Genomic DNA, 72089 nt, shown 5'->3' on the forward strand with positions numbered 1-72089 from the left:
ATCAGGTAAGGAGAGAGCACTACCTGGGACCCACACACTCACATCCAACACACACCACTCCTGAGGGAAGGGCGAGATTGCTCCTGAGGGAGAGCACAGTCCCTGTCCCTGTCAGGAGGGTGGAAAGAAGTGGAGGAGGTGGGTGGAGGAAGAAGTTCAGTGGAGCATAGAGGGTAGGAGTATAAGAAAAAGGGGAACCTTTTAGGAGGGGTTCAGAGGTTCTGAAGTTGAGAGGAGAGGCAGTTGGGAGCTCAGAAGGAGCTCGGCTCAGGAGAGCAAAGGAGTGGGGCCTAGTGAGAGAGGCCCAGGAGGAGGAAAGTGAGGAAAGAAGAGAGGAGCAGTGAGGAGGGCTCCAAAGAGACAGAAGGGACCCAGGGGCACAGCGAGTGCAGGAGGCCACCCGTGCGCCCGAATTCACGCTGACGTGGAGGGATCAGGCCACAGTAGGGGACCGGCCCCAGCCTAGTAGAGTACTTTAGGTCTTAGCTAGCAAACTGGAGGTTGCAGCATTTCAGGTGCTATAGCCACACTCCACAATTACATAGCCGAAAAGGTGGCCACATAGGGTCCAGGGGACTGAGAGTAAGTCGCCCGACAAGGCCCGAGGCCACTGGCTTGGGACACTGATTGTGAGGCGCAGGGCAGGAGGGCGAGAGCCTGCTCAGAGAAGACGACCTGGAGAGGTACAAAGAAAGGGGTCCCGTTTAAGTGCTTTCAAGGTACCTGAGAGTTGGCTGGATCGCTTCCCCGGAGGACACAGGACAACGTGGGTGGTTATAACCTAGCCATTGTAACTTGGAGCAGCTTAACAACTGTAAGTAAAGCCTGAAGACTGCACCCCACTGTGTCCTTGACTAATTACTGCATCAACAGCCCTGCATTACACCGCACCAACAACATCTACCTCGACAATTCATCATATACTGCCCTGTAGCTTAGCTCTGCCTGTGGAGAGCTGAACCAACTCTGCTGCGTCACCATCAGCTCCAGTGGATCTGCACCGCAGCGGCGGCCCCATATAGCCGCATACCACCGGTGGCGTCACGAACATTATCCCCATATCTTTATTGCCCCAATTGACTCTTCACTTTATTTTATTGACGGCCCGGGGCCACGGATCGGGTCACTGCCACCGTGACATCCCCAGCACCGACCGCCCCCAGGGGGCGCGTCACATATATTACAGCAAACCATGGACAGAGAATCATCTCAATTAGTGATGGGAGAGCACTAAAATGCTCGGGTGCTCGATGCTCGGGTCGAGCACATTGGAATGCTCGGGTGCTCGACCCGAGCAACGAGCCCAATGTAAGTCTATGGAAAACTCATTTTTCCAGCGGCTCACCCCGGCGGTCTGCAGAGGGCCTAAAAATTGCCCAAATCGTTGGGAACAGTGCTCAATTAGCATAGGAACAGCATGGGGAAGACCCCTGGAAGCATTTCTGACTCCCAGGTCACTGCTGTCAACAATGTTGTCAGAGGTATTACGCCACTTTTACTCACAGTAAAACATACAAAAACGAAACCAAAATGGATTTTCCTGGGAAATTTGTTAAGGAACATCCTTTCCAGGGTAATGACTTGAATATAAGGCACAATAAATAACCAAAAGCAAAAATACTCCGCCACACCATAGGCTATGTTCACACGTAGCGTTTTTGATGCATTTTTGCACTTTTGTATTGCTTTCAACCGTGACAAATGCATTCACTGGGAAATGTCATTTTAACAATTTACAACCTTACCTGGCCATGTGGTGTGTGAGACATGATCAGACACATCCTGTTTCATTTTTGAAGGAGGGACTCTGAAAGTCACAAAGCCTATTTTTATAGGGCCATCAGGCGGCCTTTACTATTCTTAAAGGGCTAGCCTTCGGCCTTCACTATTCTTAGAGAGCCATCAGACGGCTATGCTTTGTTGTTCCCATTACTAAAGAGTGGGTCTCCTATATTGTTATTGCGTATGCAGTGAGTGGCGGGGCTGCCCAAAATTTGGACGCACCCCAATATCCCTTTGAAAAATTGGACGCACCCCAAAATCCCTTTGAAATAAAATGTTCCCATTATTAGGAAGTGGGTCTCCCATTGTGTTTGCCTATGCAGGGAATGCAAGTATTGCCAAAAATTTGGAGGCACTTCAATGCCCCTTGGAAGAGATGTGGAGGTCGGAGGGCCTCCTGAAAACAATGTTCCCATTATTAGGAAGTGGGTCTTCCATTGTGTTTGCCTATGCAGTGAATGCAAGGGTTGGCAAAAATTTGGAGGCACTTCAATGCCCCTTGGAAGAGACGTGGAGGTCAGAGGGCCTCCTGAAAACAATGTTCCCATTATTAGGAAGTGGGTCTTCCATTGTGTTTGCCTATGCAGTGAATGCAAGGGTTGCCAAAAATTTGGAGGCACTCTAATGCCCCTTGGAAGAGACGTGGAGGTCAAAGGGCCTCCTGAAAATAATGTTCCCATTATTAGGAAGTGGGTCTCCCATTGTGTTTGCCTATGCAGTGGATGCAAGGGTTGCCAAAAATTGGGAGTCACTCCAATGCCCCTTGGAAGAGACGTAGAGGGCGTCATGAAAAAATGTTCTCATTATTAGGAAGTGGGTCTCCCACAGTGTTGGCCTATGCAGTGAATGCAAGGGTTGCCAAATATTGGGAGGCACTCCAATGCCCCTTGGAAGAGATGCAGAGGGCCTCCTGAAAAAATGTTCCCATTATTAGGAAGTGGGTCTCCCATTGTGTTTGCCTATGCAGTGAATGCAACGGTTGCCAAAAATTGGGAGGCACTCCAATGCCCCTTGAAAGAGATGCAGAGGGCCTCCTGAAAAAATGTTCCCATTATTAGAAAGTGGGTCTCCCATTGTGTTTGCCTATGCAGTGAATGCAACGGATGCCAAAAATTGGGAGGCACTCCAATGCACCCTTGGAAGAGACGTAGAGGGCCTCATGAAAATTTTTTCCCATTATTAGGAAGTGGGTCTCCCATAGTGTTGGCTTATGCAATGAATGCAAGGGCTGCCAAAATTGGGAGGCACTCCAATGCCCCTTGGAAGAGATGTGGAGGAGGGCCTCATAAAAAAAATTTTCTCATTAGAACGGAGTGTATCTCCTATACTTGTAATGCCCGTGCAATAAATATATGGGCTGACAAACATTTACCCCTGGGGGGTATACATGAACATACTGTATAAAAATTTTTTTTTACGGGCATCATAAACAACCTTTAAAAGAATTATGTGGGTGTTGCATCACGGACCACGGTCACCCTGGTGATATGGTGTTGGAGGATGAGGATGAGGAGAAGGAGGAGGACAAGAGCAACTAGACAAAATCAGGAAGCGTATACCCATGTGTGGGTGTGAAAAAGTACATGGGAATATACCTCCCAAAGGAACATGGGAATACACGCTGCTATCTTTCGGTGGTATTGAGAAGTCTGGCCCAGTCCAGCCCTTGTTCATTTTTATAAGAGTCAGTCTGTCAGCATTTTCAGTTGACAGGCGGATGCGCTTATCAGTTATAATTTCACCAGCGGCACTAAAAACCCGCTCTGATAAAATGCTAGCGGCAGGGCAGGCCAGGACCTTCAAGGCGTAGAGAGCCAGTTCATTCCACGTATCCAACTTGGATATCCAATAATTATAAGGCACAGAGGAATCACAGAAGACATTGGTACGGTCAGCAAGGTACTCCCTCAGCATCTTCCCAAACTTTGCACTCCTTGTGAGAGTACCCCGCGCCTCAGGGCCTGTGCGATGGGAGGGGCTGAGAAAACTCTCCCAGAACTTTGACAGTGTTCCCCTGCCTCTGCTGGATTGGAGTTGTGTCTCTCTCCTGTACTCCTTGGTTGTCCAACGAACTATGACCTCTGCCGCCAGCGTTTTCAGATGAGAATTTTTTTTAATAGTTCCGCAACAAGGGCCTTCTGGTACTGCCCCATTTTTGTAGACCTGTCCGCCTCAGGAATAAGAGATATAAAGTTCCCCTTGTTGGGTGGGTCTAGAAGTGTTACCAACCAGTAATGACTGTCACCCAAAATTTTGAGAACGCGAAGGTCATGGGAAAGGCAGCGTAACATAAACTCAGCCATGCGTACCAGACTGCTAACAGGCAAGACTTCCGTGTCCTCACCAAGAGGATGACTGACCATGCTCTCCTCCTCCTCCTCCCTGTCCTCAGGCCATCCACGCTGAACAGACGGTATGACAGTTGTACAGGTAGTACCGTCTATAGCACAGGAAACTAGCTCCTGTTCTTCCTCTTCCTCCTCTTCCTCATTGTCACCCAATCCACGTTGTGATGAGATGAGGCTGGGCAGTGTGTAATCACCCTGTATGGTTCCTTGCTCCATCTCATCGTGCTCCGACTGCAATGCATCCTCTTTGATTGTGAGCAGAGAGCGTTTCAGAAGACAGAGAAGCGGGACGGTGACTCTAATTATGGCGTCCAACGTGTGGGGACATTACACACCAGTCTGTGAGCCGGAAGCTGCACATGCTGCTGAAACACGGCAAGGGCGGCGGAAGCTGTAGCTGACTTTCTAAAATGGGCACACAGGCAGCGTACTTTAACAAGCATATCCGGCAGCTCCGGGTAGGATTTGAGAAATCGCTGAGCCACGAGGTTAAGCGCATGGGCCAGGCATGGTACGTGTGTGAGCTCGCCTCGCCTCAGAGCCGCCGCCATGTTGCAGCCATTGTCACACATGACCATGCCTGGCTGTAGGTTCAGCGGTGTGAGCCACAGATCTGCCTGTTCTTTCAGAGCTGTCCACAACTCTTCAGCATTGTACGGTTTGTCACCTAAGCATATTAGCTTCAACATAGCCTGTTGCCGCTTGGCCAAGGCAGTGTTTCAGTGCTTCCAGCTAGTGACTGATGTGGTCATTTCGGAGATGGAGGCTGAAGAGGAGGAGGAGGCTGAGGAGGATGAGGTGCAGGAGCTGTAGACTGTGGGGGCAACCCTGATTGACCTGTGGCCCGCAATCCTTGGCATTGGGAGGATGTCTTCTGTCCCAAGGTCTGACTGGGTCCCGGCTTCCACTATGTTAACCCAGTGTGCCGTCAGTGAGATGTACCGTCCCTGCCCACAAGCACTTGTCCACGTGTCCGTGGTTAGGTTGACTTTCCCGGTAACTGAGTTGTTGAGGGCACTGCTAATGTTTTGGGACACGTGCTTGTGTAATGCAGGAGTCGCACACCGGGAGAAATAGTGGTGGCTGGGGACCGAGTACCAAGGGACGGCCGCCGCCATCTGGTTGCGGAATGCTTCCATCTCCACGAGCCTAAAAGGCAACATTTCAAGCTCAAGCAGTCGTGAAATGTGGGAATTTAGAAGTGTGCCCTGTGGGGCGTTGGCTGCATATTTGCGCTTGTGTTACAAGGACTGGGGTATGGACAACTGAACGCTGCGCTGGGACAAAGACGTGGACGTGCTTCCTGATGCTGCTACTTGAGAGTGTGCAACGACAGGTGCAGGGCAGGAGGCATCTTCACATGCACCATGCACAGGGGATTGGCTTGCATGCACAACAGCGGAAGAAGCAGTGGTGCCACCCGCAGACATTGTTCCTGGACCCTGGGGTTCGCCCCACAAAGTCGGGTGCTTTGCTGCCATGTGCCTGATCATGCTGGTGGTGGTCAGGTTGGTAGTTTTGCCACCCCTGCAGATGCTGGCCTGGCAGGTGGTGCAAATGGCCTTTTTGGGGTTATCGGCAGAGTCTTTAAAAAACAACCAGACTCGGGAAAACCTAACAGTTGTACTGGCAACTTCCTTCGTGTTGGTGCTATGGGAAATGGTAGCCTGCCTTCTGCCACCATACTGCTTCTTCCTGCCTGTTGGGGTGCTCTGCCTCGCTTCCCTCCCCTTGTGTGCTGCTGTCCTCGCTCTGCATGTCCTCCTGCCAGGTTGGGTCAGTTACTATATCATCCACCACCTCGTCTTCCACTTCCGCACCCTGGTCCTCCTCCTGACTTTCTGGCAATTGTGTCTCATCATTGTCCACCTCTTGTGACACTTTCCCACCGTTGCCTTCGTGTGACCTTGGCTGCTCAAAAATTTGGGCATCGCTACATGCGATCTCCTCTTGACCCGATTCAAGTGGACCGGGCGAGAGTCCTGAATCTATAAATGGAAAAGTGAACAGCTCTTTGGAGTGTCCAAGTGTGGGATCAGTTGTCTCTGGGCACTCGGCATGATGAGAGGAAGGAGGATCAGGGTGAGAAATATGCAGTCCAGACTCACGGCTACTAAGACTTGACTGTGTGGAAGACAGGGTGATGGTGGTGGTGGCAAAGTGACTGGAAGCATTGTCCAACCAACAACCTTTTGACACTGCTCTGGGTTCAATAGTGGTGTGCTGTGGTCCCCTAGGAATTGGGACAGGAAGGTCGGGCGAGAAGATGTGGGTGTTTGTTGTGGCACAATTTCAGCTTGCCCACGGCCTTTTTTTTAGCATTTTTAGCACTGTAATATGGAAAGGACCTGGCTGGATTCTGCACTGCCAACAACAAATGGCACAGAAAAACGGTGTTCTCTGGATTTCTTTTTAAGCAAATAATGAGGATTAAGATCCAAAAAAAAATTATTCCTGGCCCCTGAGACCTGGGCCTTTGTCTAGAAATGTCCAACAGCAGCAGACAGAACTGGAATGGAGCCTTTTGTGCTATATGCACTGCGCCTGCTATATACACTGCCTGCCTATATACCCTGCCTGCCTAATATCTCTGCAAATGGATTAGTCCGCAGAAGGACTGTTTGTTGAGATGTTTGTTGAGATGGATATGTGTAATATACTTCTGTTCTACCTACACTACCTAATAAACAAGCAAATCTCTCCCTAGCTCAGCAGCACCTCTCCCTACACTGCCTGATTGCGGAGTAGACTGACGAGCACAGCGGCGCCAGGTCTGATATAGACCTCATGACGCTGTGCAGCCAGCCAATCACTGTAATGCCACAACCATTATGGCTGCGGCATTACAATGAGTGGCAGGCAATCCCTGCATGTTCATTGGCTCTGTAATGAGCGCCAAACATGCAGGGAGGGGACCCTAGCATCCGCCCGAGCATCTCGCAAGTACTCGGCGAGCTCCGAGCATCTCGAGAGTACCGAGTACTTGCGAGTATGCTCGCTCATCACTAATCTCAATATCTGGTATTTATAATGCAACATCCAGGCCAGTGCCTGTTTTCTCTGTTTCCACTTTGGTCAGTGGTGGCCTTTGTTGCCTATCCTGTTTAATTCCTGGGTCTTTTGGTGCTGCTCAGTCATGGAGCTAGTGAATTAATTCCTGGCTCCTATCTGTGAGCCCTAACACAGAGTTGTCGCTACTTAAACCCCTGACTTTCACTGCCAGTTAAAGTTATTCTGTGGTTCTGTCTTGTGTTATCTGCTTCTGCTTCGTCTATTTGAATTCCTTTTGTCTGACCTCAGCTTGCTTCCTGATTATTCTTTGTCTTCTGATTTTGTGCCTTGACTGCCATCCTGGTTCTGACCGTTATACCTTGACTTCTGTTGCCTCTGGTTCGCTCCTCCAGCCAGAATCCCTCCCATTGAAGCAATCCAGTAGACTCCATTGTAGGACCAGATTCCTGAACAGCGGTTAAAGTGCAAAGGCCGTGGTTCTATTGGCATGTGCCAGAGGGAATGTCTAGCCCCATGCCTGTATAAGGTAGACTTTTTGAACCTAGGGCCTCTGACAAACGTTACAATACTATATTATCCCTGCAGCAACTGCTGATGAGACAACTCCTATAATATGAGGGCTTTTACATCCAAATTGGATGACCATAATAAATGTATAAAGTAACGTAATCAAAAATACCCAGTTATAAATCTTAGTCTGGTAAACTATAAATTAGACTCCAAATTAGGTTTTTCTTCCGTTTAGCAGGCAGATGCCACTAGAGGGCGCTTAGGAGCTTATTGCATACTGCAAATTATCTGTCCTAGGCTCCCTCTAGTGGTGGCATCTTGGAGCCAGTATATTATTTTTTCATTCTATTTCACTACAGGGGATTTGGACCTTTGTATCTGAAAAATGAGCTCTAGTTGCTATAAAGACACACTTAAACAAAGGCCCACATTTTTTAACTTTTAAAACTAAAATATGAAGGTGGAGATTCAGTTTGAAGCAAAAGTGGACCATCAGCTACTATTAGGTAGGCAACAAAGAATACTTGCAATATACATATCTTCCATGGCTATCTAGTAGAAAAAAACATGTCATGTATTTCTGTTTTACAGATAGCAGAGGAAAAAGATATTGGACAAAAGTGCTGGTATTTTCTCCAAATAAAGAAATATATAAGAAGGGAGGGAAACAGATTCATCATTTCAACTCTTATTTTTCAGAACACAGAAACCAAGTATGAAGGAAAGGTGATCCATAGTGCAAACAGTCAGAATTTATTACAATTTGTGAAAACAGCCAGTTTTCTGAGAATATGGAACTGGTACAATAGAAATCTGAGACATTATTTATAGGATGTGACATTTCTTACCACCAGTCATAAGAGAAGTCTTGTTTTCATTGGGTAAGGATCAGCAGGTCTTGGAATTACATGGGTTATGCTTTGCTCTTCACGTAGGAGATAATAACATATCTGGCCTAGAAAAATGAGAATGGATTTTTGCTATTATTTATCCACATTTTTGATGTGTGTCAGAAATACCATTCTCTCTTATTAACATTTCATACTTTCCACATGTTTTAACAAAAACTGATAAACATAATAACAGAAATCCTATTGTGTGTCTGTATTGATACACCCCATGTTATTTATATTAAAAGCAAAGGAAACAATGTACAATTCTTTCCCGCTGATCGTTTTCCTTGTGTTCTGAGTTCTCCATCCTCACTTATGGGTTGGAGCCTCCATTACACTCTAGTCTTTACACATTTGTCAGGAAAAATAGCATTGCATTGTTGTAAGCAATGGGTCTGATGGCCAACAAGCAATGACCATCATACTTCACATCCTGCATTGTAGTCAGTCTGCTGAGCTCCTGAGGATATTGTGTATGTTACATGTATATTCAATGTAGCCACTGAAGGAGGTCATATACAGCTGTGTAGATGGATGCTATGACACACACTGGACATACTCCACAATAAATAGGGAAGATGCAGTAAAAATAACCTGGTAGCGTGATTTTTTTTACCTCGTTCACACGTTCAGTATTTGGTCAGTATTTTACATCAGTATTTGTAAGCCAAAACCAGGAGTGGTTGATGAATAAAGAAGTGGTGGTGACGTGTTTCTATTATACTTTTCCTTTTCCACTCCTGGTTTTGGCTTACAAATACTGATGTAAAATACTGAACAAATATTGAACCTGTGAACATGGCCTTTATGTCAGTATTATTATGGTGATATCAAACTTGTATAGTGTTTTTTTTTAAATATTTTATAAAGTAAAAAAAAATCAGACTTTCATGGATTAGGCAATATCAAATATGTTTTGTTATTATTATTATTGAACTTAGAAAATGGAGAGTGATTTAAAGCTTTATATTTTTTTACATCTTCTTGTGCTTTTTAAAAAAAAATCTTTTTTTAACTATTAATTTAAATTTTTAGTCCCCTTTTAAATCTGTTCTACAGTATATACTACAATACGGCAGTAATATACTGCATTATATAGCAGAAATTAGGGTCTTCTACGAAGCCCAGCAGGCAACCAATTGACGGAGCACCATGTTTCAAGGTAAAAGTGATACCTAAGTGTCTCGGTGAACAAAACAATAAAATTTGGAGTCCATGATCAGGAAATCCCTAGATCTCAATCCCATTGAGAACCTGTGGTCAGTCCATAAAAAGCAATTGACAAATTAAAACACAGAAATTGTGATAAACTCCAAGCACTGATTATGTAATAACGGGCGGTCATCAGTCAGGATTTGGCCCAGAAGCTGATATCCAGCTGCCAGGAGAAGGGGAAAAGTCTAGAAAAATATTAAGTGTTTACATATACTTGATATATTTGTCAATAACAGTTTAAAAACTTATGAAATGTTTAGAATTGTACTTCAGTAACCATAGAAACAGCTGACTAAAGGTCAAAAAAACACTAAAGTACCAAACCAGAATTTGAGGAAGTCTCAAAACTTATGGCCAAGAAATAAGTATTCCTGTAGGGTATGCTGTGTGTGTAGTGTACACTGTGTGTGTAGTGTATGCTGTGTGTGTAGTGTTCCTGTAGTGCATGCTGTGTGTACTGTTGCTATTGCATATGCTGTGTGTAGTGTATGATGTTTATAGTGTTGCTGTAGTGTATGATTATGTGTACTGTAGTGTATGCTGGGTGTGTAGTGTTGCTATAGTGTATAGTTCCTGTAGTGTGTATTGTTCCTGTGGTGTATGATGTGTATGTTGTGTGTAGTGTATGCCATGAGTTTAAGGGCTCGCTCACACTAGCGTACAGCATCTGATGATTTTCTCTAATGCAAGAGCATCGGATGCTATGTGCAAATGACCCTCGACTCAAACTCTGCTGCGAGCGTGAGCCAAGTGTGATTTTACTGTGATCCAATTCTCTTGCATAAGAGAAATAGTTCACAGATGCAGAGAAGACGGAGAACTTAATTTCTCCATTCTGTGAGTCGGCATATATCAAACTGCACTCAGATGACATCCGAGTGCAGTCTGATGTTTTGCATGCATCCATAGAATTGTATAAGTGCGCACCGTCCGATATGAGCTGCCAATCGCAGCATGCGGCGATCCTTTACTCATGCCGTCTTGGCATAAGAAAAAAGAATGCTAGTCGGCTCGGCTCCATAGTATACCATTGGAGCGAGTGCTATTCGATGAAACATCGGATAGCACTCATCTGAGTTCTACACTGGCTACTCGCCAGTGTGAGCAAGTGTGACACGCAGAAGTAGTGCGGTTGCTTCAAAAGCATCCAGCAACTATTACAAATAACACAAGCACAGGAGACAGGAAGTGTTGTGCTTCAGAAGCATCCAGCAACTAGAGGGGTTAACACAGTCACAGGAGACAAGGAGTGTTTTAGCAGAGCCCTAGGGGGATTGTGGGGAACTTATTATTGTAGTCTGGCTGAAACTGAAGTGAAAGGTGGTGTGTTATCTGGATCTGACAGAAGGCAACTAAACAGGATTAAGATCAGGAGAGAAACTAAACACAGGTCAGATAAACTCCCTGAGCTAACAGTGCTGAGCAGACTTGGGCAAAGTGCGGCCCGCGGGCCACATTCGGCCCTCTGGCTGTTCCAGTCCGGCCCGTGGACCAAGACTGCCAAGGGGCTGATAACAGTGGCCCACGGGCCGCACTATGCCCTTTCCAGCTCACACACATGCCGTCACTGCCCGCCGTCACTGCCCGCCCACACGCCATCACCGCTGTCTCAATCCGCGGTCTCAATCCGCTGTGAATGCATTGGTGGAGGAGGGGCCGCTACCTCGCTCTTCCATCAATCAGCATTAGAAACAGCTGACGCGATGGCGTCAGCCTGTGCACTGCGGAGAGTCAGTGCTTCTCAGACAGGAGCGCCAGGGGAACAGGGAGTGAGGTAAGTATATGCTGGACATAGGGGGGGCTTTAATGATGGACACAGGGGGGGCACTCTCATGCTGGACGAAGGGGGGGCTTTAATGCTGGACACAGGGGGGGTATTCTCAGGCTGAACACAGGGGGGCTCTCATGCTGGACACAGGGAGGCTCTCATGCTGGACACAGGGGGGGGCTCTCATGCTGGACACAGGGGGGCTCTCTCATGCTGGACACAGAGGGGCTCTCATGCTGGACACAGGAGGGTCTGTCATGCTGGACACAGGGGGGGCTGTCATGCTGGACACTGGGGAGGGCTGTCAGGCTGGACACTGGGGAGGGCTGTCATGCTGGAGACACTGGGGGGCTCTCATGCTGGACAATAAGGAGGGCTGTCATGCTGGACACAGGGGTGCTCTCATACTGGAAACTGGGGGGCTTTAATGCTGGGCACTGGGAGGCTTTAATGCTGGACACTAAGGAGGGCTGTCATACTGGAAACTAGGGAGGGCTGTCATGCTGGACACTGGGGAGGGCTGTCATGCTGGACACTGGGGAGGCTCTTGGGTTCTCATACTGGACATGAGGGGGCTGTGTGAGGCTCATGCTGGACATGAGGGGGCTGTGTGGGGCTCATGCTGGACACGGGAGGGATGTGTGGGGCTCATGCTGGCCACGGGGGGGCTGTGTGGGGCTCATGCTGGACATGGGGGGGCTGTGTGGGGCTCATGCTGGACACAGTGGGGCTGTGTGGGGATCATGCTGGACACGGGTTGGCTGTGTGGGGCTCATGCTGAACACGGGCGGGGCTGTGTGGGGCTCATGCTGAACATGGGGGGGCTGTGTGGGGCTCATGCTGGCCTTGTGGGGCTGTGTGGGACTCATAATGGACATGGGGGGCTGTGTAGGGCTCATGCTGTATATAGAGAGGCTGTGTGGGGGCTCAAGCTGTATATAGGGGGATGTCAGCACACTTAATTCTGCTCAATATTAAGTTACACAATTCATATTTATGTAATCATTAATAATAATAATTAGAATTAATATGTTAATATTAATATTGAGCAGAATTAATTTCAGCCTATTGGTTCGGCCCTCCCCAACAGTCACAGTCTTTCATGTGGCCCCTCGGGAAAATTAATTGCCCACCCCTGGTGCAGAGTATTATTGGGCAGGAAGATAAGGACTGGAAGGAATTGTGTCACAGGGATCATCTCCCTCATCAACCCCCCCCTCCATCTCCATGCAGGATAAAGAATGCTGTGTACTATTGTGTCCTTGTGAAGGAAAAGCCTGTGGTTGTGTATGCATTGAAGTGTGCTGCTAAGAGATCTAATATATGCTGAATTATGCTACTGAAGAGACTGGAATACTATGCCTTGTGAAGAAACTACTGTATTGTTACTGGAGCCGGTTCTGGAGCTCAAGAAACTCAGACTGTACCGTAATGAAGATTGTTGCTGTAATATCCCTGAATTGCACTGGCCGTGCTTCAGATTAAATTCCACTGTTAAACTGTTGAAAAAGACTCTTGTCAGATGTGTCTGGTCAGCAATTGAATCTATTGTGTGCCTGAGAGAAGCTGTAGCCTATGGTCGCCCTGAGTAACGGTTCCCCCTGTATTCCAAAGAATTGTTGAAACCTGTCTCACCTTATGTGAACCTAGCAGCATGCGTGTAACACAAGCCCTAAAGAATATGCTGTGTATAGTTTATGTCATGTGTAGGCAGTATGTCCAAAGGAATAAGCTGGTGCATAAGTTGGTATAAGTGCAATGTGTAGGTGCGCATTCACACTGTGCCCATTTTAAAACCAAAATCTAAGATAAAACCAAAAGGAGCAGATACCATGTAGTAATATCGGTTCATGAGTAGTCTTAATATTAATTCATTTAACATTAGACTTACCTATAAGGCTGACAAAAGGAGGTTGGACTTCCTGGATATTAAATTAGAGGTCGATGATAACACATTTATTCAGACAGACGTATTCAGGAAGTCCACCTCCGTGAATGCCTTAATTCACGCATCATCTGCACATAGTGCTGCAACCATTCGTGCTGTCCCGTTCGGTCAGTTCCTCAGGATGAGGCGGATCTGCTTTGATTTGAGATGCAGGTGAGGGATCTGCAGTCCAGATTTGAAGATAGGGCTCACAGTCGGAGGTGCATTAAGTCAGGTTATCAAAGAGCTAGAAATAGCCCACGGAATTCGCTTCTATATGCCCCCAGACATAAAAAATGTGATGGGAGGATATGGTTCATCTCTGAATATAATCATGAATGGCACAATATGAGATCTATTCTAAACAAACATTGGCCTATTCTTAAAACAGAACCATCTTTGCAATTGCGTCTACCTATCAGTCCCCTTATGACATCTAGGCGCTGTAGGAATCTAAAAGACATACTTGTAAAGAGTCATTATACTCCTCCTGTGGCTAATTGGTTTGGGAGCAGGGACTAGAACAGGGGATATTGACCTTATCCACATTGGTTTATGGGGAGGAGATGTAGGGAAACGCCTGGCACGGTGTGAGGCCAGATAGATTGTCACATGGCGGACACTCACTCCATCTGGCCTCAATGAAACGCTCAGTTTCGAGTCCTTTTTGTGATTTGTGACTTAGATCATTTGCCACCGCCTCCACTTATAATGTGGAAACGTTTTCTTGTTTTTATTTCTTTGTTGTTTAGTTTGCAAGTTTTTGTTTTATATTAATTATATGCATATTATTCATGGATTATTTGCAGTTTTATTCCTCCTTGGATATGTTTTTGGATGGTTTTCTGTCCAGGACTGATGTCATATACGTTGAAGCTTATTACCAGTGGCGTACCGCCAATGGCGGCAGACCACGCGACTGCTATGGGGCCCGTGAGCCGGGGGGGGCCCCATAGCAGTCCAGGGGTGGACATACCGCCACCGGTGCAGCTGCGCCAGGTCCCCACCATGCAGCTGCACTAAGGGGCCCGCAAGGTGCAGCTGCTCCCTGCACGTGGCGGTCAGTGAGCGATCCCTGGAGCACTGCTTCTGTCAGGAGGAGAATAGCAGCTAAGCTGGAGGGTTTGTCCTCTGCTTCCTCTCTGACCCAGGCGCGCGCAGCTTGATGACGCCATCATGCAGCGCGCGCCTGGGTCAGGAAGAAAGCTGCCGGCAACCAGGAGGATGCTGCAGGGGAGTGAGCTGAGGTAAGTTGTTTATTTTTTTTTTTACTGAAACGCTGGGGAGGGGAGGTGGGGTGAGAGCAATGGTGGGATGGTGGGGCTGGGGAGAGCAATAATGGGGCTTATGGGGCTGGGGAGAGGAATGATGGGGCTGGGAAGAGCAATAATGGGGCTGATGGGGCTGGGGAGAGGAGTGATGGGGCTGGGAAGAGCAATAATGGGGCTGATGGGGCTGGGGAGAGCAATAATGGGGCTATGGAGAGGAATAATGGGGCTGGGGAGAGAAATAATGGGGTTGTTGGGCTGGGGAGAGCAATATTGGGGCTGATGGGGCTGGGGAGAGGAATGATGGGGCTGGGAAGAGCAATAATGGGGCTGGGGAGAGGAATGATGGGGCTGGGGAGAGGAATGATGGGGTTGATGGGGCTGGGGAGAGGAATAATGGGATGGTGGGGCTGGGGAGAGCAATGATGGGGCTGGGGAGAGGAATGATGGGGGCTGGGGAGAACAATAATGGGGATGGTGGGGCTGAGGAGAGCAATGATGGGATGGTGGGGCTGGGGTGAGCAATAATGGGACTGGGGAGAGGAATAATGGAGTTGATGGGGCTGGGGAGAGGAATGATGGGATGATGGGGCTGGGGAGAGGAATAATGGGGCTGATGGTGCTGGGAAGAGGAATTATGGGGCTGGGGAGAGCAATAATGTGGCTGATGGGGCCAGGGAGAGCAATGATGGCGCTGATAGGGCCAGGAAGAGGAATGATGGGGCTGATGGGGTCGGAAGAGCAATAATGGGGCTGATGGGGCTGGGGAGAGGAATAATGGGATGGTGGGGCTGGGGAGAGCAATAATCGGGCTGGTGGGGCTGGGGAGAGCAATGATGGGGCTGGGGCGGGCAATAATGGGGCTGATGGGGCTTGGGAGAGGAATGATGGGGCTGGGGAGAGCAATAATGGGGCTGATGGGCCAGGGGAGAGGAATGATGGGGCTCATAGGGCCGGGAAGAGGAATGATGGGGTGGATGGGGCCGGGGAGAGCAATAGTGGGGCTGATGGGACTGGGGAGAGCAATAATGGGGCTGATGGGGCTGGGAAGAGCAATAATGGGGCTGATGGGGCTGGGGAGAGAAATGATGGTGCTGGGAAGAGCAATGATGGGGCTGATGGGGCTTGGGAGAGCAATGATGGGGCTGGGGAGAGATATAATGGGGCTGGGAAGAGCAATAATGGGGCTGGGGAGAGGAATGATGAGGGCTGGGGAGAGCAATAAATAATGGGGATGGTGGGGCTGAGGAGAGCAATGATGGGATGGTGGGGCTGGGGTGAGCAATAATGGGGCTGGGGAGAGGAATAATGGAGTTGATGGGGCTGGGGAGAGGAATGATGAGATGATGGGGCTGGGGAGAGGAATAATGGGGCTGATGGGGCCAGGGAGAGCAATGATGGTGCTGATAGGGCCGGGAAGAGGAATGATGGGGCTGATGGGGCTGGGGAGAGGAATAATGGGATGGTGGGGCTGGGGAGAGCAATGATGGGGCTGGGGAGAGGAATAATGGAGTTGATGGGGCTGGGGAGAGGAATGATGAGATGATGGGGCTGGGAAGAGCAATAATGGGGCTGATGGGGCTGGGGAGAGGAGTGATGGGGCTGGGAAGAGCAATAATGGGGCTGATGGGGCTGGGGAGAGCAATAATGGGGCTATGGAGAGGAATAATGGGGCTGGGGAGAGAAATAATGGGGTTGTTGGGCTGGGGAGAGCAATATTGGGGCTGATGGGGCTGGGGAGAGGAATGATGGGGCTGGGAAGAGCAATAATGGGGCTGGGGAGAGGAATGATGGGGCTGGGGAGAGGAATGATGGGGTTGATGGGGCTGGGGAGAGGAATAATGGGATGGTGGGGCTGGGGAGAGCAATGATGGGGCTGGGGAGAGGAATGATGGGGGCTGGGGAGAACAATAATGGGGATGGTGGGGCTGAGGAGAGCAATGATGGGATGGTGGGGCTGGGGTGAGCAATAATGGGACTGGGGAGAGGAATAATGGAGTTGATGGGGCTGGGGAGAGGAATGATGGGATGATGGGGCTGGGGAGAGGAATAATGGGGCTGATGGTGCTGGGAAGAGGAATTATGGGGCTGGGGAGAGCAATAATGTGGCTGATGGGGCCAGGGAGAGCAATGATGGCGCTGATAGGGCCAGGAAGAGGAATGATGGGGCTGATGGGGTCGGAAGAGCAATAATGGGGCTGATGGGGCTGGGGAGAGGAATAATGGGATGGTGGGGCTGGGGAGAGCAATAATCGGGCTGGTGGGGCTGGGGAGAGCAATGATGGGGCTGGGGCGGGCAATAATGGGGCTGATGGGGCTTGGGAGAGGAATGATGGGGCTGGGGAGAGCAATAATGGGGCTGATGGGCCAGGGGAGAGGAATGATGGGGCTCATAGGGCCGGGAAGAGGAATGATGGGGTGGATGGGGCCGGGGAGAGCAATAGTGGGGCTGATGGGACTGGGGAGAGCAATAATGGGGCTGATGGGGCTGGGAAGAGCAATAATGGGGCTGATGGGGCTGGGGAGAGAAATGATGGTGCTGGGAAGAGCAATGATGGGGCTGATGGGGCTTGGGAGAGCAATGATGGGGCTGGGGAGAGATATAATGGGGCTGGGAAGAGCAATAATGGGGCTGGGGAGAGGAATGATGAGGGCTGGGGAGAGCAATAAATAATGGGGATGGTGGGGCTGAGGAGAGCAATGATGGGATGGTGGGGCTGGGGTGAGCAATAATGGGGCTGGGGAGAGGAATAATGGAGTTGATGGGGCTGGGGAGAGGAATGATGAGATGATGGGGCTGGGGAGAGGAATAATGGGGCTGATGGGGCCAGGGAGAGCAATGATGGTGCTGATAGGGCCGGGAAGAGGAATGATGGGGCTGATGGGGCTGGGGAGAGGAATAATGGGATGGTGGGGCTGGGGAGAGCAATAATGGGGCTGGTGGGGCTGGGGAGAGCAATGATGGGGCTGGGGCGAGCAATAATGGGGCTGATGGGGCTTGGGAGAGGAATGATGGGGCTGGGGAGAGCAATAATGGGGCTGATGGGCCAGGGGAGAGGAATGATGGGGCTCATAGGGCCGGGAAGAGGAATGATGGGGTGGATGGGGCCGGGGAGAGCAATAGTGGGGCTAATGGGACTGGGGAGAGCAATAATGGGGCTGATGGGGCTGGGAAGAGCAATAATGGGGCTTATGGGACTGGGGAGAGAAATGATGGTGCTGGGGAGAGCAATGATGGGGCTGATGGGGCTTGGGAGAGCAATGATGGGGCTGGGGAGAGGAATTATGGGGTTTATGGGTCTGGGAAGAGCAATGGGGCTGATGGGGCTGGGGAGAGGAATGATGGGGCTGGTAATAGCAATGATGGGGCTGGGAAGAGTAATAATGGAGCTGGGGAGAGCAATGATGAGGGTGCTGGGAGAGAGCAATGATGGAGGTGCTGGGACAGAGCAATGATGAGGGGACTGGGAGAGAGCAATGATGGCGGTGCTGGGACAGAGCAATGATGGGGTTGCAGGGACAGAGCAATGATGGAGGCTGAGAGAGAGCAATGATGGAGGTGTTGGGACAGAGCAATGATTGGGTGCTGAGAGAGAGCAATGATGGGGATGCTTGGAGAGAGCAATGACGGGGGTGCTGGGACAGAGCAATGATGGGGGTGCTGAGAGAGAGCAATGATGGAGGTGGTGGGAGAGAGCAATGATGGGGGTGCTGAGAGAGAGCAATGATGGAGGTGGTGGGAGAGAGCAATGATGGGGGTGCTGGGAGAGAGCAATTATGGGGGTTTCACTTTGCTTGTACTGTGAAGCCTTGTATGTTTTATGTGTGCATATAGCCTTACAGTTAATTGGGGAGAGTCACAGAGACTGAATAATTTATATTATTGGCTGGTGGAGCTTATAGTTAATGGGGGGCACAGTGCTGCTTATCACTTTATATTTTGATTACTAAGTGGCTAATAGTATATTAATGGGGGAGTACATATCTGTATTCGAGGACGCAGAGCGGGGGAGACACATGGATGCATACAATATGCGACCTTGTTATTTTCTAGGCTGGAGATCATCGTGACAAGACGAGTCGTGGCTGGGAGATGTCGACATGAAGGTCTGACCAGATGGAGAAGAAGCAGCAGAAACCGACTCTGATCATATGACACATCAGCGGTAAGTGCCTGGATGTAAATATTATTCTGTATCTGCACTGTGTGACTTGGAGTGATAATGTTATCTGGGCTGCATTCTCACATTTGTGTGAAATGTCCGTGTGCTTCCGGATCTTTTTATAGGATGGTCTACGGACTTGTACAGTTTTATAGATCCATTCACACATCCATGAAAATCACGGATCTGAGAATGAGATCTAAGAGGGTCAGAGAATGTCCTGTTATGATCCGATTTTGAGGATTAGAATAGGACATGCTCAATGCGTCAGTAAAACAGGGCAGCACACCGACACTGCACACAGATGCAGGAATGTAGCCTTATTATGTATAGCACAGTCCCTTAGTATATAGTGTACTCACTTATTATGTATAGCGCCATCCTTAGTTATATATTTTCCTCTTTTATTATGTATAACACCCTTCCTTATTATGTATCATCCTCTCTAGCTTTAGGGGCTCACAGTTGGGGGATACTTTGCCCTGGGAGTTGAGGTGGGGTATAGTAGGGTCATTATACTGCATATGTGGAGGAATTCACCATGGGGGTATCATACTGTGTTTGGGGGGCCCTTTTATTGGCATCACACTTTATGGGGCAATGAAAGAGAGATCTAGGACTTCAGCAGGAGGAAAGTTACTATGTAAAGGATGAAAAGTTGTGAGATCTGATCTTTGGTGACCCCGACTATTATTTACATTTTCTTTGGGGGGTGGGGGAGCCCAATTAGAGCTTCTGCTATGGGGCCCCATGATTCCTATGTACGCCCCTGCTTATTACCACCTAAAAGAAGAGGATCCTCTTTCATATATCTACATATGCCTCCTTGGGACGGCTTGCTGGAATGGAACCCGGAGCCTTTTTGATCTATGATCTCAAATTTATAGATTAATTGTACTGTATTTTATAATTAATATTTAGAATACTATTGGTTTAATTAATGAGATGTTTATAGTATTTCGTCTGAGTCTCCCATTTCAGCATTGCTCCTGTTCACCTTCCCCCCCCCCTTTTTTTCTTTCACATTGTACTTCCCTGTGTTATTTTTACCTCTTTTTGTTGGTTTATTTCCCCTTTAAATACCATAAGGGAAGTGTATGCACAAACCTAAATAGATACCCTTTCTGTGAATAGATATTTTTGCCCAATACTCACCGCTGCGATCGATGTGCGTGTGCCCTCTTCTCCGCCCGGTGTGTGCACTGCACTCCGGCATCTCGATGCGGGTCTGCACATGCCTGGTAGTCTTCTTGATTGCCTGGCCTGCTGGGACCTGCTTGATGGCTGGGTGCGCGTGCACTGCGGTTGCGGTGATTTGCGCACTTGCCGCACCCTAGTTCTCGGCGATGACGCGGCAATCGCCACATGATTTAAATAAGGTCCTGGAGGTAACACTGCAAAACCTCCCCTTGAGAAAGCGTGCGGTTTGCACGCGAAACGTGCATCGGGGATTAATGCTCTTCCACTCACTCCATGGGAGGACCACTTGCTAAATGTGTAAGCACTAAAATGCTCGGGTGCTCGAAGCTCGGGCCGAGCTCACCATGATACTCGGGTGCTCGACCCGAGCAACGAGCCCAATTTAGTCTATGGGAGACCCGAGCATTTTTGTGGCGGCACCCCCGGCAGTCTGTAGAAAGCCTAAAAAGTGCCCAAAACGATAGTGATAGTGCTCAAATGACATGGAGACAGCATGGGGATCACCCCAGGAAGCATTTCTGACCCCCAGGTCACTGCTGTCAACAATGTGGTCAGAGGTATTAAGCCACTTTTACGGGTTCACAATAAAACGTTCAAAAACGAAACTGAAACTGTTTTCCTGTGAAATATGTTAAGAAACATCCTTTCCAGGGTAAAGACTTGTGTATAAGGTAAAATAAATAACCAACAACAAAAATACTCCTCCACACCTTGGGCTATGTTCACAAGTAGCATTTTTTATGCGTTTTTGCACTTTTGTATTGCTTTCAACCGTGACAAATGCATTCACTGGGAAATGTCATTTTAACATTTTACAACCTTATCTGGCCATGTGCTGTGTGACACATGCATACAGTGCAGAAAAGACATGGGAACAGCATGGGGAAGACCCTGGAAGCATCTCTGACACCCAAGTCACTGCCTAAATGTGTGCCCATCAGAAATGATCCTTGCCGCATCAGAAGATGCAGACTTGCAACTATCCCCGTACAAGTCCTTGTCCCAGGGCAGTGTTCAATTGTACCTCCCCCATTCCTTGCAATGCAAGCACAAATATGCAGCCAACCACCCACCCACCCGCAGGCTGCAATACTATACTGCTAGCTTGCACTTGAAATGCACTTGAAATGCACTTGAGGTAGTGGCCGAAGCCTGCCACTACCTCATGGCTGCGTCGGCGGCGAGGTCTCCATACTCAGTCCCCAGCCGCCACTATTTGTCCCGGGAACCTTCCCCACACTTTTCTTAGCCTGGCCTGCTTTAGGGCAGCATTGGACGAGCCCACCAGACAACCAGAGACTCCTCCGGTGGGCCCTGGCTTCTCCATCAGGGGAGTTGAGAGTGCCAAGGTGAGGAGCATGATGATGATGATAGAAGTTAGCATCTGCTTTGTTTTCTTGGAATGCAAGAGTAAGTGTGCAGCCTGCCACCCACCCACCCCCAGGCTGCAATACCATACTGCTAGCTTGCACTTGAAATGGGGGCTTTTAGTTTGGAGGAGGCCGAAGCCTGCCACTACCTCATGGCTGCTTCGGCAGCGAGGTCTCCATACTCAGTCCCCAGCCACCACTATTTGTCCCGGGAACATTCCCTACACTTTTCTTAGCCTGGCCTGCTTTAGGGCAGCATTGGATGAGCCCACCAGACAACCAGACTCCTCGGTGGGCCCTGGCTTCTCCATCAGAGGAGTTGAGAGTGCCAATGTGAGGAACATGATGATGATGATGATAGAAGTTAGCATCTGCTTTGTTTTCTTGGAATGCAAGCGTAAGTGTGCAGCCTGCCACCCACCCACCCCCAGGCTGCAATACCATACTGCTAGCTTGCTTGCACTTGAAATGAGGCCTTTTAGGCTTGTGGAGGCAGATGCCGGCCACCATGTCATGGCTGCGTCAGCGGCCTGGTATCCATACTCAGTCCCCAGCCTACCGGCGGCCAGGTGTCCACACTCGGTCCCCAGCCACCAGGGGGCGGCCGGGTGTCCATGTTATGATCTGAAACATGTACAAAGGAAAGATAGGGGAAAGCTGTCCCTACAGTAAGACTAAGCTGAATCCCTACGATGTAACGGGCTGCCTGTTCCTAGTGAACAGACCCGCCTTAGTCCTCGGCTAGTCTGAACGAAGACCTATAGAATTAAGGGAGGGGTCCCTAAAAGAACTAAGGACTGGGACAAAAATGGGACACCTACTAAAAAGAAGTTGTTGCAGAACACAAATAGACAAACTGACAAAAATTTACTAGAGGTCCCAGAGGACCAAGCGAACTTAACAGAGAAAGGCACCAAAGCACCAGGCTAGAGAAACAGTCAAACACTGAAGTCCAGCACAGCCACAAGGGCGGAGCTGGAATATAAAGGCAGATGGTCACGTGACCGCAAAACACAAGATGGAAAAAGCAAACAGTATGGTTCTAACAGTACCCCCTCTTTTATGAGGATCCTCCGGATCCTCCAGGCCCAGGAATATCCAGAAACCTCCTGTGGAAAGCTTTAACAAGCCTAGGAGCAGAGACATCGTCTGTCCTTACCCAGGAGTTGTCTTCAGGTCCAAAACCCTTCCAGGAGACAAGATACTGTAATCTCCCTCTATGCCATCTAGAATTCAAGATACGAGAAATTTCATATTCGCCGTCTTCCACAACAGGAGGAACTGTGACAGTGGCGTCCCTATCAGATACATCAGCCTTTTTCATCAAGGAAACATGAAACACAGGATTAATCTTCCAGTAAGTAGGGACATCCAACCTAACAGCAGATGGGTTAACAACCTGAAGCACTTTAAATGGACCCACAAACTTAGGACCCAGTTTTTTAGAGGGAATCCTCAACCGCAGGTTCTTCGAGGACAACCAAACCATGTCACCCACAGTAAACAAAACCTCCTTACGTTTCCTGTCAAAATACTTCTTGGACTTCTTGTTAACCTCTTGAAGGTTGCAATGTACATTAGTCCAAACTCTCTTCAAATCACCGGAAAAATTCTCCTCCTCCGGCACCGCCAACCCCAATTTGGAGAAAGAACCAAAAGACAGATGTCTCCCAGTATAACAAAAAAAAGGAGAACACCCAGCAGAGGAGGATGTATGATTGTTAAGAGCAAATTCTGCGAGAGGCAGAAACTCAGACCACACCTCTTGATTGTCCGCCACAAAACAACGCAAAAACTGTTCAACATCCTGTTTCTTTCTTTCAGTCTGTCCATTAGACTCAGGATGATAACCAGACGAAAATGACAAATGGACTCCCAACCTGCCACAAAAAGCACGCCAAAAGCGAGCCACAAACTGAGGTCTTCTATCAGAAACAATATCCGTGGGAATGCCATGGAGCTTGACAATCTCCTTAACAAATGTCTTAGCGAGTGTCTTGGTGCAGGGCAACTTAATGAATGGAACCAAATGACACATCTTACTAAAACGGTCCACGACCACCCAGATGACAGTAAAACCCTCGGACACAGGAAGATCAGTAATAAAATCCATTGTGAGATGCGTCCAAGCAACCCCGCAGCAGGAGTATGTGAAGCCTTTGACCTAGCACACACAGTACATTGACGCACCCACTTGATTACTTCCTTCTGCCATCCAGGTCATCAAAAACTGCGACTGATAAGTCTCTTAGTCTCCGAAATTCCTGGATGACCTGCCAACCGAGACTACTGACACTCCACAAACAAATCTCTTCTAAAGGCTCTAGGCATGAGCAACCTCCCATGGGGAGTGTTAGATGTAGTATCATCTTGAGCTTTCAGAATCCCATTCTCCAAAACGGAGTCCAATGCCACCACCACAACTCATTTCTGTAAAATGCTCTCCTCCTCCTCGGCACCGACCGTAGGAGAGAAGCTGCGAGATAAAGCATCGGCTGTAATATTCTTAGTACCAGGGATATAGGTAACAGAAAAATGAAACCAAGAAAAAAAAAGTGCCCACCTAGCTTGACAGGCATTCAAGCGCTTGGCAGCATCCAGATAGATCAAATTCTTTTGATCTGTGAAAACCTGAATAGGAAATCTAGCGCCTTCCAAAAAATGACGCCTATGTTCAAACGCAAGTTTAATAGCCAGCAACTTCCAATTTCCAACATCATAATTCAGTTCGGTTTCCGAAAAATTTTTCGAAAAGAAGGCACAAGGATGTCCACCCTTGTTCTCCTGAGACAAAACTGCTCCGACCCCCACCGATGAAGCATCGACCTCGACCAAAAAAGGCTTGGTCTCATCAGACTACATAAGGATAGGGGAAGAACTGAACGTCTCTTTGAGATACTCAAATGCTTCAATGGCCTCAGTTGTCCACTGGGCCGTATTCGCACCTTTCCTGGTGAGATCGGTTAGAGGTTTAACAATTACAGAAAAATTCTTAATGAATTTCCTGTAATAATTGGCAAAACCCAAAAATCTCTGTATTGATTTCAAACCAATAGGCCTAGGTCATTCCTGCACAGTCTGAACCTTCACAGGGTCCATCTCAAAGCCCTCGCTGGAGACAATGTAGCCCAAAAAACTAATTTTCTCCACAGTGAACTCACATGTCTCCAGCTTAGCAAAAAGTGAATTATCACTCAATAACTGCAAAACGTCACGTACAATCTGCCAATGGGACTCTAGATCTGGTGAGTAAATCAAAATGTCATCCAAATACACAACCACATTCTTACCAATCAAAGGTCTCAGGATGTCATTAATAAGGTTCTGAAAAAATGCAGGTGCATTGGTAAGACCAAAAGGCATCACCAGATTCTCAAAATGACCTTTTGGATTGTTAAAAGCAGTTTTCCATTCATTACCCTCCTTCCCTTGTAACAAATTGCCCCCCGGAGATCAATTTTGGAGAACCACTTGGCTCCCACTAACTGATTAAACAAGTCAGGAATTAACGGCAATGGGTAGGAATTGCGTACGGTAATCTAATTAATTTCATGAAAATCCAGACATGGACATAAACCGCCGTCCTTTTTTTTAACAAAGAAAAATCCAACTGCCACAGGCGACTTAGAAGGTCTAATGTGACCAGCAGCCAGGCTAGTCTGTATGTATTCCTCCAAGGCCTTTCTTTCAGGGATAGTCAGATTAAACAAGCGACTCTTGGGAAGAGTAGCTCCCGGAACAAACTCAATGGCGCAATCATAATCCCTATGAGGAGGTAAAACTTGTGACTCCTCCTCCGAAAAAACCCTCCAAAAATTTTGAAAGGTACCCGTAATTCCCCTTTTTCCACAGCTGCCATGCGACCATTACAACATTTATCATAGCACTTCGGACTCCAAGACTTAATCACATTAGTAGACCAGTCCAATAAAGGATTGTACAGTTTTAACCAAGGCAATCCTAGAACAACTGGAGAGGGTAAATTATCTAAAACAACCAAGTCCAAAATTTATTGGTGAACTCCATTGATAGTGAGGGGAAGTGCAGCAGTCTTGTGAGTAATACATTTCAAAGGAGTGTTATCAATTGCAATCACAGAAATAGGTGATGACAAAGGTTGGGATTTCAATTTAAGGTTTTCCAAAAACCCTTTATCAATCACATTAAGTGTTGAACCACAATCCACAAATACCTGAAATTCAATCAAATCTCCCTGCAGAGTAGTACTCCCAGAAAGAAATACTCCTGCAGAGCGTAAACAAGCTATACGGGTGTAACTTACCTTTTTTTTTTCTTTACTTAAACGACTCTCACAATACTTAATCAAATGGTCAGCTTTACCACAATAAAGACACAATCCCTCGGTAAACCTCCAGTCTCTTTCTTGAGAGCGGAGTGACATCGCCCCAACCTCCATCGGTTCTCCGCCATCAGAGCAGATTTTCTGGGGACTAGGACCTGGCATTACAGGAGTCTTTACCTCATTGAACCTGCACCTCAGTCACCTGTCTATACGAACAGCTAACTGCATAGCATCCTGCAGAGTCTCAGGTGCAGGGAATGCAATTAGCAAATCCTTAACCCTTTCACTCAGACCAGCAAGAAATAAACATCTCAGCGCAGGATCATTCCACTTAACCTCTGAAGCCCATCTCCTGAAGTGTGTGCAATAATTTTCAACATCATCTGACCCCTGATTCATACGCCTGAGTTCTGATTCAGCAGATGAGATTCGATCAGGATCGTCATATAATAGCCCCATAGCAGAAAAAAATTCTTCAACAGACCTTAAACACGGATCATTAGGCTGGAGAGAAAAGGCCCATCCCTGTGGTTCATTGCGCAAAAGTGACATAATAAAACCAATGCGCTGTGATTCATTCCCAGAGGACCTTGGTCTCAAACGAAAATATAACAAACAAACATTTTTAAAGGAAAAAAAATCTTGCTGTTTACCATAAAAAACATCAGGCAGTCCTACCTTGGGTTTGACAAAATGCGCTCCAGATCAGCTACTCACGTGTTGCTTAAGCTTGGCCACCTCCAGAGACAATCCCTGCAGGCGTTGAGCCAAATCCTGGATGGAAACCATACTGATCCCCAAATTTCTTTCCTTTTAGTTTTTTGGGCTGAAAGATAGGGGAAAGCTATTCCTACAGTAAGACTAAGCTGAATCCCTACAATGTAGCGGGCTGCCTGTTCCTAGTGAACAGACCCGCCTTAGTCCTCGGCTAGTCTGAACGAAGGCCTATAGAATTAAGGGAGGGGTCCCTAAAAGAACTAAGGACTGGGGCAAAAATGGGACACCTCCTAAACAGAGAAGTTGTTGCAGAACACAAAAAGACAAACTGACAAAAATGTACTAGAGGTCCCAGAGGACCAAGCGAATTTGACAGAGAAAGGCACCGAAGCACCAGGCTAGAGAAACATTCAAACACTGAAGTCCAGCACAGCCACAAGGGCAGATCTGGAATATAAAGGTAGATGGTCACGTGACCGCAAAACACATGATGTAAAAAACAAACAGTAGGGTTCTAACAGTCCATACTCGGTCCCCAGCCGCCCCTATTTGTCCCGGTGCACCTTATACACAAGCGCACATACCAAAACATTACCTGTGCCCTTCACAGTGCATTTAGTGGGAAGGACAGCCTATTCCGCTGTAGTGTGTGCACGCCAACCCCCTGTTCATGGCACATGCGAAGATGCCTCCCACCCTGCACCTGTCGTTGCAGACTTGCAACTATCCCCGTTCAAGTCCTTGTCCAAGGGCTGTGTTCAATTATACCTCCCCCATTCCTTGCAATGCAAGCACAAGTATGCAGCCTGCCACCCACCCACCCCCAGGCTGCAATACCATACTGCTTGCTTTCTTACACTTGAAATTGGGCCTTTTAGGCATGTGGAGGTGGAATCTGGCCACCACGTCATGGCTGCATCGGCGCCTGGTATCCATACTCAGTCCCTAGCCTCCCGGTGGCCAGGTGTCCACGCATGGTCCCCAGACGCCAGGGGGGCGGCCGGGTGTCCATACTCAGTCCCCAGCTGCCCCGTGGCCGGATGTCCATAAACGGTCCCCAGCCGCCCCTATTTGTCCCGGTGCGCCTTATACAAAAGCACGCATACCAAAACATTACCTGTGCCCTCCCCAGTGCATTTAGTGGGAAGGACAGCATAACCACAAACACGTGTACAAGTGAATGAGGCCAGGGATGGTCCATCTCACTGACGCCTTCACACTGGGTTAATATTGTGGAAGCCGGGACACAGTTGGACACTGGGATGCAACACGTCCTCCAGACATAGAGGATTGCAGGTCCTGGGTCAATCAGGCTTCAACACAAAGTTCAGAAGGTAGACAGCAGCAGTGGTCGGCCTCCTACACAACGAGTAAATTATTCATGATCATGAGGCCATCGCCTTAGCTTTCTGTTCCTTGGAATGCAAGCGCATGTATGTAGTAGCGGCTAGCCCTGAGGTGGTCAGCGTTTTGGCGCATATCCTACCTCCTCCGAGGATTGCTGGATGTTTTCCTGTTACTGTCCCAGTTCTATGACTCCCGTTAAAACAAAGCTTCAGGTGATGAATGATGGATGAGGTAGTGGCAAAGGAGAAAGAGCAGGAGGAACAGGGACCATTCACATCAATATCATGCCAGTCAACCACACATGTCTTGTAGGATATTTTTCTGTGCCAAAAGGAGTGGTTCGGCTACATAGTTATAGGGCATACAGTGAGTGCAATGCCTACAAAAAATTTCGAGGCACTCCAATGCCCCTTGGAAGTGACATGGAGGTCAGAGGGCCTTAACTAAACTGTTTTTTCCATTTATAGCAACTGGGTCTCCTGTACACTGTTGGCCTAAGCAGTGAATGGAAGGCTTTCCAAAAATTATGAGGAACTGCAATGCCCCTTGAAACAGACGTGGATTACAGCGTACTAAAAACCTTCTACCCATTATTGGGGAGTGGGTCTCCCTTAGTGTTCGCCTATGCATTGAAAAGCAAATGCTGACTAAAATTAGGAGGAAATTCAATGCCCGTTGGAAGAGTCGTGGAGGTTAGAGTTAATTAAAAACAACATTTCAATGCTCATTGGAAGAGCTGTGGAGTTCAGAGTTGTTTAAAAAGACGGTTTTAATGCCCCTTGGAAGAGACGTGGAGGTCACGGTAGCTTAACAAGATGGTTTTAATGCCCCTTGGAAGAGACGTGGAGTTCAGAGTGGTTTAACAAGACGGTTTTAATGCTCTTTGGAAGAGACGTGGAGGTCCCAGTGGAATAAAAAGACTGTATCAATGCCCCTTGGAAGAGTGATAGAGGTCCCAGTGGAATAAAAAGACTGTATCAATGCCCCTTGGAAGAGTGATGGAGATTACAGTGGAATAAAAAGACAATATCAATGCCCCTTGGAAGAGTGGTGGAGGTTGCAGTGGAATAAAAAGACAATATCAATGCTCCTTGGAAGAGAAGTGGAGGTCCCAGTGGAATAAAAAGACAATATCAATGACCCTTGGAAGAGACGTGGAAGTCACAGTGGCTTAAAAAGACGATTTTAATGCCCCTTGGAAGAGGCGTGGAGTTCAGAGTGGTTTAACAAGACGGTTTTAATGCCCCTTGGAAGAGACCTGGAGGTCACAGTAGCTTAACAAGATGGTTTTAATGCCCCTTAGAAGAGACGTGGAGATCACAGTGGAATAAAAATACAATATCAATGCCCCTTGGAAGAGACGTGGAGGTCACAGTAGCTTAACAAGACGGTTTTAATGCCCCTTGCAAGAGCCATGCAGTACAGCATATTAAAAAAATTATTCCCATTATTGGGGAGTGGGTCTCTCATAGTCTTTGCCTATGCCTTCGAAGCAAAAGCTGCCAAAAATTAGGACGGAGGAACTTGCAATGCTCCTTACAAGAGCCATACAGTGCAGCATATTAACAACATTATTCCCATTATTGGGGAGTGGGTCTCCCATAGTCTTTGCCTATGCCTTCCAAGCAAAAGCTGCCAAAAATTAGGACGGAGGAACTTGCAATGCTGGCAACAAAGACCACGGTCACCCTGGTGGTATAGTGGTGGTGGAGGCTGAGGATAAGGAGAAGAGCCAAAAACAGCAGAAATGAGGAAGCGTATACCCATGTGTGGGTGTGAAACGGTGCATGGGAATACACCTCCCGAAATAACACAGTGGATTTGACTTTATGTTACTCTGCTGTCATTTGGTTGTGATGAGAAGTCCCAATCCAGCCCTTGTTCATTTTGATAAGGGTCAGCTTGTTAGCATTGTCAGTTGACAGGCGAGTGCGCTTATCAGTTATAATTCCCCCAGCGGCACTAAAAACGCTCCGACAACAGGCTAGCGGCAGGGCAGGCCAGGACCTCCAAGGCGTACAGAGCGAGTTCATTCCAAGTGTCCAGCTTGGATACCCAATAATTAAAAGGCACAGAGGAATCACGGAGGACGCTGGTACGGTCGGCAAGGTACTCCCTCACCATCTTTTGAAACTTTCCACTCCTTGTGAGAGTACCCCGCGCCTCAGGGCCTGTAAGCTGGGCGGGTCTCATAAAACTGTCCCAGAACGTTGACAGTGTTCCCCTGCCTCTGCTGGATTGGAGTTGCCTCTCTCTCGCATGTACGTCTTTGTTGGGCAACGAACTGTGACCTCTGCCGCTAGCGTGTTCAGATGGGAATTTTTTTAACAGTTCTGCAGCAAGGGCCTTCTGGTACTGCCCCATTTTTGTAGACCTCTCCACCTCAAGAATAAGAGAGTGAAAGCTCTCCTTGTAGCGGGGGTCTAAAAGTTTCACCAACCAGTAATGACTGTCACCCAACATTTTGACAACGCGAGGGTCACGGTTAAGGCAGTGTAACATAAAGTCAGCCATGCGTGCCAGACTGGTAACGGGCAAGACTTCCGTGTCCTCACCAAGATGACGACTGACCATGCTCTCCTCCTCATCCCCCCTGTCCTCAGGCCACCCACTCTGAACCGACGGTATGACAGTTATACAGGTACTACCGTCTACAGCGCATGATACCATCTCCTGTTCTTCCTCCTCCTCCTCTCCCTCATTGTCCCCCCAATGCACGTTGGGATGAGATGAGGCTGGGCTGTGTGTAATTGCCCGCTACGGCTTCTTGATCCATCTCATCATACTCTGTCTGCAATGCCTCCTCTTTAATTCTCTGCAGAGAGCATTGCAAAAGACAGACAAGTGGGATGCTGATGCTAAGGATGGAGTCATCACCACTCATGATCTTGGTGGACTCCTCAAAGTTTGTCAGGATGGTACATATGTCAGACATCCAAGTCCACTCCTCAGGTCTTATGTGTGGAGTCTGACCTGAATATCGACGGCCTTGTTGCAGCTGATACTCCACAACTGCTCTCTTCTGCTCACAAATCCTTTGCAACATGTGGAGGGTAGAGTTCCAATGTGTTGGGACATCATACATCAGTCAGTGTGCCGTAAGCTGCAAATGCTGCTGCAATACAGCAAGGGCGGCGGAAGCTGTAGCCGACTTGCGAAAATGAGCTGACAGGCGGCGTACTTTGACGAGCAGATCTGGCAGCTCGGGGAACGATTTAAGAAACCTCTGAACCACAAGGTTAAGCACATGAGCCAGGCATGGTACATGTGTGAACTCGCCTGGCCTCAGAGCCTCCACCACGTTATGGCCATTGTCACACACGACCATGCCTGGATGTAGGTTCAGCGGTCACAGCCACAGATCTGCCTGCTCTTTCACAGCTGTCCACAACTCACAAGCAGCGTGAGGTTTATCACCTAAGCTTATGAGTTTCAGCACAGCCTGTTGCCGCTTGGCTGATGCAGTACTGCAGTGCTTCCAGCTTGTAACTGATGTGGTGATATCAGAGATGGAGGCTGAACATGAGGAGGAGGAGGAGGATACGCTGGAGCTGTACACCGTGGGGGCAACTCTGACTAACATAGGTCCCGCAATCCTCGGTGTGGGGAGGATGTGTTCTGTCCCAAGGTCGACTGGGTCCCGGTTTCCACTATGCTTACCCAGTGTGTCGTGAGGGAGATGTACCGTCCCTGGCCACAAGCACTTGTCCACGTGTCCGTTGTCAGGTGGACTCTCCCAGTAACTGCGTTGTTGAGGGCACGGCAGATGTTTTGGGACACGTACTTGTGTAGTGCGGGGATGGCACACCGGGCAAAATAGTGTCGGCTGGGGACCGAGTACCGAGAGACGGCCACCGCCATAAGGTTGCGGAAGGATTCCGTCTCCACCAACCTAAAAGGCAACATTTCCAACGCAAGCAGTCATGAAATGTGCGAATTTAGGACTGTGGCCTGTGGGGCGTTGGCTGCGAATTTGCGCTTTTGTTCAAAGGTCTGGGATATGGACAATTGAACGCTGCAGTGGGACGTGGACGTGGACGTTGATGCTGTTTCTTTAGAAACTGCCATAACAAGTGAAGACTGAGAGGAGGGGGCATCTTTGCTTGAAGTATGGACAGGGGATTGCCTTGCAAGCACAACAGGGGGTTCTCTTACACGCACAACAGCGGAAGAAGCAGTGGTGACACCCGCTGACACTGGTCGTGGACCCTGGGGTTCACCCCTCAAAGTCGGGTGCTTTGCTGACATGTGCCTGATCATGCTGGTGTTGGTCAGGCTGGTAGTTTTGTCACCCCTGCTGATGCTGGCCTGCCAGGTGGAACAAATGACCTTTTTGGGGTTATCAGCAGAGTCTTTAAAATAATTCCAGACTCTGGAAGACCTACCGGTTATACTGGCAACGTCCCTTGTGTTGGTGTTACAGGGAACGGTTGCCCGCCTTCTGTCTGTGGCCACCACATTGCCTCTTCCTGCCTGTTGGGGTACTCTGCCTCCCTCCCCCTGTGTGCTGCTGGCCTCGCTCTGCGTGTCCTCCTGCCACGTTGGGTCAGTTACTAGATCATCCACGACCTCCTTTTCTTCCACTTCCGCACCACGGTCCTCCTACTCACTTCGTGACAATTGTGTCTCGTCATCGTCCATCTCTTGTGACAAATTGCCAGCGTCGCCTTCCTGTGTCCGTGGCTGTTCAAATATTTGGCCATCGCTTCATGGGATCTCCTTTTCCACCACTTCAAGCGGAGCAAGCGAGGGACCCAAATATGGAAATGGACCAGTGAACAGCTCTTCAGAGTGTCCAAGTGTGGGATCAATTGCTGTGTGACGACACTCGGCATGGTGGGAGGAAGGAGCATCAGAGTGAGGAGGAGTATGCGGTCGAGACTCACGGCTACTAAGACTTGACCGTGTGGAAGACAGACCAGAGGTGGTGGTGCCCAGGTGTCTGGAAGTATTATCTGCTAGCCAATTAATGACCTGTTCACACTGATCAGTTCGCAACAGTGGTGTTGTGTGCTTCCCTAGTAATTCGGTCAAGAACTGGGAGCGAGAAGATGTGGCTGTTGGTTGTGGCACATTTTCACCTTGGCCACGGCCCCGTCCTCTGCACGCACCATCACCAGAACGTCCAGTTCCACGTCCCTTGCCATGCGCCTTGCCCATTGTAAATGAAGTAAAATAGCTTACACTCGCTCTATATATGGCAAAAGGGTAATAAAAAGTAGACTAGAACCGTGGAAGAGAAAAACCACAGTTCTAGTTCTCTGGCCTACACCAGAATCTTTTAATCAGATATATTTGTGTCTGAACAGTCAGCGATACACTCAAACTGTTTTTTTTATGTAAAAAAGGCAAAAAGGTGGATAACACCCAGATTTGAACCGTGGAAGAGGAAAACCACAGTTCTATTTCTCTGGCCTACACGAGAATCTTTTAAACAGATATATTTTTGTCTGAACAGTCAGCGAGACTCTCAAACTGTTTTTTTTTATGTAAAAAATGCAAAAAGGTGGATTACACCCAGATTTGAACTGTGGAAGAGGAAAACCACAGTTCTAGTTCTCTGGCCTACACCAGAATCTTTTAAACAGATATATTTGTGTCTGAACAGTCAGCGAGACACTCAAACTGTTTTTTTTTATGTAAAAAAAGCAAAAAGGTGGATTACACATGGATTTGAACCATGGAAGAGGAAAACCACAGTTCTATTTCTCTGGCCTACACCAGAATCTTTTAAACAGATACAGTACAGACCAAAAGTTTGGACACACCTTCTCATTTAAAGATTTTTCTGTATTTTCATGACTATGAAAATTGTACATTCACACTGAAGGCATCAAAACTATGAATTGACACGTGGAATTATATACTTAACAAAAAAGTGTGAAATAACTGAAAATATGTCTTATATTCTAGGTTCTTCAAAGTGGCCACCTTTTGCTTTGACTGCTTTACACACTCTTGGCATTCTCTTGATGAGCTTCAAGAGGTAGTCACCGGAAATGGTTTTCACTTCACAGGTGTGCCCTGTCAGGTTTAATAATTGGGATTTCTTGCCTTATAAATGGGGTTGGGACCATCAGTTGTGTTGTGCAGAAATCTGGTGGATACACAGCTGATAGTCCTACTGAATAGACTGTTAGAATTTGTATTATGGCAAGAAAAAAGCAGCTAAGTAAAGAAAAACGAGTGGCCATCATTACTATAAGAAAAGAAGGTCAGTCAGTCCGAAAAATTGGGAAAACTTTGAGAGTGTCCCCAAGTGCAGTTGCAAAAACCATCAATTGCTACAAAGAAACTGGCTCACATGAGGCCCGCCCCAGGAAAGAAAGACACCTCTGCTTCTGAGGACAAGTTTATCCGAGCCACCAGCCTCAGAAATCGCAGGTTAACAGCAGATCAGATTAGAGACCAGGTCAATGCAACACAGAGTTCTAGCAGCAGACACATCTCTTCAAAAACTATTAAAAGGAGACTTTGTGCAGCAGGCCTTCATGGTAAAATAGCTGCTAGGAAACAATTGCTAAGGACAGGCATCAAGCAGAAGAGACTTGTTTGGGCTAAAGAACAAAAAGAATGGACATTAGACCAGTGGAAATCTGTGCTTTGGTCTGATGAGTCCAAATTTGAGATCTTTGGTTCTAACCACCGTGTCTTTGGGCGACGCAGAAAAGGTGAACGGATGGACTCTACATGCCTGGTTCCCACCGTGAAGCATGGAGGAGGAGGTGTGATGGTGTGGGGGTGCTTTGCTGGTGACAATGTTGGGGATTTATTCAAAATTGAAGGCATAATGAACCAGCATGGCTACCACAGCATCTTGCAGCGGCATGCTATTCCATCCGGTTTGCGTTTAGTTTGACCATCATTTATTTTTCAACAGGACAATGACCCCAAACACACCTCCAGGCTGTGTAAGGGCTATTTGACCAAGAGGGGGAGTGATGGGGTGCTACGCCAGATGACCTGGCCTCCACAGTCACCAGACCTGAACCCAATCAAGATGGTTTGGGGTGAGCTGGACCGCAGAGTGAAGGCAAAAGGGCCAACAAGTTCTAAGCATCTCTGGGAACTCCTTCAAGATTGTTGGAAGACCATTTCCGGTGACTACCTCTTGAAGCTCATCAAGAGAATGCCAAGAGTGTGCAAAGCAGTCATCAAAGCAAAAGGTGGCTACTTTGAAGAACCTAGAATATAAGACATATTTTCAGTTGTTTCACACGTTTTTGTTAAGTATATAATTCCACATGTGTTAATTCATAGTTTTGATGCCTTCAGCGTGAATGTACAATTTCCATAGTCAAGAAAATACAGAAAAATCTTTAAATGAGAAGATGTGTCCAAACTTTTGGTTTGTGCTGTATATTTGTATCTGAACAGTCAGCGAGACACTCAAACTGCTTTTTTTATGTAAAAATGGCAAAAAGGTGGATTACACCCAGATTTGGAAGAGGAAAACCACAGTACTTGTTCTCTGTCCTACACCAGAATCTTTTAAACAAATATATTTGTGTCTGAACACTCACAGACACACTCAATTTTTTTTTTTGGGGGGGGGGGTACCAAAAGATTAATTATTAAGACGGCTATTTGTACAGTCTGACTGAGGGGAAAAAAAAAAGAGGATTTAGATGAAAAAAAAAAAGGATTTTTCCTGGCCCCTGAGACCTGGGGCTAAGTCTAGTAAATTTAGCAGCAGCAGCACACAGGACTGAAATGCAGCGTTTGTTGGTATAACCACTGCGTCTCCTATACAGCCTGCCTGCCTGATATCTGGGATGGATATTAGCCCTCAGAAGGACTGTTTGTTTGATTTTGCAGGCTTTAGAGACCCTACACTACCTCTTTCGCAGTATAAATCTCTCCCTAGCTCAGCAGCACTCTCCCTACACTGTCTGATCCGGAGCGACTGTGTCCAAGATAGCGGCGCCCGGTTTTAAATACTCGAGGTGACGCTGTGCGGCCAGCCAATCACTGTAATGCCCACAACCAACATGGCTGCGGCATTACAGTGACTGGCTGGCAATCCCTGCATGTTCATTGGCTCTGTAAAGAGCATCAAACATGCAGGGCGGAGACACGAGCTCCCGCCCGAGTAACCCGAAAATGCTCGGTGCTCGCCGAACATCCCGAGTAGTGAGATGCTCGGGCGAGTACCAAGCAGTGTCAAGCATGCTCGCTCAACACTAGTAAGGACCTAAGTTTATAGGGATATAGTTGTGGTGGGATTTTTAGTGACACTAATACATCTTATAACCATGCATGGGTTCTGGCCTCGCCAGTTCAGCCTCATTAGTCTTGTTACAAACATTTTTTGATGTACTACAGTATAGGAGATATGGTTACTAGCTGATCTTTTTTGTGGTACTCACCCACTGCTCTGTCTATAACTTTTTCCATATGCAATACTACAAGTGCCCTGCAATTCCACCTGCCCCAAAGAGATTATACTTTGTTATCACTGACCCTAGTGTTGTGGAATTAACCTCTTGTGTGCTACCACCATTTAATCCATATTTTAATCTGTCTCTTTTAATGAAATGTAATAAAGGTATATTTTTTATTGAAACACTCCTTCTCCTCCTTTGTATATATGTACATTTTGGGGTGATTCTCAACGTATTTATGCAGCATATGACCTATAATGGTCTGATTAGAGAAATTGATAATGCTCGTGGAACTTTTGATACTAATATAAAGTAGTGTATGCAGTGTGTGTAGTGTACAGCCTGCATACTGTGTCCAGTGTATATTGTGTAGTCAGTGCTATGTGTAGTGTTCCCGTGTCTCTTGTGTGTATAGTGTATACTAGATGTGCAGTGTATGTTGTATATGTAAAGTGTTTGCTATGAGAATTGTACTTGAAGCATGTGTATGTCATTAAAATAACAACACTGGCTGTTAACAGCGCAATTCATCTTGGAAAATACCCATTCGAAGACCAGGCTTGTAAAGCAAGTGGTTAATGGAGAAATTTATTTTAGGCCACCATACCCTATTAACATTCATAGCATTTCAAGTATGTTTAATGATGCTTTTAGCAGTCACTTAACACCTTCATTAAGTCCCATACTGCGTTATCATGACTGGTTAGATTCACGGATAACAGTGCAACAAAAATATTTTAACTCTTCGAAAATTATTTTATTTCTTAGAAAACTATTTAACACCTCTTGTTCTTTGCAGTCATTAATAGCAAGCAGCCTCGCAGCACAATGAAACCTGAAGTGCATACATTAAGTGCAATATTGGGCAATTATTTTCATTATGACAGCATTATTCTGGGGAATACAACAGTGACTTACCCTGAGATAATTGTCTGAGTGCAACCTAACATGAAGCCAATAAATTAAAGTACTCTGCTCGAGCACATAATAAAATAATGGACAGTTCCTAGAAATGCTTAAGAAAATCTGCCGCAGTAGGAACAGCTGGGGAATATTATTCATTGTAATGCCAATTTTCATATCAGAATTTAATTTAGGAATAGCCCAATCTCTAGATATCTGCCTAATTTGTTCAATCTACTGTAACCAGCTAACTAGTCACAAAAGATAAGAAATCATAAGTGGGCGCAGAAACAATTTTGGTACAAATTAGTTCGGAGTTCTTTCCTAATATGCTTTATAAGTCTACAGTTCAGCTGGTTTATAATACAGCAACATTTCTCTGCCTTGTAAAAAAACACACTTGTAAAAATTTCAGCTATCTTTTGCCACCACTAGGGGGCCTATCTGTATGCAACCTCTGTTCAAACCACTATTCGGACAACCCTTTCTCAATTTGTATGTTTGCCCCTTATAAAATACCACTTAGAGCTCAAGCACATGACCGTATTTTGGGTCTGAGTACGATCCAACAAAACAATGGATCGCACTTGGACCAATGTTTTGCTATATGCCGGGCAAGCCGGTCTAAGGAAGAAAACGCTGCATACCCCAGTTTGATCCGATAGTCAGATCGCAGTCAGCCATGCAAGTCAATGAGTCCATGGAAAACATCAGACTGCACTCAGATGACATATGAGTGCAGTCTGATTTCTACGTACTGACAGAATGGATAAGATGGAGACATTTTTTTCCCCATCTTCTCCTAATCCGAGAGAATCGGGTCACACTATGCTCACACTCTGATTAAAACTTCAGGAACGGTTAAGTTCTGGGGAGGAAGTCTGATAATATAGGTTTGTTTCACAGTCAAAGGCGTTGGATACTTGACCAGGATCGATGGTGGTCTCAATGCTGAGCTATATGTAAGTATCCTACAAGATGAGTTACTTTATACACTTGAGTACTATGGATATGAAAAGATCGACAGGGTGTTCCAGCAGGACAACGACCTGAAGAATACGTCAAGATTGGCGGAGAAATGGTTCAATGACAATGAAGTAGAGGGGCTGGATTAGTCCCCAGATCTCAACCCAATCGAACACTTGTTGGTAGAGTTCAAGAAAACACTGTATACATACTCAAGTGAGTCGACCAGTATACACCATCTATGCGATTTGGTTCAAATAATTCCAGGGTTTCTAAAGGGCACCACCACAGTATTGAAAGCAATGGATAAAATAACATGGCATAAAAACTATACATTTGTGACGTGTGATGTTATCAATTTATTCTCTTGTATTCCACACCATCTAGCAATTAAATCCATAGAATATCATTTGAACCAATTTAGTATATTTAGTAATGATCTCAAACAATTTTTCATCATAGCTACAGAATATTAAGGCATAATTTTTTTTCTTTCGTTCTTTCTACAAGGAATATTTTTTACAGATGGAAGGTGCACCAATGGGGTCTCGGTTTTCCCCCTCATTGGCAATTCTTTTTTGTATCATAGTGGGAAAGGTTTTTTATTTATTCTGATACTAACTAGAGATGAGCGAACCTGAACTGTTAAGTTCGGGGTTCGTACGGAACACCTAGTGTCTGGTGCTTTACAGTTCGGGTAGGAGAGAGAGATTTTCTAGCTCCAAAGTTCGGGTCCCCATTGATTTCTATGGGATTTGGGTTCAGGTTCAAGTTCGGGTACAGTTCTGGTACCGGTACCGAACCTTAGACTAAAGTTCAGTCGAACCGGACGAACCTGAACTTCTACAGGTCCACTCATCCCTAATACTAACCCCTTCATGTCCAATTTAATTTGGTATGGTGGATGATATTCTCATTATATGGATGGATGACATAGCAACCATAAAATTATGTAATTATTTAAATTCTAATGAGATTAATTTAAAATCCACGGCAACATATTCTGACAATATTATCCAATTCTTAGATGTTGAATTCAAAGGCAATTCGAATTTAGGCATCGTTCACACATCTATGTTCCGTAACCTTATCAGCGGTAATACTGTGTTATGTGTTGACTGTTGCTACACTATTCACACAGTTAAGGCGGCTATACCATATGGTGAATTTTTAAGAGCAAAACCCACCTGTTCAGAGGAGGATAGCTTCAAAAATGAAAGCAAAATGATCAAAGAAAGGCTAAAAAGTAGGGGATACACAGAGAGAAATATCAATAATTGTAATATAAAAGTGTTTAATAAAAAATTAGTGGAATTATTAAATAAGACATATAGATATATCAATGAAAAATATTATTTTATCAGCTTTTACGATTCCTTAAAGTCCATACTTTAATGGTATTGATGATTCATTAATAAATCTATATCCATTTTATAGCAAGATAATATTTTAAATAAAGTTTTAGAAAAAGTTATACAATAGTAGTCAGAAAAGACAATGCATTAGGAATTATGCTATCCACCAGTATGTATACTAAACCAAAAAATTAAACAGTCATTTGACTATCGCAAAAAGGCTTCTGTAAGTGTGGCAACAAATACAGTGGGTGTCAGTATCTGTTTTTGTTTCTTTGCCGCAAGGCGAAGAGCGCAATATAAACACTTTTATTAATTGTGACACCCATCGTGTCATCTACTGTATGGAATGTACTGCATGTAATCTATGTTATACAGGATGCGCAACGAGAAAATTAAAGAAGCGAGTGTGGGAACTTATATATAATATTAAGAAGGCAATAATACAAAATCGGGAGTAGGCAAATATTTTGTAGCGGCATATAAAGGTAATTTAAATAGTTTAAAATACTATGGGATTGAAAGGGTTAATCATCCTGAACGGGAGGGCAAATGGAGAAAAAAACTATTTTTTTGAGAGAAATGTATCAGATTCTAACTATGAACACGAAACAGCCTAATAGAATGTATTTTCAGAAAAATACAATGTATCTCTATTGATGTTTGTGTGATGATTAAACAATCCATGTATTGGTGTTTTATTCATAGACAATTGTTATAACCATTTTCAATGGTTTCTGATTGGTCAATATTGTTTTTAAATGGTCACTGACATGTAATGACGATACCTCTATGACTAAGGGCGTGTTTAACGCCGGAAACGCGTCAGAGATGTTTTATTGAAACAACAGAGCGGTTTTAATGGATAAACAATAAAGGATTTTGATTTTAAAATAGTGGATGTACACTTTTTCTACATTAAGGAAAGTTAAACCTACAAAAGACAAAAAATATATCTCATACCCTACCATCATTATATATAAATGTAAAGCAAAGTTGCATATTAAATATAGGGTACTTAGTGAACTATTTTTGATCAAAAAAAGTATACAAGCCGTCCCACCAGCGACAAGGTGACCCTAAATTGGGACGGTACTTACACTGTCTATATTAAAAACCTTGCTGTATATCAAAGTTGAAGTGATGCATATAAAAGGGTAGACAAATAGGACCAGGTCCCAACTCCAGAACACCTAGGCCCGTGGTAAGCTACATATATACTAATCAGCTCAACAAAGGGGATGCCACACCCTTCATTTGCACAGAATGCAAACAAGACAAAAAACCAAGCAATGTGAACTGAGGTCTAAGATGGTACACATGCAAGAAATAGGAGCATGTTCACACTAGCAAAAAGAAGCAAAACCTACAAAAGACAAAGAATATATCTCATACCCTACCATCATTATATATAAATGTAAAGCAAAGTTGCATATTAAATATAGGGTACTTAGTGAACTATTTTTGATCAAAAAAAGTATACAAGCCATCCCACCAGCGACAAGGTGACCCTAAATTGGGACGGTACCTACACTGTCTATATTTAAAACCTTACTGTATATCAAAGTTGAAGTGATGCATATAAAAGGGTAGACAAATAGGACCAGGTCCCAACTCCAGACCACCTAGGCCCGTGGTAAGCTACATATATACTAATCAGCTCAACAAAGGGGATGCCACACCCTTAATTTGCACAGAATGCAAACAAGACAAAAAACCAAGCAATGTGAACTGAGGTCTAAGATGGTACACATGCAAGAAATAGGAGCATGTTCACACTAGCAAAAAGAAGTAAAACCTACAAAAGACAAAAAATATATCTCATACCCTACCATCATTATATATAAATGTAAAGCAAAGTTGCATATTAAATATAGGGTACTTAGATCAAAAAAAGTATACAAGCCGTCCCACCAGCGACAAGGTGACCCTAAATTGGGACGGTACCTACACTGTCTATATTAAAAACCTTACTGTATATCAAAGTTGAAGTGATGCATATAAAAGGGTAGATAAATAGGACCAGGTCCCAACTCCAGACCACCCCCTGCCCCGCAGTTTTCTTCTCTTTCCGCCCCCATGGGGGGTGGTCCTGGGGCATTCTGCTGACAATCACTCTCAGGGGCAGCCCCCCCACGTTGACGGACATTTCCACAGCCGTGCTCATGGTTGTTGGGGGCGGGCTTCCTCTTTGGCGCCATTCTGGGACCCGGCCCACGATGGGAGGCGGCCTCCTGTGGTCTTTTGGCGCACACATTATGGCGCTCGTTCTTCTAGGGTGTGCGCCATCTTTAGTACAACAAAACAGTCTCTTTTCAGGCGCGCAGTACCCGTTGTTAGCGGGCACGAAATCCTGCCGACTACGCCAAAGCTGACTCGCCCCCTGGGCCGTGGGGCACGCGGATCCGGGCAATAGGGAAACGATGGGGGTAGTAGTGGCAACCCGGTCCCGCGGCTCAGGGTGGTCAGACTAATGGTAGTCTGCTATGCACTATTGATAATGTCCGACTACGCCACCCGTGGATTGCGGTTATTAGGAACCGCCGCTGCAAGGCAGTCCGCTGGGGCCGATGACGTGTGCAGCTGGGATGGTGTGACTCCCCACGGGAAGATTGCGGCCCCAGGGCAGTGTAGTGGATGGTGGGAGTGATGGTGGTGAGAGTCCCAGTACCGGTAGTGCTGGAGGCGCGAAGGAGCACACAGACAACAAGTTACAGTCCAGGGTCTTTACTCACAGTTCATTTGTTCCGGGTCACTTCTGTCAGCAGTGACCGCCCGAGCCGTGCTGCGTCCACCAGGTGTGTGGCTCGGTCAACTCCCAGGCAGTTCAGGAGCATGGCACAGGACCCCCTTTAATCCTTTCTCTGGCCTGCCTCACCAGTGACCCACTTTTGTCCAGCTGCCGCGGACTTGTGCGGTTAAACGTGGGCCCCGTCCTCCGCTGTCCTATATGGTGCCTTCCTAGCAGGTTTGATGAGGTGTCGCACCAATAGATGATCACGACGACCGGTCTTTGGCTGAGGGTAGTTTCTCCTCCACCAACTTGGGATCCGGTACCCTTAATCTGCCTGACCCTTCACCCTGGATTCTCTTGGGTTCTTAGTGTCCCTTCCACCTTCTTGTTCCTGAGCCCTTCTGTTTCTCTGTCTCTTCTTCTCCCTTTCCGTTCCTTCCTGTTCCTTTCTGTTCCGTTCTCTTGGAGCTGAGATGAGCCAAAATCTCAGCTCCCCTTCACCTCCTCCTCGGCCTCTCACTAGGCCCTCCTGGAGTAGAGCTCCTACAGAGCCTCTACTCCGACTTCTCCTCTCTGGACAGAACTGAACTTCTCTTCTCTCCTAGAGCTAAGATGGTGCCCACCTTTTATACCTCCCTCTGACCATGAGCCCAGGTGACCAGCAACCAATGGGCTCCTACCTACGCTCAGGAACCAACCCCTATCTGCCCCTACAGCACTGGATGTTCCACCCCCCTCCCCACTCCAGGCAGGGACATAGTCGGTCGTGCCTGCACTTCTGTCTAGTGGGAGCACCGTTGAGCTGTCCCTCGGAAATGGGGTGTGTGTGCTGTATGCAGCTAACTGAGCCCTGGTCCATACTCCATCCTTACCCGGGAGTGGAATACCACACCTCTGGGCTGAGGTGCAATACCCCTGTAGCGGCCGAACCCTCGGTGCGCTACACATGCATACCAGGATAGGGATTAGGGGTGCCATGCATACCAGGATAGGGATTAAGGGTGCCATGCATACCAGGATTGGGATTAGGGGTACTATGCATACTAGGATAGGGATTAGGGGTGCCATGCATACCAGGATAGGGATTAGGGGTGCCATGCATACCAGGATAGGGATTAGGGGTGCCATGCATACCAGGACAGGGATGAGGGGTGTCATGAATACCAGGATAGGGATGAGGGGTGCCATGCATACCAGGACAGGGATGAGGGGTGCCATGCATACCAGGACAGGGATGAGGGGTGTCATGCATATCAGAAAGAAGGGTTTCCATGCATATTAGAATGGAGGGATGCCAGGCATACCAGGATGGGGATGGGGACCACGTATAAAGGAAGGGGGGGCATATATACCAGGATGGGGGATATTGTCAGAATTGGGGGACATCACCCCTATACCAGTGTCAGCAGAAGGCCCCCTCCCCCATAAAAGTGCCTCATGACCACATTTTTTGCTTACATTTTTTTTTTATTTTCCTCCTCTAAAACCTAGGTGCGTCTTATGGTCCGATGCGTCTTATAGTCCGAAAAATACGGTATTTATTTTATAACCTAACCCTGCTTTTCTCTTCTCCATATCTTTATCCCTGACCTTTCTGGTGTGTTGCTTGATTTTTATGATTTTGGTCTCACACAGGTGGACTCCATTTACTAAATATGTGACTTCTGGAGGCAATTGGTCACGCAGGATTTTATTTAGGGGTATCAGACTACAGAAGGCTGAACATAAATGCACGTCACAATTTTTAGATTTATATTTTTTAAAAATTCGAAAGTCTGGTATAATTTCCTTTACACTTCACAAATGCTTGCTACTTTGGCTTGGTAGATCACATAAAATCCCAATAAAATGCATTTAGGTTTGTGGGTGTGTGAAGGAAATATATAATCAATAAGGGAAATGTATAACAGCAATAGAGTTACATTTAGTTGACAAAAGGGTGACATTAAATATACCATTATTGTAAGGATAAAGGGGCTTTTGCTGGAAGTGTCAAAGATGCTCCTGTGATGGCAAAAACTTCCCTGTGATGGAGAAAGATGGAGACTTAGATACTTTTTTCGGGGGGGGGGGGGGGTTGGCGTTGAAAAAACATGCAGGCAATACCCTCTGCCCTGTGATCAGTGGTCACAGTATTTAATTCCAGGGCTGAAAGGCAAAGCCTTGGAAGTTATTGCTGACCTTTCACCAAAGCTAGATGGGGACTATGGCTCTATAAAAGAGGCTTTGGTCAGGAAATACAACTTCATCCTAGAGATATATCGGAAAAAGTTCTGCAATTTACAGCCGGGATCAACTGACAGTTATGCAGATGTCGTGAGCACCTTGAGGACCACGTTCCGTCAATGGATCCGAGGACTTTCTGTTACCAGCTTTGAGGAACTAGAGGATCTTATGGTCAGGGATCAATTCCTCCACATATGTCCATTGGATGTATGACAATTTGTGTGTGATCGAGAGCCAAAGACTGCTGATAAGACTGCTAAGATTTCGGACTATTATGCGGCCAACTGGATGCCCGAAGCTCGGAAGCCATTGGGATTCAGCTGGAAGGGAGGTAAGCCAGATGGTACCCCTCTCCCTCTTCCAGCTGATCCCCAGGGTATTCTACATCTACTTCCTCTGGGGCCCCTGGGACCAGACAATGTTTTGCTGATACACGTCGATTCTTTACGTGTAACAAAGTGGGACATTAGTGTCGCTTGCCCAGATAGGAAGAAAAGCCCCACTATGACCACCAAGTCGCCAGGGTGCTCACCTTCTGTCTTATTTGTGGCTGGCACTGATGTGAGGAATAATGAAAACTGTCAATCTGTCACTGTGTAAATGTTTTTTCCCAGCAATATGCGCTCCTGAAGGATGATGATGGAACTTGATATTCGGATTCAAAGAATTTTTATTTCAAACTAAAATACAACCGGTTTCGACTTCTTTGAGTCTTCCTCAGGTATAACATCATGCATATAAACAGATCTATCTACACACTTTTTATAGCAGATATCCTTGCTTGTCATTTTGGGTGGAGACTGAAAGATCTGTTTTTCAGACACACCCAGATACTCAGATATGCAGGATTTTGCACTCTGAGGAATCTAACAAAACCCATATACTAAATGACTTTCATACAGTTTAAAAAAAAAAAAAAAAAAATTTTTACACACAAATTTTTTTCTTTTTTTTTTCCTTTTCTCTTTCTCCTTTCCTTCCTTCCTTCACACAGAAAGTATTTTCTTTTCTAAAAACACTATAAATATAATTATAATTTTACCATATATAAAATGTCTTCTAAAATGTTATTGAACATACTAAAAGTTTGATTTCATACAGAAATGTAAAATCCTGCAAAAATGTACATTATGACAAAATTTAAAACCTTTTCTTTCTTCATATTAAAACCATTATCAAATACAATTTAGTAGAAAAAAAAAAAAATATATATATATATATATACACATACACATATATATATATACATACATACACACATATACACATACATGCACACATGCATATATACACACGAAAAAATATATATATATATGCATGCACATGCATACCTGTCGACATTTGCATGTCAAATACCCTCTATAATATCATTTAATCCATCTGGGTATAATGTACCCAGACGGAAGATCCAATATGATTCTTTCCGGTTTAAATTTTGTACCCTATTAGATTGGATTTACATGCTTTACCTCAAGATACCAAATAGGTGAGTGGATTTATACTGAGTATATACCCTTGGAATCTAACTACTACACTTAGAAGCCTGCGCTTCCTATTTTCTCTCCCTACAATCCCCTCTTGTTTCAATCTGTCACTGTGGGCAATAAAGTTACCATTGGCCTCAGAGATACTGGAGCAGAAGTAACTCTGGTGCATCCAGAAATGCTGACCCCTACGGATATCATTCCAGGAAAGACAATGTTTGTAACCAGAGATGGGGGGTCAGCCCATCTGTGCCCATGGCATGTGTGTATCTGGACTGGGGAGCAGTGAAAGAACTAAGACTAAGGGAAGTGGATGTATCAGAAACCATCCCTACCAATGTGCTGCTAGGCATGGACCTGGGCAGGATGGTATCCCACTATGTGCATGCCTTGCAAATGAATGTCAATGAGAAAGTGTTAGCCAGTGACCCACCTGAGAGCCTGTGTGACGCGGGAAAATGCTAGATGTTCAGGAATGTGCTTATGTGGCAGCTGTGACGCGCAGTTAGGCTGCTGCTAAAACTCAAGGATTAGAGGATAAGTCTCAGAAAGAACTGCCAGAACAGGAGGGTCCCAGGAGCCCAGGAGCCGGTCTACATGGTAGACTCACTGAGGAGCCCTGGTCAGGCTCAGCATCTGACCAGGGTCTGGCATCCCCATTAGGCTGGGGCCTACAGACTGAAAGTTAGAGCTTCCAGAAAGCCCTGCTAACGGATGGCAGTATGGATAAGCTGAGATGCCTTGCAGACCAACTCCCTGCTGGGTCTGACAAGGAGAGAATACACTGGAACCAGGGGAAGCTGCATAAAGAGACCCCCCCCCCCGATACCACAGTGGATTGGGACTGCATTTGGTTGCCCCCTATCCATTCAGGGAACAGTTACTAAGGATTGCTATTGAGATTCCTCTTGCTTGTGTACAAAAGACTGAAAGCCCATCTATACCACTACCAATGATTGATGAGCCTTTGCAACGAGTGACTGTGGATATCATAGGGCCACTTGCAATACCTAGCAGCCCTGGCAAATGTTCTATTGAACCAGTTATGACTATGCTATGCACTATGCAGAATCTGTGGCATTGTCTTCCATGCGAGACGATAAAGTCGCCAATGCACTACGTACTTTATTTTCTCATGTGGGGTTCCCCAGGGAGATGTTAACTGATCAGGGAACCCAATTTATGTCTAACCTGATTAAAAGTCACGTGCAGCATCTTGTAGCCAGCTCCTATCATCCTAAGACCAACGGGCTATGTTAACGTTTTAATGGAACTCTAAAACAAATGCACCTCACACCTCTACAGGATTTTCCACCGTTGAACTCGTTTAAGGGAGAAGGGTCAGGGGGCCTCTTGATTTAATTAAGGACTGTTGAGAGGGTGACCCAAAAACTCCAGGAGTCTCTCTGTGGTGGAATATGTACTGAGACTCCGGGAGAGAATGCAGAAACTGAGCGATCAAGCTCATGAAAATGTGACCCAGGCCCAAATTAACCAGAAGGTCTGGTATGACCGTAATGCCAGACTGACGGCCTATGAAGAGCTGCAAAAGGTTTGTGTGTTGGTTACTATGTTGCCGAACAAATTACAGGCCGCATGGGAGGGACCCTATACAGTATGTAAGCGTTTAAATTCTGTTAATTAAAATTGTGACACTGGATGAACATACACAGCGTCAGAAAATGTTTAATTTGAATATGTTGAAAGCACATCATGGCAGGGAGGCTTGTGTCTAACCAGTCAGCAGCATGCCTGAGTAGGGGGAGGGTGTCCTGCTGCTAGACTTAGGTACTGTGACTCAGTGTATGGAGTCACTGGAGTCCGCAAAGATTAACCCTGAGCTATCTCACAGTCAGATGTCCGAGCTACTTAGGGTGTTCAGGGAATTCATAGAAATCTTCACAGGGAAACCTGGGAGGGCTCATTTAGCAAGTCACCATGTAGACATTGGTATTCATTCCCCTGTGAGGCAATCTACATACTGTGAAGGAAATATATAATGAATAAGGGAAAAGTATAACAGCAGTAGAGTTACATTTACTGGACAAAATGGTGACATTGGATATACCAGTATTGTAAGCACAAAGTGGCTTTTGCTGGAGGTGTCAAACATAGCACCTTAGCTTCTGGACCCTGAGCTTCAAATGGGTTAGCAAATGGTCTGTACTAGGCAGAATATTTCCTATTGACTGTATAGAGAGGAGTGGGGTAAACACAGGATATTTGAAATGCAAGACCCTAAATTAGCCCATCGTCCAGTCACAAACAGCAACTTTTAAATGGACCAATCCAGGTCATCCTGGAAATATATGAGCCTCTGGTCAGGACTAGTGATGAGTGAGCATGCTCCTTACTCGAGATTTATGAGCATGCTCGGGTGTTTTCTGAGTATCTTCAGCGTGCTCGGGTGTTATGTTTTGGTCACTCCGTGCTCATGATTTGAGACTGTTTGACAGCTTTAATATAGAAAGAAAGGCATTCTTCACATGTATTAAAGCTGTCAAACAGTCACAAATCATGAGCACGGAGTGACTAAAACATAACACCCGAGCATATTGAAGATACTCGGCGAGCACCCGAGCATGCTCGCCGAAAGGGTTAACAGAAGATACTTGCTCATCACTAGTCAGGACTATAAAAAGCTGGGTAGCACAAAATAAGTTGTTCACATCCTAGGGGGCTGCCTAGGATGCTTGTTTTATCCATAATTCATTTCTACTTCCTTCAAGGAAACAGAAGATAACTGTAGACTGAAACGTCTAGGTATTTCTGTTATTTCTCCCTTTTTATTTTATAACTGTTTTGTATATTTGTGTGTGGCCTTATTTTTATCTTTTTATATTTGTTATTGTAAGCACTGTATATTTTTATAATAACGCTTAAAATCTTTAATAAGTTTGATCCTTGTATGCTCTAAAGAATCCATAACCTTTCACAGAGTGTGTGACCTTTTGATTGTCTGACAGTAACATATATTGGGGACTCATCACCCCGTGTATTTGACGAATCGTGGCAGCAGCGTTAAGAAATCGGGGTGTGCTGAATGTATTGGGGTGTGATTTATGCTCACTTTAAACCCTAAAACAGAGGTTGAGAGCTGGATTGAGTGGGAGGAGATGAATTAACCCTTACATGCACACCCATCATCACGTGCTGAGAAGTGTGTATGTGACAGGGTGTAAAATGAAAAAAATATGGAAAAGTTCACAGGGTATGAATACTTTTTCAAGGCACTGTAAGTATCATAAAGATCATTTGAGGCTGAAAAGTTGATTCCAGATAATCCTAGGAAACCTTACAGGGACATTCTAGAAATACACAAATCAGTGAAGGATCTTCCCAGTCACTCTATAGTGGCTGGGTGTGGATCTGTAACTGAACCTTTGTCCCAGTTTTTGGTTGGTTATTGAAGCCTCTTCTCAATACCATACCTTTGTATCTGAGGGACATGAAAAGGCTCTTACAAGATCTTGAGGTTATTTTTATAGAATAAAATTACTCCCTAGATTTTGTAGATGTTAAATGGGTTGCCTGAAACCTAACTCAATTTAATAAGATTCTCTTTCTATTTAATCTAAAAAACTAATATTTTTTTTGAATATACTTCAAATTGCTTAAAATTCAAATAGACATAAAAACTGTGACAAACAGAGGATAAATATATTATTAAATACAATGCGTTAGGTCCATTAGGTCTAAATGACAAAAATAACTAAAGTGTAGAGCAGGGCCGGCATTAGGGGTTGCAAGCTGGGCAATTGCTCAGGGTCCACACTCCCTTGGGGGCTCCCAGTATCCACAGCATGATCTTCATTGATAGATAATATAACATTATCAGTGAAGCTTCTGATATGGCGACTGCTTCAGGACCTTTGGTGACATTACGATCATGTGACCGGTTATGTGACCATGATGTCACCACAGGTCTTGTACTCTGCTGGACTTCCTTTAGGAGCTTTGATGGCATCATGATCATGTAGCCAATCATGTGACCGTGATGTCACCAAAGGCCCTGAATTCTGTCGGTGTCACAAGGACTAAAGAGAAGATGTACTGGTTGTAAGTGTGTGTCACTGTGTGTCCCTCTGTGTATGTGTGTGTTTGAGCCTAGAATATAAGCGATCCTGGTAGATCCTCACTGCAGCCCATACAGATGGACATCTGTGGATTGATGTTCTTCAATTACTAAACTTAACCCCTTCATGACCTTTCATGTCATATGCTGTGTGCCTGCCTTTGATGTGGGCTCGCACGTCGAGACCGCATTTTTCACCCTCACATAACATCTGATTATTAGACATCATGTGCCTCTAATAGCAGTGGGTGGAGTGGAGCTCCCCCCGCAGCTTCTAACCTGTTAAATGCCGCTGTCAATCTCTGACAGTGGCATTTAACACACGGCGGCAGTGGGGCACGTTATTCCACCCGCCCATCAGCATGCCCGTGATGTGATCGTGGGACGCCACAAGGTTGCCATTACAACGGGGGGTCTGCTGAAGACCCCCATGCCTGTCATTACGATCCTCCTGTGAAAATCAGCGTTTAGCAGACATTCATAGGAGATCATGATTTTCGCTATACATACCAGTGCTGATACACTGCTATGTATAGCACAAGCGATCGGATGATTGCCGCTTCAAGTTCCCTTAAAGGATTATTAGATACAGTAAAAAGTGAAAAAAAAATAAGTTTTTAAAAATATGAAAAAAATTTTAAAAAAACATAAAATGACCACTCTTTTGCCCCATTAAAAATGAAACAATAAAAAATATAATACACATATTTGGTATTGCTGCATTCAGAAAAGTCAGATCTATCAAAATCTAAAGTAAATTAATCCAAACGGTAAATGGTGTAATGAGAAAAAAAATCAAAACGCCAGAATTACATTTTGTTGGTCACCATAGCATTGCAATAAATTGCAATAAGAGGCGATCAAAACATTGTATGTTCCCCAAAATTGTATCAATAAAAACGTCAGCTCAGGGTGCACAAAATAATATCCTGAAAAATGAAAACATTATGGGTTTTGGAAAATGGGCACAAAAGTAAAATTTTTTTTTACAAATTTGAAAAGTTTTCTTCACCACTTAAATAAAAAAATAAACTATACATGTTTGGTATCTGCGTACTCATATTGACTAGGAAAATCATATTGCCTAGTCAGTTTTACCATGGTAAAAAAAAAAAAAAAAAACAATTGTGGAATTGCACTTTTTTTTCAATTTCACCGCACTTGGAGTTCTTTTTCCCGTTTTCCAGTACACCATGTGGTAAAATGAAACGTGGCATTCAAAACAACAATTCGTCCCGCAAACAAACCCTCATATGGCTATGTGGATGGAAAAATAAAGTTATGGCTCTTGGATGACGGGGAGGAAAAAACAAAAATGAAAAAAGAGAAAATTGCTTAGGGGTGAAGGGGCTTAAGATCCTTATAATAGCCATATAATAGCAGCACGAGTGCACCCTTCAGGCTTCATTCTTTTGATGTTCATGATGGGTTTACTAACAAACTAAAAAAAATGATCATATCTATTAATTTTAATTAGGATAGATCCTTAATTCCTAAATGTGTAGACAGTTATCAGGCAGAACTTACATGGCATTAAGTTCAACATTTTCCCTAGTGACCACACTAGTGACCCCATAACAATAGAAAACAGGAAGTGTTGTCATAGGGATTTTGAAATACAAGGATGGTGCTTATTAATTCAAAATTAACTTTTTTTTTTGTAAAATAGACTTTAGTATGAAGTGTAGAGGAGCTCCTTATTAAAGTAGATGATCCTATGAAAATGTTCTACTTACTGACTCTCCAGTTTGTAAACCCTATTTTATTAAACATTTTTAGGTAATTCTTAATTAATATATGGACTTCTGTGTTCAGAATCCTCATCTCTTGGTCAGAGTATAAGTGGTTACAAAGGGTTTACCTCTGTGGAGAACCCATCCTGTATGACACAGACAGCCCAATGATGTCTGTCTGCCCTTCTGTCTGTGTGTGTGTGTGTGTGTGTGTGTGTGTGTGCAGTTGAGCCTAGAATGTATGGGCTCCTGGTGGTATATATATGTGAAGACATATATGTGTATGTATGTGCTCTGTATACATGTGTGTATGTGCTCAGTGTATTCATGAGTGTTTGCTAGCGCGTGTGTAACATACAATGTGTGTCACATATGATGTATGTATGTAGCATCCACATTTATAAATACCAGCCACGCAGACGAGAGTTCATAGATGTAAAAATGTCAGCAATCGCCCAACAAATGAGCAAAAAGCTGCTAATTCATCGGGTGATTGGATTGTTTATGGCGGAACAAAAATCATTGTTCTCAGCAGCACATCGCCCGATGTAAACTGCAGATGCGCTGCTGATAACATGATACTGTATGGGGACAGATTTATCTACTAGTGATTGTTCTTTGCCCATTATTCTTCATCAATCTGTGTAAAGAGGCTGGGAAACAAGTGTCGAACGATTTCAATATTGTCGATCGCTCTCATTTAACGGTCTGAACTCAGCGCATGTAAAATGCAACCTAAATGTTTGAGTGTGATGGTGCAATATGTTAGCATTTATGGTCCCACTTTAAACTTTTGTCCAGGGCCCCATTTTGTCTAAAACTGGCCCTGGTATAGAGGAAAGATATATTTTAAACTAGGAGTCTCAAATACGTGGCTCACAGGCCACATGTGGCCCCTGTTGCTACACTGTATAGCCCGTGGGCTAACACCAGAGCTGCCAAGACCAGGGGCTCATGGATGAAGAGGGCCCACCAATGCAGCACTTTTTTCAGCTGAATGTACATCCTCGGACACACTTTAAGTTTAAATGAATTGTAGTGCAGAGAGCTGCCACAATGGCTATACAGGCCACCAGCTAAGCAGAAGCTGAAAGCTGATGTCAGTGTGCCTGCCCCATCTGTAGAGGAGGAAGAGAATGCTGCGTTGTGGGAGTGGGAAAAGGTGAGACAAATTGTGTATTTTTTTATTTTTTTTAATCTGTTTGGGAAAAGCACCAAGATAGAGGAAATTATTACAAGATGTGGGCCAGGATAGGGCACATTTTTACAGACTGGAGGACATTATTTCACAATGAGGGACATTATTATAGTATGGAGGACATTGTTACAGGATGAAGGATCTTATTATAGTATTATTTGAGCCAGGACGGTGGACATTATTACAGGATAGGGTACATTATTACGAAAAGATGTAAATTATTACTAGATAGCGAACATTATTATAGGATGGGGAGCCAGACGGGAATATTATTACAGGATGGAGGACATTATTACAGGATAGGGTGCATTATTACGAAAAGATGTAAATTATTACTAGATAGCGAACATTATTATAGGATGGGGACCCAGACGGGAATATTATTACAGGATGGAGGATATTATTACAAGATAGGAGACATTAGAGAAACAGGAAGGAGGACATTATTACAGGAAAGGGGGCAGTAGTACATGATTGGGGACATTATTTCTGGATGGGGGCCAGGACAGAGCACATTATTACAGAATAGGGACCAAAGCGGGGTAGATTATTACAGAATGAGAGACATTCTTACAGAACGAGAGACGTTATTACAGGATGGGGGCCAACATTATTACAGGAAGGGAGATATTATTACAGGATAGGGGCCAGGACAGAGGACATTGTTTCAGGATGGGGACCAGAATGAGGAATATACATTACTTGTTTATGAGGCAAATAGGGCCATAATTACTGTAGGGCGCCAATTCGGAGACATTATTGCTGTATTGAAGCAATTGGGCATAATATCACTGTATAGTGCCAATCGGGGGACAAAACAAGAATTTTTTTAAAAAAATTAACAATTCAAAATAAAGTATGAAAAAATAACGGAAAATTATTTTGCCACTAAAAATGATGTTTTATGTAAAAACTAAAGTAAACAAAAAAAGTAGATGTTTACTATTGCCACATCCGGAACAACCAAATTTTAAAACTGTATCATAACCCATACGATTAATACCATAGATAAATAAAAAACATACCAATAGTGTAACTTTTTCAATGTACTGACACACAAAAAATGTAATAAAAAGTGATTAAAAAAGTTATATTTTAATAGCATGCGACCCTTCAAATTCAAATAGTTTTTATGAGCGGCCCATTTACCAGGCTAAGTTTGAGACCCCTGGTTTATACCATAGAAATTCTATGTAAATGTCTCAAACTAGAACATTTTTCTGTTGGGACAGTAATTAATAATTAATAATTTCTGGTGTGTATCTATTTAAATTTTTTATTTGTTGATAATATATTTGTTATAATTCAATCAAGTTTTAATATATATAGGGGAGGAAAGGAGTTTTCCCATGAGAATTTGAGAAAGTGTGAGTGAATGCGAAATGGTGTTGTCTATGTGGGAGCACTGTTCCTGACGCACCCCCTGGGCCGTGGGGTACTCGGCAGCCGGGCCTCTGCGGGTGCCGGTGGGGGATATCACGGTGGCTGACCCGGTCCGTGACCCAGGGCGGTCAATAAAATGGGGGAATATTTACAGGGGGTTTGGAAAGTTCGTGACGCCACCTGTGGAATGCGGCTAAGGGGTGCCGCCGCTGCGGAGCAGTCCTCTGGAGCTGGTGTTACGGCAGCAGGGATGGTGTGGCTCTCCACAGGTAGAGCTATCTCCAGGGCAGCGTGGGGTGTAATGGATGGTGGTGAAGGGGAGAGACGGCAGGATGGTCCCGGAGGAAAGACGGACACTCACACGGGGGTAAGCTTCAGTACCTTTACTGGTGATGGTGCAGGCACGGTCCAGGGTACACTGGGCGAAGGGCGCACTTTTGGACTCTCCCCAGTGAGCAGGTATAGGGCCTCCTGATCCATTGCTTTACTCGCTAAGCTTTTGGCCTGCCTGGAACTAGGCCTAGCTTGGTTACTGTCTCTCTTTTGCACCTGCTGACCTGGTGGCAGGGCCTTTTCTTGGAAATCACTCTCCCTGGATGCTGGGGCCTCCGTGACTCCTAGCCCTGGTACTGTAATCAGCGTTTGGTGTACCTGGGACCTTTAGTCCTCCAGGGGTTCCGGTGTAAAGGGTCCCCGTAGGCGCGGACCCGGTGTCCGGTATGTATATCGGGGTGAGCCTGGTATGCTCCTCTGCCCCCTCGCTACTTCTTCCTTCTCCTCTCGCCTTCGGCCACTCAGGGCCCTCACTAGGCCTTCACACGTGCTGTAGGCCTTGGCTCGCCTAAGCACAGCAGCCAGCGCGCTGCCTCTTCGCTGCTCTCTGAGCGTCAGCACGCTCTCTGCTCAACTCTGAGCTCTGTCCCTCACTGTGTCTGAGTCTAAACTGAAACTAAAAACTGAGCTGCCTGGCTCCACCCTCCCTATATATACAGTTATATGAAAAAGTTTGGGCACCCTTATTAATCTTAAGCTTAATGTTTTATAAAAATTGGTGTTTTTGCAACAGCTATTTCAGTTTGATATATGTAATAACTGTTGGACACAGTAATGTTTCTGCCTTGAAATGAGGTTTATTGTACTAACAGAAAATGTGCAATCTGCATTCAAACAAAATTTGACAGGTGCATAAGTATGGGCACCCTTATCATTTTCTTGTTTTAAATACTCCTACCTACTTTTTACTGACTTACTAAAGCACTTTTTTTGGTTTTGTAACCTCATTGAGCTTTGAACTTCATAGCCAGGTGTACGCAATCATGAGAAAAGCTACTTAAAGTGGCCACTTGCAAGTTTTTCTCCTGTTTGAATCTCCTCTGAAGAGTGGCATCATGGGCTCCTCAAAACAACTGTCAAATGATCTGAAAACAAAGATTATTCAACATAGTTGTTCAGGGGAAGGTTACAAAAAGCTGTCTCAGAGATTTAACCTGTCAGTTTCCACTGTCAGGAGCATAGTAAGGAAATGGAAGAACACTGGGACAGTTCTTGTTAAGGCCAGAAGTGGCAGGCCAAGAAAAACATCAGAAAGGCAGAGAAGAAGAATGGTGAGATCAGTCAAGGACAATCCTCAGACCACCTCCAGAGAGCTGCAGCATCAACTTGCTGCAGATGGTGTCACTGTGCATCGGTCAACTATACAACGCACTTTGCAAAAGGAGAAGCTGTATGGGAGAGTGATGCAAAAGAAGCCGTTTCTGCAAGCACGCCACAAACAGAGTCGGCTGAGGTATGCAAAAGCACATTTGGAGAAGCCAATTTCTTTTTGGAAGAAGATCCTGTGGACTGATGAAACCAAGATTGAGTTGTTTGGTCATACAAAAAGGCGTTATGCATGGCGGCAAAAAAACATAGCATTCCAAGAAAAACACTTGCTACCCACAGTAAAATTTGGTGAAGGTTCCATCATGCTTTGGGGCTGTGTGGCCAATGCCGGCACCGGTAATCTTGTTAAAGTTGAGGGACGCATGGATTCCACTCAGTATCAGCAGATTCTTGACAATAATATTCAAGAATCAGTGATAAAGTTGAAGTAACGCAGGGGATGGATCTTTCAGCAAGACAATGATCCAAAACACCGCTCCAAATCTACTCAGGCATTCATGAAGAGGAACAATTACAATGTTCTGGAATGGCCATCCCAGTCCCCAGACCTGAATATCATTGAACATCTGTGGGATCATTTGAAGAGGGCTGTCCATACTCGGCGACCATCAAACTTAACTGAACTGGAATTGTTTTGTAAAGAGGAATGGTCAAAAATACCTTCATCCAGGATCCAGGAACTCACTAAAAGCTACAGGAAGCGACTAGAGGCTGTTATTTTTGCAAAAGGAGGATCTACTAAATATTAATGTCACTTTACTGGTGAGGTGCCCATACTTATGCACCTGTCAAATTTTGTTTGAATGCAGATTGCACATTTTCTGTTAGTACAATAAACCTCATTTCAAGGCAGAAACATTACTGTGTCCAACAGTTATTACATATGTCAAACTAAAATAGCTGTTGCAAAAACACCAATTTTTATAAAACATTAAGCTTAAGATTAATAGGGGTGCCCAAACTTTTTCTTAGAACTGTATCCCTAACGGGCTCCCTCTGCTGGTCTGAGGTGGTAGGGTGGAGGTGTGTGAATGTGTGAGGTCCTCTTATGGAGAAGTCCATCCATGCACCCTTCTGGGTTCTGTGGCACCAATGCGCAGCAGGGCGCCACATTCCCCCCTAGTAAAACTCAGTACTCCTGGACTGAAGCATTTTTTAAAAACAGGTTAAACAATAACATTTCTTCCCTTTATGGGAGGCACTATTCTTGAACGTTACAGGTAACATTATAATACAATAATAACAATTATAAATAACATTAGTTAAGTCACAGTAAGTCCTGTGACCTGGTGTCCATTTCACCGATGAAGGAACATGAGGGACCCGCCTGAAAACCCTCAACGTAGGCCCTGGACGTGGCTAGAGGGCATAGGTGATCCAGGTGCTGGACCACGTCTTCGGCAACGCCAAACGGGTTTTTGTTCCATGGTCACTTAAGGGGCACTCCAGGGAGTGCAACTATGTACATAGTTTTTTTTGGGCTGCTCACAGTCCTCAGCCACCGAGTGCTTGTACCCTGACGGGTAACCAAATAAACACATATATTTTTCAGTTTATACAATAAACATTATGCAATACCCTACTGGGTAACTATTTATACTACAGGTATTTTTAACTTACCCCTTATACCTGACAGGGGCCTGGCCTTTTGTGCTACGCGATGACCTACGTAGTACTGGAATGCATGTAGTGCGGATGCTTGCGCTATTTTCCGCTCTATGTGTTGGTGGACTGCAAGACTGCCTTAACCTCTCTATGGGACTGGCAAGTACACTGGTTACTGGGTCTACTGGCTCTGCTTCTACCGGTGATCCTTCTTCCGGGGATTCTTCCTGAGCAGGCTCTTCTGGTGCACTTACAGGTCTCACTTGCAGTGGAGGGTCTTCTGGCTGTTGGCAGAAGTGTATCACAGGTATTATTGCCGCTCCATCCAGTTGAGGCCAATCTGCCGGGAAATCTCCTAAGACAGTATGGAGTACTTCTTCTTTAGAATCCTCCGGTACGGTGAGAGGCACTTCCTCCTGGGGCTTCAGTGGACTTGGGCACAACTTCAGATGGTCTCTTGATACCGTTGCAGTTGTTCTTCCTCCGTCTTTGCTAATTAGACAGGTTTTCCTATTGTCCACTCTGGAATTCAACACAGTGTAGGGTTCCCTTTCCCACTGGTCGTCAAGCTTGTGGCTTCTTCTTTTTCGTTTCAACACAACTTCTCCAGGTGTCAAGGGTTCGGCTGGTGCACTCTTGTTGTACTGTGCTTCCTGCTTATCTCTCACCCTACTTAGACTGTCTTCGACACAGGCCTGTACTCTCTTGTACTGCTCCTGTCGAGTCATATCCCAGTCTTCAGTGGACATATCTGCTTCCAGCTTGACCACTCCAAGCTCCAGGTCCATGTGCAACTTTCCGGACAACCCCTACTGGTGGAGCGGCCGCTCCGGCCTGTGCAGCGCCGGGCGCAGGTTGGGCATCAGGAGCGTTAACCAGTGCTCCGGCGGCTTGCTGGTCGTCGGCCATGGTTGCGCCCCCCTAGTGAACCTGAGCCTACCTTCTTCACTTTCTTTATCAGGTAGGCCGCAGCTGCGCGGGCGACGGTATTCTTCCAGGACCTTGCGTCACTCGCGTCTGACGTCAGAGCGTCCTCTGGGCTCCTTCCAGGACCGCTACGCTTCCTGGTTCGACGTCAGGGGCGGGGCATGTCCTGGGCTTCTCGTGCTTCCAGCGGTTACGCCTCTCCGATTCCCGCGGTTACGCCCCTCTTCTTCCCGCGCGGCGACAGGAAGATGGCGGACAATGGCGGGAAATCTCGGGAATGGCGGGAAACCTTCACCACAGTGAGTATTACAGTCTTTTTAAGGAGCACAGTACCCGGTGGCAACGGGCACGGAATCCTGTTCGTGATGCCAAGACATGACGCGCACCCTGGGCCGTGGGGTACTTGGCAGCTGGGCCTCTGCAGATGCCGGTGGGGGATATCACGGTGGCTGGCCCGGTCCATGACCCAGGGCAGTCAGTAAAAAGGGGGGATATTTACAGGGGGTTTGGAAAGTTTGTGATGCCACCAGTGGAATGCGGCTAAGGGGTGCCGCCGCTGCGGAGCAGTCCTCTGGAGCTGGTGTTACGGCAGCAAGGATGGTGTGGCTCTCCACAGGTAGAGCTAGCTCCAGGGCAGCGTGGGGTGTAATGGATGGTGGTACAGGGGAGAGATGGCAGGACGGTCCCGGAGGAAAGACGGACACTCACACGGGGGTAAGCTTCAGTACCTTTACTGGTGATGGTGCAGGCACGGTCCAGGGTACTCCGGGCAAAGGGCGCACTTTTGGACTCTCCCCAGTGAGCGGGTATAGGATCTCCTGATCCACTGCTTTACTCGCTAAGCTTCTGGCCTGCCTGGAACTAAGCCTAACTTGGTTACTGTCTCTCTTTGAACCTGCTGACCTGGTGGTAGGGCCTTTTCTTGGAAATCACTCTCCCTGGACGCTGGGGCCTCCGTGACTCCTAGACCTGGTACTGTAATCAGCGTTTGGTGAACCTGGGACCTGTAGTCCTCCAGGGGTTCCGGTGTAAAGGGTCCCTGTAGGCGCGGACCCGGTGTCCGGTATGTATATCGGGGTGAGCCTGGTATGCTCCTCTGCCCCCTCGCTACTTTTTCCTTCTACTCTCGCCTTTGGCCACTCAGGGCCCTCACTAGGCCTTCACACATGCAGTAGGCCTTGACTCGCCTAAGCACAGCAGCCAGCGCGCTGCCTCTTCGCTGCTCTCTGAGCGTCAGCACGCTCTCTGCTCAACTCTGAGCTCTGTCCCTCACTGTGTCTGAGCCACATTCCTATTGGTCTTTTTACCTACTAATGCTGAATCTATAAAGAATTGGATTACAATTATGAGCGCTGCTGCTACAGTACATATCTTCTTCAGTGTATATGTAGACAAGGACTTCTACAAGTTCTCGCTACTAGAGATGAACAATTTGATTTTGGGATTCTATTCGCACAAGACTAGAAAAATGGTGGACATTTTGCAGGATTCCTTATAGAATTGAGAAGGAGTTAAAAAATAAAAAAGATTATACTCACTGGTCCTGACCCAGCTTCCTGCCAGATCATCCTCTCGCTTCAAGTCTTTGGTTTGTCTTTTGTCTTCTCATCTTTAGTCTTCTATTCTTCTCACTTTTTGTCTGAGATCTTTTAACACTATGTCTAATCCAAGTCAGAAGATCCTGGACAGAAGACCAAAGACGAGAAGAGTAGGAGACCAAATGCAAGAAGACCTGAAGTGAGCAGAAGACCAAGCAGGGACCTTTGGTTGCAGAACAGGCAAATAATAAATGACTTTTCAGGGGAGGTTGGATTTAGACTGAAATTCATCAGACTGAATTAAATCTGCTTGCCAATTTGAGCAAACCTGCCCGAAACAAATTTCGGAAGATCTCTACTCATCACCAAGAGACCCTACCGCAGCCAGATGGTCTGGATGGTCTGCCTCTATGGTAAGTATGTCCTTGATTAGAGGAACGTGTCATATTGAGCCATAGGTTTTCTTAACATCAGATTGTTTGTAAAGTGAAGAAGACAATGTATGATGTAAAGGATAACAAAATAAATGTGCTCACCTGTGTTGGAATGACTAATGTCCAAAGAGTTAAAATTTAGAAATTTAACATACTTTTTAGTACACGGAATAAATTAATTTGTTGTAAACAATATAAAATCTATTTGAAGAAAATTCATCCTGACAATTTCCATGTTCTGTTACTCCAGTGAAATTAGAAAATGGATTAAATATGATAAACCAGCTGCACAGGCTTCAGTGCTAAACCATTCTAGCAATGTATTTTTCCAGCCTCACTTTTTATTTATAAAGGCACGCTTTGCAAATTATAGTCATTGAAAAATTAACTTGCAAATAATTCAGCAGCAGCTTGTAAATTACAGTTAATCACATACAATTTTGGAAGACACACATAGCATTTAACTGCCATTGAAAGCAGCCAGTTTCCTACAAGCCATCACACTCATGTACTGTAACTAGTGTTGAGCATTCCGATACTGAAATATCGGGTATCGGCCGATATTCACTGTATCGGAATTCCGATACTTAATTCCGATACTTTTATAATATCGAATACCGGAATCGGAAGTTCCCATAATGCCTGCGCTCTGCAGTGTCTGTGAAGGATGACAAGCTGGATGGCAGCGCTCAGCTGCGATCCAGCTTGTCATCAGAATGCCATCCCAGCGTGGGAGAATTCTCCTGATTGTTTAAAAGCCGGCGGGCGGTAAAAAGCCGCCGGCTTTTAAACAATCACACAGCCCCATACTGCTTCCCCGCAGCCTCCCACCCCGATCCTCCGCTCCCCTCGCCACCTCCAATCCCAATCGTAAATTAGGACCGGGCGGGGAGCGCAGCACCAAGGAGCGAAGGACCCGGGCGGGGAAGCCGGCAGTGAAAAGACTTCACCGCCGGCTTTCCCGTTCTGTGCTGCGCTTTCCCGCCGGTTATTTCAAATGAACAGCTGAGGTATCAGGTGATGCCGATCAGCTGTTCATTTAAAGTAGCCGCAGTGCCCTCAGAGGGTTCATGTGAGTTCATGCTTGACTGCATGAACTCACATGAACTTTCCCACGGCCGCACAGGTCAGCCTCACCTCCCAGACCCGTCATGATTAGTGTGTGCGGGGTGTGTGTGTGCGGGGTGTGTGTGTGTGTGGGGTGTGTGTGTGCGGGGTGTGTGTGTGTGCGGGGTGTGTGTGCGGGGTGTCTGTGCGTGCAGGCAGACATAGGCCGATGTGACACTACTACTCCCATCGGCCTATGTCTGTCCCCCATCCACTCGTGCCAGCAGGATCAGCTCGATGGGAGCAGTAGTTCCCATCAGCCTGATCCTGCTATATAAATTGCCCTACTGTGTCCCCAATAAATGTTAGATACATGTCATTGGTGGCCAGTGGTTACCTAAAAGAAATTAGTTTATACATTACCTGTCCCCGCCGATCGCCACCTAAAATAAAGTAAAAAATAAAAAACTACACCTATACTCACCTAGACACCTAATTCCCCGAAGCCATCGATCTCCTGTAATAAAATATAAAATAATAAACCACAACCTTATCCTTACCCCTCCGTAGCAGTCCACGAGTGTCCCACGAAGATCTCCAGTTCAGAGCAGCCACATAGAATGTGACCGCTCTGAACCGCTGCCACCGCTAGAATGACGGGGCCGTAAGGGTTCACCAGAGTTAAGGCAGCGCTGCTCCGGTTAGCTGCTTTACGGCACTGCTGTATCGTGAGAAATTCCCACGGTACAGCACTGCCGTAAAGGAGGTCTCCGGAGCTGCGCTGCCTGAATGCACTCCGGTAACCTCAGTCAGTGGCTCCCGCTGCCGGGAGCGGACGTGTTCCCGGCAGCGTGAGCTTACAGCAGCCATGCACAGCTGTCACCATCTCCAGATGTGACAGCTGTGCATGGGAGATCAGCGCAGGAACGTGGACAGGTAACTATTTTTTTTTAGTAAACTAAGAATTAAATAAAATGGTGTTTTATTTCAAATAAATTATTTTTTTCTGGGTGTAGTGTGTTTTTTCTTTTTAACACTTTGTAGGTTAGTAATGGGGGTGTCTTATAGACACCCATCATTACTAACCTGGGCTTCATGGCAGCTGGCGCTGACATGAACCCCACCACTATTACCCCCTGCCACCGCACCAGGGCAGCGTGGAAGAGCGAGGCTAAGTGCCAGAATTGGCGCATCCTATGGATGCGCCATTTCTGGGGCGGCTGACGGCTGGTGTTTCTAGCCTGGGAGGGGGCCAATATTCATGGCACCCTTCCTGAGCTATTAATATCAGCCCCCAGCTGTCTGCCTAGCCTTTGCTAGCTATTAAAATAGGGGGGACCCCACGTCATTTTTTTGGGGGGGGTCCCCCATTTTAATAGCTAGTAAAGGCTAGGTATTCAGCTGGGGGCTGATATTAGTAGCCTGGGAAGCTCCGTGGGTTTTACCCCCTTCCCAGGCTTCAAACATCTGCCCCAGCCGTCTGCTTAACCTCCGCTAGAGACTAAAATTATGGGGGATCCCACGCCATTTTTTTTTTAAATAAATCCTTTATTTTAACACTAAATGACATTTGAGGACTTAATAAAGATGCAGTCCCTAAATTATTATTTATTTTTTAATAAATTTTTCCCAAAACTTTTGACGTGGGCTTCGCCATATTTTTGTATGCCAGCCAGGTACAGCATCCAGCTTCTATGAACGCGCCATTTTCCGGGGCGGCCGCGGACTGCAATTTTCAGCGGGGGGGGGGGGGGGGGCAGAAAGCTTGGGCCTCCCTGCGCTGCAGATTCCATCCCCCAGCTGCCTAGTTGTACCTGGCTGGACACAAAAATAGGGAGAAGCCCCACGTTTTTTTTTTTTTAATTATTTCATGAAATTCATGGAATAATTAAGAAAAAAAGGGCTTCCCTATATTGTTGTGTCTGGCCAGGTACAAATAGGCAGCTGGTGGTTGGGGGCAGCCCGTTCCTGCCTGCTGTACCTGGCTGGACACAAATATAGTGTGAAGCCCCACGTCAATTTTTTTTAAATTATTTCAGGAAATTCATGAAATAATTAAAAAAAAATTATGTGGGGCTTCGCCCTATATTTGTGTCCAGTCAGGTACAGCAGGCAGGAACGGGCTGCCCCCAACCACCAGCTGCCTATTTGTACATAGCCGGACACAACAATATAGGGAAGCCCTTTTTTTCTTAATTATTCCATGAATTTCATGAAATAATTAAAAAAAAAAATGTGTGGCGCTTCGCCCTATTTTTGTGTCCAGCCAGGTACAACTAGGCAGCTGGGGGATGGAATCTGCAGCGCAGGGAGGCCCAAGCTTTCTGCCCCCCCCGCTGAAAATTGCAGTCCGCAGCCACCCCGGAAAATGGCGCGTTCATAGAAGCTGGATGCTGTACCTGGCTGGCATACAAAAATATGGCGAAGCCCACGTCAAAAGTTTTGGGAAAAATTAATTAAAAAATAAATAATAATTTAGGGACTGCATCTTTATTAACTCCTCAAATGTCATTTAGTGTTAAAATAAAGGATTTATTTTAAAAAAAATTGACGTGGGGCTTCGCCCTATATTTGTGTCCAGCCAGGTACAGCAGGCAGGAACAGGCTGCCCCCAACCACCAGCTGCCTATTTGTACCTAGCCGGACACAACAATATAGGGAAGCCCCTTTTTTCTTAATTATTCCATGAATTTCATGAAATAATTAAAAAAAAACATGCTTGGGGCTTCGCCCTATTTTTGTGCCCAGCCAGATACAACTATGCAGCTGGGGGCTGGAATCCGCAGCGCAGGGAGACCCAAGCTTTCTGGGCCACCCCCGCTGCAAATTGCAGTCCGCAGCCGCCCCAGAAAATGGCGCGTTCATTGAAGCGCCATCTTCTGGCGCTGTACCCAACTCATCCAGGGCCCTGGTGCGGTGGCTCACTGGGTAATAAAGGGGTTAAGGCCAGCTTGGTATTATCAGCTGGCCCTAAGCCCAAAATTCATGGGGTCACGCCAATATTAGACATGACCACCATGAATTTCTAGTAAAGTATTTAAAAAAACACAACACCCAGAAAAAAGTCCTTTAATTGAAATAAACACACAATTCTTTATTGTTCTAAATTAAACCATACTTACAATCACGCCCATTCCAGCTGAAGCCAACGATCTCCTGCAATAAAAGAAAAATAATAAAGCAACATCATCCTTACCTTTCCATGGCTCCCACGACAGCTTCAGCTCTGCTACATCGAGATGACAGGCTGGACCGCAGCAGAACGCTGCCATCCATCCTGTCATCCCGCAGACACTGAGAAGCGCAGGCATGCTTGTGCTCCTCAATGTCTGGCTGTGACGGCATAAAGATGAGCCGAGGTCATGTCCAATGAACTCAGCTCACCTCATGTACGTCACTGACAGCGTGGGAAAATTCTCCTGCACTCAGCACTTCAGCGTGAGAATTTTCCCACACTGTCAGTGACGTGCATGAGGTGAGCTGAGTTCATTGGACATGACCTCACCTCATGTATGTCACTGACAGCGTGGGAGAATTCTCACGCTGAAGCGCTGAGTGCAGGAGAACTTTCCCACGCTGTCAGTGACGTGCATGAGGTGAGCTGAGTTCATTGGACATGAACTCGGCTCATCTGGATGACGTCACAGAGAGACACTGGGGAGCGCAAGCATGCCTGCGCTTCTCAGTGTCTGCGGGATGACAGGCTGGATGGCAGCGTTCTGCTGCGGTCCAGCCTGTCATCTCGATGTAGCAGAGCTGGAGCTGTCCTGGGAACCATCGAAAGGTAAGGATGAGGTTGCTTTATTATTTTTCTTTTATTGCAGGAGATCGTTGGCTTCAGCTGGAATGGGCGTGATGGTAAGTATGGTTTAATTTAGAACAATAAAGAATTGTGTCTTTATTTCAATTAAAGGACTTTACTCTGGGTGTTTGTGTTTTCTTTTAACTTTGACTATGGGGTTAGTAATGGGGGTGTCTTATAGACGCCTCTCCATTACTAACCTGGGCTTGATGTCAGCTGACATTATAAGCTGACATCAACCCCAACCCTATTACCCCCTGCCACCGCACCAGGGCAGCGTGGAAGAGCGAGGCTAAGTGCCAGAATTGGCGCATCCTATGGATGCGCCATTTCTGGGGCGGCTGACGGCTGGTGTTTCTAGCCTGGGAGGGGGCCAATATTCATGGCACCCTTCCTGGGCTATTAATATCAGCCCCCAGCTGTCTGCCTAGCCTGTGCTAGCTATTAAATTAGGGGGGACCCCACGTTATTTTTTTGGGGGGGTTCCCCCATTTTAATAGCTAGTAAAGGCTAGGTATTCAGCTGGGGGCTGATATTAGTAGCCTGGGAAGCTCCGTGGGTATTACCCCCTTCCCAGGCTTCAAACATTTGCCCCAGCTGTCTGCTTAACCTCCGCTAGAGCCTAAAATTAAGGGGAACCCCACGCCAATTTTTTTTTAAATAAATCCTTTATTTTAACACTAAATGACAAGTACAGTAATCAACACTGTCACTGTACTTCATATATATGTGACTGACATGTTTCTATCTATCTAATCTATGTGTGATTCTCTATTCTTTCTGTTCTAAATTGTCGGGTACAGATGCTGAATTGCCGGCCGGCTTTCTTAAAGAGACGGTGCATGAAAACACTATTATTTTTTTAAATAAATCCTTTACACTAAATGACAAGTACAGTAATCAACACTGTCACTGTACTTCATATATATGTGACTGACATGTTTCTATCTATCTAATCTATGTGTGATTCTCTATTCTGTCTGTTATAAATTGTCGGGTACCGCTGCTGAATTGCCGGCCGGCTTTTTTAAAGAGACGGTGCACGAAAACACTAATATTTTTTTTAATAAATCGTTTACACTAAATGACAAGTACAGTAAGCAACACTATCACTGTACTTCATATATATGTGACTGACATGTTTCTATCTATCTAATCTATGTGTGAAGCTCTATTCTTTCTGTTGTAAATTGTCGGGTACCGGTGTATGCCGCTGATGAATTGCCGGCTTTTCATGTCATTCTACATTATTCTTAGTTGTTTTACTTCATGTAGAATTAACCTACAAGGAAAGAAAGGGTTTATTTTCATTCCGATATTTGTGTCCCATTGACTTGCATTGGTTTCCGGTATCGGAATCGGCGATATCCGATACTTTTTGGGTATCGGCCCGATCCAATCCGATACGATATTTCCTGATATCGGAAGGTATCGCTCAACACTAACTGTAACATCTCAATATGCAGCCCTGGATATATTTTTCAAGTCCAAATATTTCACTATAATTAATTGCTGTGGAGACTTATATACATTGTAGCGTATCCAAGAATTTTAAGGGAAAGTGCACAACTTTCTAACCATTATTGGTATTTATTGCATTACATTCAATATGTAAGTGTGCATTTTATGTAGAACATCTCATTTAGTGGATGTAATTTCCATAGGACTAAATCTGATCCAGCTCAACTTATGATACAATTTTTTGGCATTTCTGTAGTTCTTATTTTACTTTTTACACAATCTTAGTTTGGCCTCAGATCACATCCTATGTGGGGGAACAGAGGAATATTGGAGGGCTTTGGTTGTTTAGAAGACGTGTATCAGGGGCTTTACATTGCCGATATCATCTTGCTTGCAAATCATCTGACTGGTAGAAAATGTTGTGTAAGGCTTGATTCACACAGCCATGTTTTTACTCATACATGATAAATGATCCGTCTTTTTTTAAGTGTGCAGGATCCATCTTTTGGTTGTTGCATCCATTTTCCATATAGGAAAAAAAATGTTATCTTCTACCCATCAAAGAGTAAAATCCATATACTATTCATTTTTCCACTGGGCCATTGACTTGCATTGGCTAGTTTGATCCACATGGATAAAAGTAGGACATGTCTCCATTTTTTCCTTTTGATTTGCAGACAATAGGTTTGCAAAACAAAAAGACCCATGAAAAGGCACGTTTATTGCAGTGCATTCGTGATATATCTGTAAAACAAAACACAGCATATATACCAAAAAAAGATATATGAAACCGGCCTAAGCTGTTCTGGAGCCTGGTAGGTGTTCTGCCCCATGTCATCTGTTTGATGCTACCTGGTTGCTCATAGTTGCATCCACTATAGTCTTGTTTTTAGCTGTTGATTATGCACAGTATAGTATTACTGTTTTACTACAGTGGCATGTAAAAATGTGGGCACCCCTGGTCAAATTTACTCTTATTGTGAACAGTTAAGCAAGTTGAAGATGAAATGATCTCTAATAAAGGGCTAAAGTTAAAGATAAAACATTTCCTTTGTATTTTAGGCAAAAAATATATATTTTCATATTTTACATTTGAAAAATTACAAAAAGGAAAATGGGCTGATGCAACAGTTTGGGCACCCTTGGAGATTTGTGTACTCAGATAACTTTGACCATGGTTTCAGACCTTAATTAGCCTGTGTGTAGCCACAGAGCAAGAGAGTACACGGGGCTGAGAGGGATATGGAAATTGCAGTTTTCTTCTCTACAAGGATGGTCACATATCCCTCTCTGAATGACTGGTGAAAGAAAGTGAGTCAAGCATATGTAACAAATGAATACTAAACTTTTGCATTTATACCAGCCTCCCTAACGTGGCTGGGCATCCACACTATGACTTTACTTCTCTATACAAGCATAGGCTCAGCTGAGCAAGTGCTGAACTTTCACACTATTCATCTATCAATATACTGAGCATGGAGCCTAGAACAGATACTGTATATGAGGAATACCATTATTTCTGGACGTTATATATGAAGGAAATCATAACAGCAGTACAGAGCAGTGTGGATGGGAATCCAGCTCTTATATGAGCTAAATCACTAGACACTGCAGCACCATGTGCCTCTCTCTCTGCCTCTACTTGTTTTCTTACTGTGCTGCTCATGCCTTCTCAGCCTCCCTCTGCTTTAATAAGAGTTGTATCCTGATCTCTATTTGAGCTGCCAGTCTGTTTTGCCTTCAGTAAGAGAGGTTTGAGCTGTTTGCATGGTGAGTGGAAGTTCAGGAAGCAGGAGATAGGAAAAGAGGTGGCTCGTAAGTGGAGCAAGAAGCATAAATATATTTATCTGATAAGATATATCTGATATGATCTAATTAAATATATTACAAAATTTCATTGATCTGCTTATATTATTGAGTAATGTAACATTTGTTGAAAGGACAATGACCATTAAGAAAATGTTAGCTAGCACTGCACTATAGAGTTGTGTAAATATGACTTATTTAAAGAAATGAACAAAACTTATCCTAGGCAGCTCCAGAAAGAGGCAATTCTCCAACATGAGTCGGGTCTGAACTTGCAGGTTGCGTGATCCCGATCTATGGAGCGGCTTCCCACAATCATCCATGGGTGAATTTTTATCCGAAAATTTTGCTTATTATCATGAGATCTTGCAGTTTTGACTATAGGAGAGCTAACAGATGTAATAAATTTAGTAGTAATAAGTGAATCTGCTGAAATTCAAGTTTGTTAGTTTGCTCAAATTTAGTCGGCAAATGTGATTTGTTTTGAGTTGAATATAAATTATAATGCTCTAAAGTATTTCCAGACCTCAGAGCATAATGAACATATTAATTTACAAAAAATTTAAAAAGATTGAACTCATCTGGCCCTCACTTTTCCAACCGTGCAGCCTCGTACTGGGCCGGTTGTCTTCTTCAGTTGGGTCACTGGTGCTTGCTTCACTGGGCCATCTTCAGTGTCTTCCAGCATCCATCACCTTTGATATCTTCCAGTGCCCAGCATATTTGGCATCCCTTGGGCTGACGTTATGACAGCATGTAATGTTGGGCCGAGTGAAGACAGATGCCAGATGTGTATTAACCCCTTTACCCCCGAGGGTGGTTTGCATGTTAATGACCGGGCTAATTTTTACAATTCTGATCACTGTCACTTTATGAGGTAATTACTCTGGAACGCTTCATCAGATCCCCCTGATTCTGAGAATGTTTTTTTGTGACATATTGTACTTCATGATAGTGGTAAAATTTCTACGCTATCACTTGCGTTTATTTGTGAAAAAAAACTGAAATTTGGCTAAAATTTTGCAATTTTCAAACTTTGAATTTCCGTGCCCTTAAATCAGAGAGATATGTCACACAAAATAGTTAATAAATAACATTCCCCACATGTATACTTTACATCAGCACAATTTTGGAACCAAAATTTTTTTTTGCTAGGGAGTTATAAGGGTTAAAAATTGACCAGCAATTTCTAATTTTTACAACAAAATTTACAAAACCATTTTTTTAGGGACCACATCACATTTGAAGTGACTTTGAGGGGCCTTTATGACAGAAAATACCTAAAAGTGACACCATTCTAAAAACTGAACCCCTCAAGATGCTCAAAACCACATGCAAGAAGTTTATTAACCCTTCAGGTGCTTCACAGGAATTTTTGGAATGTGGAAGAAAAAAATGAACATTTATTTTTTTTCACAATAATGTTACTTTAGACCCCAATTTTTTTTATTTTCGCAAGGGTATCATTAAAAATTGAACCCCAAAATTTGTTGTGCAATTCCTCCTGAGCATGCTGATACCCCATATATGGGGAAAAACTACTGTTTGGGCGCACGGCATGGTTCGGAAGGGAAGGCGCTCCATTTGACTTTTTTAATGTAAAATTTGCTTGAATAATTAGCGGACCCCATGTTGCGTTTGGAGAGCCCCTGATGTGCCTAAACAGTGAAAAAACCCACAAGTGACCCCATTTTTGAAACTAGACCCCTCAGGTAACTTATCTAGATGTGTGGTGAGCACCCTGAACCCCCAGGTGCTTCACAGAAGTTTATAACATGGAGCAGTAAAAATAAAATTTTCACATTTTTCCAATAAAAATGTTTTTCAGCCTCCAATTATGCATTTTCATAAGGGTAATGTAGCGTCGGCGTCCCTGCCTCCTGCTAGGCAGGGACGCTGTTCCCCTCACCTCTCCACTCCGTGCCCGGCGTCCTCCTCCCGCTCTGCTGGCAGCGCGCGCTGCTTCCCGGCCACTGTGCTTAGGGCGCGCGCGCGCTCCCCCTCTCTTAAAGGGGCCGCGCGCGCCGTCCTAAGGAGTCCCCGGCCAATGGCCGGATGACCTCACCATATAATAGGCACCTCCTCCAAAATGGAGGTGCCCGAGCAATGTTGTTGCAAAGCCTTCACTCTGCTTCAGCCCTCAGGTCCCGTTACCAGTTACCTGCCAGTCACCTGTCAGATTTCTGCTTGATACCTGCCTGATATCCGTTTACCTGCTTGCAAGCCTGCGGTCCGACGGTCTGCCTTCCGACACCTGTCAGTCTGTCTATGGACCAGCCTGCCCGCTCACCTGGGAGCGCTCATCTGCTACCTGCCTGCTAGCCTGCCTGGAGGCTCCGCCGTCACTTGCCGTGACCACCTGCCTGTCCAGAGACTCTTGTCTGCTCACCTGGGAGCGCTCATCTGCTACCTGCCTGCTAGCCTGCCTGGAGGCTCCGCCATCACTTGCCGTGACCACCTGCCTGTCCAGAGACTCTTGTCTGCTCACCTGGGAGCGCTCATCTGCTACCTGCCTGCTAGCCTACCTGGAGGCTCCGCCGTCACTTGCCGTGACCACCTGCCTGTCCAGAGACTCTTGCCTGCTCACCTGGGAGCGCTCACCAGTCACCTGCCTGCTGTCCTTCTACCCAGAGACTGTCCCTGTCACTTGCCGTGAGTACCCGTCCTTCTACCCAGAGACTGTCCCTGTCACTTGCCGTGACTACCTGCCCTTCTACCCAGAGACTGTCCCTGTCACTTGCCGTGACTACCTGCCCTTTTACCCAGAGACTGTCCCTGTCACTTGCCGTGACTACCTGCCTGTCTTCCCTGGGAGCCACCCGCTTCCTTACAAGGACCGCCCCCTTGTATAGTTGCTCAGAGGTTCCGCCTCCCAGACCCATTACAGGTAACAGGAGAAATTTCACTATGCAGTTTGTTGTGCAATTTCTCCTCAGTAAGCAGAAACCCCATATGTGGGGGAAAACCACTGTTTGGGCGTAGGCCAGGGTTCGGAATGGAAGGAGCGCCATTTTACTTTTTGAATGTAAAATTTGCTTGAATAATTAGCAGAAGCCATGTTGCGTTTGGGGAGCCCCTGATGTGCCTAAACAGTGGAAATCCCCCACAACTGACCCTGTTTTGGAAACTAGACCCCTCAGGGAACTTATCTAGATGTGTGGTGAGCACCCTGAACCCCCAGGTGCTTCACAGAAGTTTATAACATGGAACTGTGAAAATAAAAAAATCAAACTTTTTCCATAAAAATGATGTTTTAGCCCCAAATTTTTTATTTTCACAATGGTAAGATGAGAAAATGGACCCCAAAAACTTTTGTGCAATTTCTTCTGAGTACGCCGATACCCCATATGTAGGGAAAATACACTGTTTGGGCGCACGGCAGGGTTCAGAAGAGAAGGAGCACTGTGTGACTTTTTGGACGCAAAATTGGCTGGAATTGAGAGCGGACGCCATATCGTGTTTGGAGAGCTCCTGATGTGCCTAAATAGTGGAAACCCCCCACAAGTGACCCTTATTTTAGAAACTAGACCATTTTTTATTAAG

This window comes from Phyllobates terribilis, unplaced genomic scaffold (genome assembly GCF_046119375.1).
Source record: "Phyllobates terribilis strain yellow unplaced genomic scaffold, ASM4611937v1 Scaffold_3__8_contigs__length_932513732, whole genome shotgun sequence".
Classification (NCBI taxonomy): domain Eukaryota; kingdom Metazoa; phylum Chordata; class Amphibia; order Anura; family Dendrobatidae; genus Phyllobates; species Phyllobates terribilis.